The sequence below is a fragment of the Equus asinus genome, chromosome 9 (assembly GCF_041296235.1).
Source record: "Equus asinus isolate D_3611 breed Donkey chromosome 9, EquAss-T2T_v2, whole genome shotgun sequence".
NCBI classification, from domain to species: Eukaryota; Metazoa; Chordata; class Mammalia; order Perissodactyla; family Equidae; genus Equus; species Equus asinus.
This window is the reverse complement of record NC_091798.1, coordinates 52906443-52967390: the sequence shown is the minus strand read 5'-3', so window position 1 is coordinate 52967390 and position 60948 is coordinate 52906443. Positions and strand designations below refer to the sequence as shown.

General features: G+C 38.9%; 1 long non-coding RNA gene across 1 annotated transcript; it reads right to left on the bottom strand.

Annotated features, from left to right (window-relative positions):
• Positions 1 to 3118: 3118 nt before the first annotated feature.
• Positions 3119 to 31986, bottom strand: LOC139046295 (uncharacterized). Its single transcript, XR_011506136.1, has 3 exons — positions 31869 to 31986; positions 9529 to 9613; positions 3119 to 3448 (listed from the first exon to the last, which is right to left on the bottom strand). It is a non-coding gene; the product is annotated as an uncharacterized lncRNA (long non-coding RNA).
• Between the last annotated feature and the right edge of the window lie 28962 nt (positions 31987 to 60948).

Sequence of the window (60948 nt, the reverse complement as noted above, 5' to 3'; positions counted from 1 at the left end):
AGCTGAAAGGGCTGTTTGTCCAGTCACACAGTGTGCTAAATGTGCTGTGAGAAAAGCATTTGGGGACTCGGGGCAATTCTTTTGGTTAACATTGCTAGGATTTCCACAGTGCTTTTGGCTGTACATGCTGTGGCTTCTCCTTCAGCATCTTCTTTGCTCCAAGCTGTGTTATGTTTATGGAACCTTGACGGGCTCTGCCTAGAAACAGCCCCAAAAGCACATTCTCCCATGGCTTTGCCAGGAAAGGAGGATGAAAAGGGAGAAGGAGGAAATGGTGGGAACCAAAACAGCAAGTCTTGGGTGCTCACAAGCTGACCAGTAGCTGTCGGGAAAATAAATAAGGTGCTGATATCTGACAGTCTAAGAGGGAAGAAAGGAAATTAAGTTTTTATTAAAAGAGATAACAGAAATGCTATCAGCCAGGCAGTTTCCTATTGCCTGCTGAGTCCAGGCAATGAGGACTCCCCGTTCTGTAAATGATAAACTGCCAGAAATGGCCTATAGATGCACAGTAAGAGATTCATAGAAGCTTCATTCTACTGCAGATCTTACTCTCATAAAACATTTAAGATACTCTAACCAATTAGATATGAAAAAATTAAAAATTCTATATACATTGCTTAATTTGAGGCCTTGAGCTAGATTTTTCCACATTAAACCCTAGACCAGGACCAATTAGAAATATGTATTCAAAAGGCAAAATATTTAATACAACAATTTTACACGCAAAAGAATGAAGCTGAAGTTCTGACTGAGATTAATATTTATTACAAGAAATTCAAAGTAATATTCCCTGACTCCTTATTAAGATCTTACATTACCATTTATTATGACTTTGAGCAACTCAAAAAAAAACACAAATAAAAAAATTAAATATAAACTTGAAGTATTAAAAAAAAACCCTGATAATCCCTCCCTTTAGATTAATCCACTTGCCTGTCAAATTTGCTACACAAACTTTGAACTGTTGAAGTAGGCAATATTTCTCACCCCAAATGATACCTACACCTTGAAAACCTTTTATCTTTTTAAAATTGTGAATGGCCCAAATAATTTAGGGTAGAACAAAATAGGAAATAGAGGACTTGCTCCAAATGAGGTAGATATTTTTATTAGCACAAATTAAAGCTGTTCATATGTATCTGCTTCCTTCAGGACGCTGAACTGGGAACAACCAAGAACTCCCAAATAACGTTTCTCACACTTCCCAAATTTAGTATGAAGAGTTCCTGGGTTGCAATGAAAGTGGATTTTTTTTTTCCAAATAGGTTTTCAAATTCAGATATTATGAGCAGTGTTTGGCTGACTACATGATTCGCGGTGGCGAATCCTTCAGTCCTGGCGAAGCAGGAAGATAGGCGGACTTCAGCGCAGTCAGGTTATAAGTACAGACACTCCAGTTTTCACTTTAATGGGTTATTTTGGTGTGGAAAGGGCTGAAGCTTGAGTGAGGAATGAGAAAATAATTGTCTGAGTATGAGAGTTGTGTAGAGTTGCTCTGGATTTTAAATAAAGTTATCTTTGCTGAGCCAAAATCTATACTACATGTTCTGTTGAAAATCATTTCTGATTTCTGAATTTATTTAAAAAATTCTAAGACAGGAATGCAACTTAAATCACATTTAAATTGTATTTAAAATCTTTGGGGGAACAAAGCATGATAAAAATAAACAAGTTTAGGTACTACATGTGTATTCTTTATTGAAATAAAGTACTTAATTCAAGACTGCCCCAGAATATCTGTAGCTCATGTTATATATTCAACAGGAAGCCTATGGCCATGAATTATTAAACTCTCTGAAGAAAGAGATGAATTATGTAAACATAAGACATTGAAATAAGTCTCAATAAGGCACCTGGTTAAGACAGCTCTATAAGTTCACACTTAAACACACAACCTCTTTTCAAAAAGAGAGCAATGGTAGATACAATCGATTAGAAATAACTCAGCTCCAGAAATATGTTCATCATGTACTAGAAGTGGAATCAAACTGCAGAGAAGTAACAGAGCTGAAACTCAGTGCTTTCTGGGTTCTGGGACAGGTTGGCCAGAATGTTGGCTCCTGCAAGGTTAACAGAGTGTAGAAATGCTTCCTGTAAGATGGCAAGAAAAGCCAGGCTTACTCCCTGAAGCCAGGCCTTGAAGCTAGGACTCTTTTCAAACTCATCATGAAAAGAAGCCAAAGAAAAGCAGTGTTGACAACCAAGAGAATCAATAATTAAAACACCAATTTATTCCAAACAAAATTAATTTTAGGGAGTACTTTTACAGTCTTTAAAATAAGGATGCTTACGATGTTCAGTTCACCTTTTTCAACATGGAAAAGAAATTACAAAATAAAATGTGAAGAAATGAAGAATGGAAACAGTATGCGAAAAGCTTATTAGAAACCTTGGGAATAAAAAAAATGGGCTTAAAAGTCTCAATAAATTGTATAAATGCTGAAATAGGAACAAAGACAGAACTAGTGAATTTTAAGAACTGAGGAATTCACTCAAAGTACACCACAGAGAGATAAATAGATGAAGAGCAGTTAAGAGCAGGAGGATAATCTAAGAAGCTTACATAAGTCCAAATCGATTTCTGAACAAAAGGAAGGGAGGGAATTATAGATGGATAATGTTTGAAGATAAATAGCTGAGATATTAAATATTTGAAGAAATCCTTGAATCTTCATGTCATGAATACATTCCAAATGCCAAAAAAGATATATAAAAATAAACTCCACATCTAGATACATACTGCAAAAATTGCAGAATATTAAATAAAAGAGAAAAATCTTAAACTACCAAAAAGAAAAGGCTGTTTATTTACTAAGAATAACTCTTAAACTGGGAGAATCTTCAGCCAGCAACAACCAAGGCTAGAAGACAATTTATAGAATTCAAAAGTATCTTCAAAGTGCTGAGAGAAAATAACTGGTAGCCTAAAATTTTATACCCATCTAAGCTATCACTTAATAATATTAATAATAACAACAGCAAAAGAAAGCAGACACACAAAATCAAGAGAGTTTCACTAAAAGACTAAAGCATGTATGAGAAGAATAAAGCACAAAATTATTGGAAGAAAAAGAAAATATTAAGCAGAAATTCATAAAAATGTGTCAGTAAATTTATTAACAGTTAAAATGGTAACTATTTTAAAAATGTAAAACTAAACCCTAAAATGTAAAACTAAACTCTACCTAGTAATAAAATACTAATTAAAAATATTTGTACTTATTTATGTATTATCCATAGAGAGTATAAATATCTTTGGTAAAATTCCTAAATACTTTATATTTGCGGGTGCTATGCCTCAAGCACTCCAAGTACTATTCATACTCACCTCAGGATCTTTGCACTTGTTCTTCTCCTTGTTTGGAAATGTATCCTCTTAAATCTTATCACGGCTTTTGTCTCTCACTTTCATTCAAGTCTCTGCTCAAATATTGCCTTTTCAGTGCTAGAAGTCAGAGAGGAGGTGACAAGTCTACTTGAAATAGCCCCTCTTTTATTTGCCACCACATGATAGTATATATTTATTGATTGACTGATAATCTCTCCTCTTTGATTTAAGCCTCGTAAGAGACATTCAGCTAATGCTTGTTGAGTGAGGGAATGGAGAAATAAATGAAAGTAAAAACTAAAATAATGTTAGTACTGACTTCTGAAACCAAATATTTTCTAAAGTATTTATTAAAATAATAATATGGGCTAATAGAGTATTTGGATAGCCATTGTAAACATTATTTTAAGTACTTTGATATTGCCGAATATCTGGAAGAGTAATGGACCGTGTTTCCATAGTCAAGCTGCATTCCATACATTATCTCATTTAGTCCTCATAAAAGCATAGCTGATGAAGAAATGGAAACTTAAAAAGATAATGCTAGTTATTCAAAGCCATTGAGCTAGTGAGTAGTAAAATCAATGTAGTATAACAGAGGTCTATTCGACTCTAAATTCAGTGTGTTTTCTACCACACTGATCTTCCTACTCAAATGCCTCCAAACTACTTATTTTGTGCTTAACTATTAGCTGTGCTTAAGTCAGCATCATCACTACCTCCTTGCAAGTTCTCTGCACCACGGAGGAGAAACTGAGAACTCTATTTCCCAGAATCCCCTTTCCTCCATGATTTCAAGTTGGACTTTGCCAGTGAGCGGCTTTCGCATGTAAATGAAGGGTGGGAGGGAAGGATGGGCATTATTTTCCCAAGATCCTGGCAGCCAGGCACATAGACAGACCTGAGGTTCACAGCAGCTTTCCAGGGAGCTCCTGAGGACCACCTCCTTCAAAACTGCAGGTGAGATCATCAGAGGCAGCTCTTCTGATCTTTGCTTCCCCAGTTCTTCCAATGTAAGCCTCTGACTGTTATATTAAAACTCTTTATACCTGGGGTCCATAGAGTGGGTTCTGTTTTCCTGACTAAATTCTGAATACATGCATTTTGAATATGATATTTTATCACAACCTCTCTTAGCATTTTAACAGATGAGAAAACTGAGGCATAAAGAATTAGTTGCTCTCGTCGCGTTATTCATAATAGCCAAGAACTGGAAGCAACCTAGCTGCCCACCAAGGGACAAATGGAGAAAGAAGATGTGATATATATATACACAAGGGAATATCACTCAGCCATAAAAAAAAGATGAAATCTTGCCATTTGCGACAATGTGGACGGACCTTGAGGGTATTATGCCAAGTGAAATAAGTCAGAGGGAGAAAATCAAATACTGTATGATCTCACTCATACATAGAAGATAAAAACAACAACAAATAAACACACAGAGACAGAGACTGGACTGGTGGTTAATGGGGAACTGAGGAGGGAGGAGGGCGAAAAGGGTGATGGGTGCATGTGTACGGTGATGGGTAGTAACTAGTCTTTGGGTGGTGAACGTGATGTAATCCACGCAGAAATTGAAATATAATTATGTACACCTGAAATTTCTATAATGTTATATACCAGTGTTACCACACACACACACACAAAAGAGTCAGTTGCGCTACATCACAATAAATGACCAGGGATTGATCCCTCAAGTGTGTGCTGATTCTGATTAAATTGGAGGAGTATATTGGGGAGAATGTGGAGGCTGCTGGTCTCAGTGAGAAGCAGGGTCATAATCTCCTGGCTATGTCATTGGCAATACCTGGGTACAGAAGCAGGAAGTGATGGTAAATGTATTTATCAGTCATGTACTAAAATATCAAGGGAATAATAAAATGACAACTCTGGTTTGGCTTTCCGTGACTCACATTGGTACCCTAGAAAGTCACACTTTGGACAATTTTTTAGCCCTCTGCACAAATCAGGATTAAAGATGTAGTCTCATATGTTAAACATTGTAAGTTAGCTATACCATTATGTTTTATTTTCATATTTTTAGAGGTTTCCAATCATTTTTTATTGCCCATTCAGTTACTATAAATCCTTAGCGGGTGAATAACCCTTCTTCTAAAAGGTTTTTATATTAACATATTTATTTCTGGGCTTACTCAGACAAAACACAGGCTTTTACTAAAAGCCCTTGGTCACTCAGTCAAATGTATCATTCATCCCGTGGTGCTGCACAACCTTAGAGAGGAGCGTGTCTCATACATAAGATCAATAATAACTGTAATGTACTCAGCACAAGCAAGATTTGGTACTTCCTTCACGAAAGACTAAAAGACACTAAAAAGAATAGTGTTACTGTTACTGGCACCTTTATTCTTGTTCTACAAGCAATATGCAATTTAATTTGGATTTAACTTCCCTATTCTGTAATCTGCACTTCTTTCAGAATGCCGACATGAAGGAAATGGCAAATCAGAAGAGTCTGGCAAATGTGCATTTTAAACATAAGGCAGGCATTATGAGATCTACTATGTGTCTGATCTTTGTTCTTGGTTCATCAGGCCACAATTCATGTCAAGCCATTTATCTTATTTTTATTTCAAGACTACAATTGCTACACTAGGTAGTTTAGCAGTTAGAGAAAATGATTAATAGGTCTCCTTAGCTTCTGATAAATGGTTAGGAATACAAAAATGGAACAAAACTAACAACCATAGAATATACAACCAGTGATCCAGAAGTGGAACAGCGGTCCCTCACCTATTTCTGGGAAGGAAGGCAACAATTTGATGCAAATATTTCTGTATTTTCCCACTCAAGGCTCATTGCTTACAAGTCAATTTCTATTATTGTTATTTTCCGATAATGCAGTAGATCAATACTATATTTTAAACAGACTATGTCTTAGAGGTTTTTAAAACTGCCTTCCCAGTGTGTCTAATTTGAGGGTAATGAGTGCCTTGGTTCAGCTAGGGTGTGAGTTCTAATGTCAGTTGTTCCCATTTCACAAGCAGAATGTTTGGCCCACGATTTGTCAGGTGATTATGATCTGCTTATGTCCACTCAGGTGGCCGCTGAATTGCCCGCAATCTGCACCATTAATCAAGATGCCTACTTGGTTGTTAAGGGAACTGAAAACATCAGTTCAGCTATTTTTTCCAATCTGGTGTTTTTCACGTGTTCCGCACTTTATCATGTTAGTTACTTAATTTCTCTGTTTTGCATTCACTTTTCCACTTACAATAGAAAAATGCATCAGTGTATCAGTGTTACCATAGTTTTTAGCCTGCATAAAAATCTGGCAATGCCTTTTAACCTGACCTTGATAAGCAGATTACTAAAATTTTCACAGTAAGAGATGTAGCTGGTCTCCAAAAAATACGTTTAGTTCAGTAGCATGGGAAAAGTATGAAAACAGAATCATTTTTCTATTTGCCAACCGAAATTATGTCCGTGTATTTCCACTATCATTTTCTACTTCATACTTAGTGGAGATACTTAAGCAAATGTTAATAATTAGTATAATATTCCTGAGGACTTCGGTTCTTTCTTGAGATAAAAGTTAAAGAGAAAGCTGAGAAATTATCAAATGGGTTTTATCCACAAAGACAAAATACCTAGAAAATCTAGCTAAAGCAGAACCTATTCTCAATTTTAAAAACGTTTTCTTTAATCCTTTTCAATCTGTTTTTTAAAATAGTAATTAATTAATTCAACAAATATTTAATAGGTACTTAATTTGTTACAGGCCTTTGGATATTCAAAGATCAGAACACCCTCAAGAAGTTCTAAAAATGGGGATTCACAGTGAATTCAATCCCACGCTCCCTTTCCAACCTGTCTACTCACCAAATCTCAATTTGCTGCCCCCAAATATTGTACGAAAATAATTATAACATTGAAAGGGTGATACCTCTATGAAAAATACATAAAGCAAGCTAGATAAATTATGCAACACACTCGTGATGTCTTCAGCTAAGTGTAAAACTGTGTACACTTTTCAGGATACAAAAGTTAATTCAAGGTTTATGATTATAACCTTTAGGAGAGACTGGTCACTATACCATCCAAGTTATATATACGATACTCTATCTCAAGCTATTTTTCCCTGTATTCTCTTGTAAAGAGAGAGAAGTTAAACAGCCTTGATAAAGACAAGGACAGGGTATCATGGTGCATACAGAAGGAGCAACTAAACAATAACAAGTCCATCTGAGACTCCTGGCTTCAACAGAAATGTCCTATACAGGGACATCTAGATTTCTCTTTTTCCTGATAAGAGACTGGATCTCTAGAAGGAGACAGTGGCAAGAGATAAACTGTAGGCATTCACTTACTAAATGTTTACTTATTGTATTTCCATTCATGGGACATACGTTCAATAACTATTTCTTGAGTGTCTATCGTGTGCTAGGCATTTGGCATTTAAGAATCCCAGCATCAGTGATGTTTTTGTCCTTGAGAAGGAAAATGAAACTCCTAGCTAGAACCTCAGATCAATTCTTTCCCCCAACACTGATGACTCAAAGTCTTCTAAATTCTGTTTAGAAAAGCCACACAAGTCTGCTTGGGGTGAGCTTCCCAAATCTTCCCTGGGGAAAAACCTTCCCATTATGAAAATTACACGTTAAAGAAATTAAACTAGCTCTTTCTGGCTTATAAACCATTGTTAAATAAATAAAGAACACCCCAAGCCTGAGGCAAACCCTAAATGACACCTAAAAATACAGATATCTCTGGCAAAGCATATTTAGAAGAAATCACAGAGAAGATAATTTTTTGACCACCTCTCTTTGTTTCTACAGTGTTGGAAACTTGTAAAAGCAAAGACTTCACTTGGAAAAAAGAAAAGCTGTGAGTTATTTCACTTAAATGAAATGCAATTTTACCAGAAAGGACCCTTTTTTCTTTCAAAGTGAGGCAACAGTAATTTAATTTAGGAGGCTGTTAACCCCTGAAGTAACAGATACATAAATCATATTAAAACCACCCAGGAATTTGTAGTGAGCAATGAACTAGATCCCAAGACCAAGAAAAGAGTTTGGCTAAGTGACTTATCTAAAATGTACACCAGGTAGCAAAGAAGAGGATCCAGGCTGAATTAAAAGCAAATACTCAGTTTCCTTTTCCTGCTTTTCTGTATTTTTCTCTTCACTCAGCCGCAGTTTCAAAGTAATTTTCTGATTCTTTCCAGTAAGATTTCTTTTCTCTTTTCTCTCACCTTTTTTTCTCAGTCAGAGTTTGTCATGAGTTTAGAAACTTCTGAAAAGAACTTAGCCCCATTCAGAAATCAACCCAACTCCTGTCCTCTCAAATATCTGATGAGAAATTCTGCCTGTGTTGAGTCTACTAAATATTATTTTGTCTGATTATATTAAACCAATTATATTGTTCCCACTTAAAATTTTAAAATGCTTTGAGGCAACTATTTTCACATTTCATAGAAAAGGAAATAGGTTTAAGATTCAGAAACTTAGCAGGTGCTCGGAACAACACATATAAGAAGGAATTGCTCCTTGTGATTCAAGGTCATATCCTGTTTTTTAAAAATTTAATTCATTTGAAGATATGTAAATAGTATATTATATATATATATAATAGTATATATAATATAATAATTATTTTAATAATAGTATATTTCATGTTATATAAAACAATGAAATATTACATAACCCTTGTATCATTGGTCTATATTGAATTTTTGCTATTTATCATTAGTAATGATGTCTTTGTCAAAAATTCCTAAAAGAATTTTTAGGAATGGTCACTAAATTGACATAGCCACTGGACATGTGCTTTTCACAATCTTGATGTCCTACGTTACTTCAATCTCTGAAATACATTTTAGCCAGTATTTTCTGTTGTGAACAAGAAGAGTGTGGTGCCAGAATAGGGAGCACTGAATTGTCCCAGTTATCGACATTTCAGTAGCCACAAGAGTGCCTCCTGATTTGCTTTCTCCAGAGCTGACCACACTTCAGCATTGCATGCATCAACCCAGGAGTATTCTTCCAGTGTTGGCTTCTCTCCTTTTTGCAAAATCTAAAACTGTAGGAAAATAGCAGACCCACTCGGTGGGCAGCCACTGCACCTGCCTCTCGGTCTTTATGAGACTTCTTTATCCTGTCTTGATGCTTCCACAGAAGGGCGCCCACAGCAAGTTCCTGATCTCAGTCATGCAAAGAAAATGCATTACTTACCAAAAACAATTTTCCTACTTGTAAGAGGCCCTCTCTGAGAAATGGGTACTGGGTAGATTGTTGAGAGTGAAGCTGACTTGGTTTGCTGAGGGACAGAACACAGAGAAAAAGATATAGAGACATATTTTAGCTTTGGTACAATAACAGACAATGGCATATTGTCCTACATGTTTAATAAGGGTTTGATCATTTTTTAAAAAGGAAAAAGTGACAAGATTGAAGAACTTGAATAATTTGGAATGTTAAAAAGAAGAAACAGATATTGACAATATTTGATAAATTAAAAAATATAATTTCTTTCATAGAATTTCATAGACAGAAGGCAAAGATATTAAAATTTAAACACATCTTGGTATGCAAAGTTCCATTTTTGGTTACTGAGAGAGTTGCAAGAGGGAAATAATATTAGTTGATAAATAAGAAATAATAGCTATAATTTACTCAGTGGTTATTGTGTGTCAGACATTGAACATTTTACATGAATCACCTCATTGCTGGCAGACATTACTAGTGACTACCCAATAAATACCCTATGTTCTTCCTTACTAACAGGGCACTGAGTTTGTTTGGAGTGTAAATGTGTCCAACCACAAATCCTCTAATTTTCTAGCCTCCATTGTGGCAAGGGGTTTCCATAAGATGCAGTAATAGCCTCTGAGACATAATGGGAACCTACCAAAAAGATTTCTAAAAAAGGAGATGCTACCTCCTTCTCCTTCTCAGACTTGCAGGAGTGACAGCAACCTTGCAACCACAAATACGAAAATCACATGTGAGTAGATGCTCCAGACCTGGGCTGCCAAATTCCAGGCTTCTTATTATGTGTGAGAAATACATCCCTAATTGTTCAATCCACTGTCAATTGCATTTCTGATGCATACACAATTTCCAACTGATGTATTATTTAATTCTTCCTGTGGAGTAAGTACCAGGTTGAATATATGAAATTTTGACTAACAAAAATGGCAATTTCATTCATTCATTTTTCATAATTCATTTAACAAGTATTTATTGAACGTCTACTGTGTACCAAGCTCTAATACATGATAGCAAACCAAAAAAAAGTGCCCCCTATTTTCAAATGTATTACCAAAATATTACTGTCTACTCCCCAGATTTATAAAACTAAATTATAGAACTAGTTAACCAGATTAAAAGGATAATTACCCAAATATGAGTCAGACATGACAGGATGGAAATTATATAGATATGTTTATTTAAATCAAACAGATCATTTCCTTTTAACATCAATATGGGAACAATTTGAAATTCAATATCTTGTGCAGCGGTGCCTATAAAGTTCAGAAAATTGGAACTCTACAAAAATGGGAAAAAGAGAATAGGGCAAGTCTTCTAACAGGCTGAAGTTTAAAAAGAAAAAGAGGCCAAGATTCAGGATCTATGGGTGAGGAGCTTTACTTCCTCTCCAACTTCTCTTTAAAATGTGGGCCACAGACTTTGGACAGCAGCTTCGATCTGAGTTCACATCCAAGTGACTTTTTTTTTTTATTTTATTGCCAAGAACAACCAGACTTGGCAGGAAGCTCTGACACACAAGCATTAGTTCCCAAGCAGTACCAACTGTATCTTCTAAGAACTGTGGTCAGACACTCTAATGAGGCTCTTATGGGGAAAAATAACAATTCTTGACTTGAAATCTAAAAAAGAAAACAAAACAAAAACCAAAAAAAAGAAAAAGAGTTGCTCTAGTTGGTTTTAAAAATTCTTTTGAAGTTGGAGGAATTTCTCTTTATTTTTCTTAATACTCTGCCTCTATGAAATGTTGATTGGGGCAACAAGTGTACTTCCCAAATGTCTACACAGAAAGGACACTCTAATGGTTCAGGAGATCGAGCAGCAATGTTGAGATTTAAAAACCATAAGATTTAACTTGACAGTTGGGAAGAAAATTTCAGTTTTGCTTTGCAAGATTTTTATGAGGATTATCTAATAAGGCTGTGTGCTTTGTCTTCACAACTAGAGGGACTGAAAAAAAAGTGTCAATGAGAACATTGAAGGTTTTCACCAAACAAATATTTAGTAACATTTGAATAAAAATTTCATATAATATTTTAATGGCTTAAGTCTAGCAATTTGCTAATTCCAAGCACTAGCACACCGTAAGAGTCCATTGTAGACAGGATGGCTGTTGAAATACCTCACTCCCCAGGAAAGTATGCTTGTTTAGGTGCTTTCTGGTTTTGTTAAGGTTATTAGCTCATCAGAAAAGTGCTAATCTTTCCTGAGAGGAGTTAAAGGTGGCTTTGGGTCCTGGTCTGCCTGACACCATCTTCTCCAAAGCAGAACATGTGTCCCGCATGCAGGGACCTGAGGAACATATGATCTTGTCCATGTCAGGCAGTACTGCTGTTATAAGGATGGAACCACCACACAAATAAGAGATAAGAGCAACCACAAATAATCATGTATTAAAGAAAGCAATTTCTTTTAAAAAATTGTTTGATCATTAAAGTTCTATAAAAAAAAATTAACCACAAATAAAGGCTTTCAGATCTGATAATGGACCAGCTCCAACTCATGGAAGAACCATGGTCCAACAATCAACCAAGGATTCCACTGAAAAGAAATACTTGAATTTTACCATCAACTGAAAAAGAAACCTCCTAAAAACAAATAAAAATGTTGGCCTATTTTGATAAGGAAAATAAGGAAAAATTTTAATTAACTGAATGTAATTTGGAATTCTCAAAATTATGAGAGTTTAAAAATAATGTGTTTATTTCTAATTATAAGAGAAATACATGTTGACTTAGATAAGTTGGAATACATTGAAACATACAAAGAAAGTAAAGGGTCCCCATAAACCAGTAATCAAAAATGTCCATTGTTAAGAGATTTTGCAATGTATGCAGGTATATGTGTATTTTCTTTTTCTTGTTTGTCTGTATATATATTTAATAAAACTTGTGTATATATTTAACATAAAAGCTCATATACATTTTTGTCTTTTTTTAAACCTAATGTCATATTTTGAGCAATTTTCCATATCTAGAAAAGTTTTTTCAAAAGCATAACTTTGATATTGCAGATTGTGGCAAACAGACTCTAAGTGTAGCTGGCATTATCCCCACCTCCTGGTGTTCACACTCTTGGGTGTCCTTTGAGTTTGTGTGGGACCTGTGACTTGTTTCTAATAGAATATGTCAAAGTTGACAGGGCGTACAAGATTACTCATATGTGAATGTTATTGTGTTATATAAGATGATAGTACTCATCTTTCAGGAGTCTCTGTCTCTCCCTTGTTGGTTTTGAGGAAGTACACCACTACGTTGGGAGTACCGTGTGGACACTAGTTGCTAAGGACAGAACTCCAGGTGACAGCCAGCAAGAAAGTGAGGCTCTTAGTCCTACAGCTGCAATTCTGCCAACAGCCTGAGTGAGCTGGGAAGCAGATCCGTGCCCAGTCCCATCTCAGATGACACTGCAGACCATCTCTGCATCTTGACTGCAGCCTTGTGATATCCTATGCAAAAGATCCAGCTAACCCATGCCGAGACTCTCGATCCACAGAAACTGTGAGATAATGTGTGTTGTTTTAAGCCACTAAGTCTGTGGTAATATTGTTACATAGCAATAGAAATACACAAAGTATTTCACTCTATGTATACACGATGATTTATTTGGCCAAGCCCTTATTGGATGATTAGCTTGTTTTCTAATTTTTTAATTTTTTGTAAATAGTCTGGGATAACCATGCTTGAACATGTATATTTTTGGTTAAGTGATCAATTTTGTGTACGTTTATTATTTATTTAATTATACATTGGATTCTGATATGTTCACTCAGACACATATTTCCTGGCCGCCGATGGGTGTCCTCTAGGATTTCTAAACTGATGAAATGTAACAACAAGCACAATGTACTGAATAAGGCCACAGGATTGCCTAGGGATTATCAAATTGGATAACATCTAGGCATACCAGATGAAAGTTTGCTGAATGAAAGTTTGGGGATATTTGAGTACAAAATTATTCATGCTCAGTAGGCTCTCTAGCAACTTATTATCCAAAGCAAACAAATGTATTTTGTAAAGCATTCCAAACTAAATACACTTGAGATTGAATTTAATAGGGAACAGGGATTTTTTTCCCCCTATAGGCCCATAGGCTTAATTGGACCCAATTGATCATCACATTTCTCATTTTAGGCTTATACTTTTGCTTTAAAGATCTGGAAAAGTTATAAAACTTCTTGGGGCATTCCATTCTATAAACTTAATTTCTAATTCTATACAACAGATGTATAAAGCATGGCTCTGAATGCCATATGCTTGTGAATATTTGTAATACAAACCACTAATAGTAATGTTTTTTAAACTTTTGGTCAGAGAATTGTAGGTATTGACTGTAATTACTGACATAAAGAATATCCAGATCAGCACTACCTTATTGAGAAAACCAGGGCTATGTAAAAGACTATGATTTACTTGTAGGGACTTCCGTCCAAGCCTCTTCAAGTATTCAAAATCAGGACTAGCTCATAGAAAGCCTGCAGGGGGCAGATGGGCAAGTAATGACTGGGGAGGCCAGGGTGAGGGCTGCCGAGGGTCATCAGAAGAATCCTGACGTCATCTATTGCAGGCAGCTACCCCTCAGCATTCATGGGGGTGGGCTGAGTAATGGCAGATCTTTGGATTTTTCAAGACAAAGCTGGGAGATTCATGTTTTCCAGTGAATTCTTGTTTTAAATGTGTTACAAGCAAGATCAAATATGTCTACATGCTAGATTCAGCCAACAGGATGCCAGTTTGTGACCTGTAGTCTTAGTTTTCTTCTTAAATGTGACAATTGCATGTCTATTTAATAAGTGGGGAAAAAAAGTAAGTGGAACTGGGAATTAATAGGCACAAACTTGCAAAAAGGGACTTCTAGTCAGGCATAAAACCAATAAATCAACTTATGTGCTTTCCATAGGCCTCACATACTTTCCATAGGATTCAGAACATCACCAAAGGAGTTTGCCCTGAAAGTCACAATCACTTGAAATTTTATGACATGGGCTTGTGAGGACTTTTATGAACACTTTTTTGGTGGAATAAATGTTAAAGGTAAATATGCAGAGAATCAATTATTCAAAAAGAAGAAATGAAAGTAACAAATCATATCAAAAAAAGTTCTGTTGATGCTATATCTGGTTGTCATGAATGTAGGCAAACAATTAGCAGACTTTCAGTTCTGCTTTCCAAATACACAGTGTTTGATCACTGAACTAGATAGCGCTCTATTTGGCAATGCTTGCTCTGCATCTTGAATTTCAAAAGCATTGAAGTAAACTTATGAGCCAGCTTTCTTGAAAGAGCTCTCCCATGGTGGACATAAAAAATGCAAAGTGTTCTATGAAAATATGCTTTCAGAGCTACATGATGCTACATCCAGCCAAACTAAAACTCTTCGCATATAAGCAGGTCAGGTTGTAATGTTCTTTTAATTTTAGCAGAGACCTTGCTTTATATCACTTTCTATGTCAACATCTTTGTAAATTCACATCTTAATTTTAACTAGTCTGGGAAATTAGACAATTGCTTATGCAGTGAGAAATATAGGACAGAACATTCATAGGAGACTTTTTTCCCTAAGTCAGGTTTCTCCTAGATAGGTCTAACACTCTCCATCTTACTGATGATTTACTCCACTTAACAGCAAAGCGTAGAGAGTTATTGCAAGGGTCTCAAGATTCATGCAGAAGAGGAAAAAGAAAACACAGAGAAGAGCCTGCAGTGGGAAACATACTGCTTTCCAAAGAATAGGAGACAGCAGGGGAGTCTGGAGGAATGCGTGAGTGGGCTTGACCCATGGATCAGAAGCTAAACAGGTGGGAGAGGCAGAGAGCAGGGCGTGAAACCAAACTGGCTAAAAGAAGCCCTAGTAAGAGACAGCAGACAAGAGGGTAGCAGCCTTCTGAAGCGCAGACATGAGCAGTTATATAATGGATCTGATGGATGTGGTCAAACAGGCTGGATAATTACGCCCCACGTATTCCATTTTGTCCTATATCTCTTAAAAGCAAAACTTTTCTTTCTTTTGGCTTGAAATATCTGAATAATTGCCTCAACTCTCACATCGCTCATTCTAATTACTCCTGAATCTATTACCAATCAACCAATCAATAGTTGCCAATCTTAGAAGACAGTATTGGTATCAGTTTTGTACCTCGGAGGAGAGAATTTTATAGTTAGGAACTTGTGGTTTTTTAGATTACCTGGTCTCATTCTAGAATGTCTTCCAATTTGCTAAAATTTTATGGGTCAAAGGATAGGCGATAAATGGAAGTGTCACTCTCTACAAAGCTATCTCTGACTTTAGATTTTAGGACAAACTAAGGTCCAAAACACATTCTAGGGGACCATACACACTTTTTTAAAGCTTCTAAGTTAGGACTCTAATGACAAGTGAATACAGGTATTTTTAAATCACCTATATCCCATAAGCTGATTATATAATGTTTCAGAACAGGCCTTTTAAAGGTACAATTTTTTAACTTAAACCACTGAATATACTGTGTTTCGGAATACCTGATATCAGAGGATATTACAAGTAACTAATGAGTTTGAAAATATCTTTCAAGATTTCTATTTTAATGATTGATAACCTATTTTTAAGAAAGAGAGGGGATCAAAACCTACATTAACCCCAGAATCCAGGGGATATTATTACCCACAAAACAAAAATATTGAAATATAGATAATACTACATACTTTGTGTCCAGGTATAAATTAACCCAACAACACCTCCTTCTCTGGGAAGGAATGCTTGCTGATGGACAGACTGTCCAAAAGATGCTAATCAACCCATCCATCTCAGGGTGAAAAGAAACAGATGAGGCAGGGCAACTATCAAGCAGGGGTCTGGGTTACATACATAGTATGATTATTTTACATTGTCCAAATTACTCTGAAAATTCTCAACAAAGAATAAAATTTTTCTAAATCAGCCCCCAAATTAAGATTTTTGCAAATGGTGGTAAACTAAAGTAAGAATCTTAAAGACATTTGAATGTTCTCATCCTTTGAGCAATTCAACTTTTAGAAATAATCAAAGAAGAGTATGAAAATCTTAGTAAAAAGTGTTCATAATAATAGCTTTTTTAAAAATAAAAGTGAAAAATATCTGATTTCCAAAAAACAGTGGGATAGATAATTCAATTAAATTTTACTGAATATTTAAGAACATGCAAACTACCATATATTATTTGGAAAATAAAGCAGAAGGCAGAACTTTTAGAAAGGATTATTTTTATACGTGTGAGAGAAAACTGTACTTTGCTTTATTTCTAGGTTTTCTATAATAGACATATTATAAAAATAATGTTTTTTTCTAACAACAAAAAACTTAAGATTAAGATAAAAAGATATTTAAAGGGCCAGCCCCATGGCATAGTGGTTAAGGCCAGCGTACTCCACTTTGGCAGCCTGGGTTCACAGGTTTGGATATTGGGTGGGGACCTACACTACTTGTCAAGCCATGCTGTGGCTGCAACCCACCTACAAAATAGAGGAAGTTTGGCATAGATGTTAGCTCAGAGCAAATCTTCTTCACCAAAAAAGAAAAAAATTTTAAAAATATTCCCTAGGGGTTAAGAAAGTTGCCTGCCAGAAATAAGCACTCTCCTTCTCCTCTTCCTCCTCCACCTCCTTCTTTTGTTCAAAGGTTAATGCACTTTGTATGTTTCCAGTTGAAATTTGGAGATTCTAGCTCACTGTTGTCCATCATTTTCAATAATTCCTTTGTACTCTTAGGTTACAGATTCATTTTCTTCAAACATATTATATTATTATTCTTGGAATTAAAATTAGAATCATTAGACCAGAATGGCCCTGGATTCCCAAAGACAACGGTCTGATACATTTGTAGACATTAGTAGACTTTGACGTCCTGTCCAAGCCTCCCAGACAGCTTGAGTTGCTGTCTTCTGTTTCTTTAGTTTTCAATGCCAACGCCTTTTTTGTTCCCTGCCTATATTTGAGTAAATCTCTGATTTTCTGTGAATTAAAAAAAAAATTATTACTTGGTACATTTTTTCCTGTCTGCTTGTTTACTTTGTAGTCCAAATTTACAAATATTCAAATTTCCAAGTATTTTAGCTGTACTTTTAATAGCGTTGATTACATCCAATAACCTCTTTCTTCTGTTTTCTCTCATTTTTTCTATCAAAAGCAATTTTATCTAATGTCATATCTTTTTTTATAGTCTGTGTGAAACTGCTCCAATTTAAATAAAGATTAATAATTCTTTTTTCTTTGTAACTTCTGTTATTTGATGTTTTCTTATTCCTTTTAGTCTCCTTTCCTGTATTTTGACCAGTTTACTATTTTCCTGTCTCCATCCCAGAAGCCTTTAGGAACTCTGATTAGTTGTTTTGCATCCCATCATTCTTTTCTCTATAGCGCAATGTTTAAAAGAAATCATCAACAACTGGACAAAAATCCATGGAGGTATACACACGTTCATCTTTCTTTTTCAAGAATTGCAGTGACTCCTAGGGATGAAAGACTTTTTCCAATAAATATTCTATACTTTCTCTTCCATTTGAACTTCACTAACCTTGTCAGAGAAGTGGGTTCTATTTACCATGCAGAAGTGGTGGTGACATAGGACCTGTACCACAATGGAAAGCAAGAGTTTGAATAAGCAGAAAGTAGAGGAATACTCACTCATAACCTACAATGAAACACAGCAGTTTAAAACAGTGGTTTTGATTAGTGGAAGACAATGTTTGAAAGGTGTTGTCGACACCATCCTTGAAGTCCTTGAAGTCTTATAAACTTCAAGATAAATAGTCTTAGATTGGTGATACAGAGAATCCAATGAAAAAGCCATTGTGCACAGAGGGCTGTAGTCTTTAGCGTGTTTTCCTGGGTCATTAGTGACTTCAGTTGGAGTTAAGCATATTAAAGAGCAAACGCAAGTTTAAGTGCACATTTAACTGGCTTAAAGATTCTATTTGCACACTCTCTGAAAATTGCACTAGTGAATAGAGCTAAAATCTATTTGAGTCACAGATGTGCTTTAAAGTCTTCCTGGGTAAAAATGGAAAATGTAAAGGGATGCCTCCCTGGCACCCTCTGTTTAGCGTCACTCTTATTAGACTGTTGATTATTACGAAATAAACTTAGACACAGTTAAATTTAGCCTCATGGCTCATCTACCTCCCAAAATTGCTATCTCCTTAAAGAGTGACACACCCCTAAAATATGTACCATATTAAGCCAATTATCTAGTTGGTATATTTCCTGTCTGACATAACCACGCTTTGGCTTAGAGATCAATTCATTGGGAAATCTTCTAAACTCTCAGAAACTGAATTACACAATGAAAAGTGTATCTACATGCAACAAGATATCAAACTGGATTTTTTTCTATTATCTTTTAATTGGGAATAAGGCCCAAAGATGAGGGAAAAGATGCTAGTTATCCCACAATCTAAGTTTGGAGAGACACCAGTGAACCCCCAGCAGTTAGAAGCAGTTCTCTAACTGTGAGGCTGACTGAGAGAAGCAGAGGTGTGTTCCCACTACCAATATGATCGTCTTCATCCCTACCCCAGTTTACCTAAGAAAGGGAGGAGTACGGTTGGATTTTGAGTTTAATGTTTGTGGGGAAAGTGCTTTCCTCTACGAAACCAGGTGTGTATGGAGAAGGGAGCAGTCCCAAAGAATCACTCATAAAGAGAGTGTTGAAAGAAGGAGAGACTGGCACCTCACCCCTGGACGAGTGCTTATTAAGCTGCAGAATCCACAGGCCTACCCTGGGGCAGCCAACAGAATGGAGTGTGATGACAATATTCTTGGAAAAGATGTTTGGAAGTTTCCATTTCTAGCATGTTGTCATTTTAAGTAACCACCATGTTGTCTGCCCCATAGGGAAGAGAAAGAGAGGCATAAAATTTATTTCATAACATTTTGGAGACTTATTGAATACAAAACCTGGTCCAGGAATTTCTACCAGTATGAGGCCTGCTGGAGTAGCTCACTGCATGGGAGTTTGAAAGAAACATAATGTCAGGTGCCTGGAAAAAAGAGGATGTCCTTCCAGTCTTTGCTGGCCTCAGAAGAACACAGAAAGGAACCCAAGCACTTCCTATGGCTCCATATATTGGAGAATTTAGGGTGAATAAAGGGAGGAACCACGTAGAATCTATGAGGCTACTGGGCCAAGCAAAGGGACACCCAACCCAGAAAATGGATTGTGGCGTATACTAATTGGCTTTGGCAGAGACAAAGGAAGCAACTCAGTGATCCCTCTTAGGGAAGGATGGATTTTCAGCAAGAGAGGAGGCTAGGGAGAAGGATATTATTCCAGGAAACAGGGGGGACTACAAATCAACCATGGCCTCCAGTATCAAATAGAAACAGACTGAACTAGAACAAGCCAGAGACACTTTCCATACTGACATGCCATGGCCTCATAAGCAGGGTCATGTGCTCACTGATAGTGGGCAAGAAGGTGGCCCACAAAAGACAGAGTCCAAAGGGAGGAGAGGAGGGAGATCGACCAGAGAAAATACAGAGGAATTGTCTAAGGGGCAGATCTTGTCTCTTCCTTCATCTCAATTTCGGCCACCATATCCACAGCGAAGGCTGGTCCTGGTGGAGTGTGAGTGGAGGTTGGGGAATTGGGGAAGAAGTCAAGCTTGGAAATGAGTTTGAGACTGATCTTATAAAATGAACAAGACTGAGTTTGAGGTTTAAGCAGCAACTGAGAATGTCTTAAACCAAAAATGGCTGGAAAGTTAAGAAATCTGACCAAGATTTCATTACAGAAAAGCAGAATTGTCATTATAGCTCAATTGGGGGAAGTTGCAATTAAAACACTCAATAAACTGGCTAGTACTGCATGGAAGTGAATTGGAAAATGAATGCACTTCCATTCCTCACTCCACAGCTTAAGAAGAGCGTGACGACCTTGAAGTGGCCACTTATTTGTCTCATCTCCAAATCAGGGTATAACTATGTCAATTTGTTTAAAAATCAAAGTGCTATCCAAGCTCTACTCTTGAGTATAGCATGTGTGTTAAAAATATGAACTTTGGAATCAGAAGGTCTTGGAGTGGAATTCTGTTAGTAACTGGGTCACTTTCATCCACTGGAACCTCAGTTTTTCCAACCAAAGAAGTGGGGATAATTATACTTACTTCAGACAGTTGATATAAACATTGATTGGAATAATGTATGAAAAATACTTAGTCCTTAGTAAGCACTCTATAAATGCTATCATTGTTGATATAAATAAAACATTTCTCTGCCTTTATGTCTAAATGACAGTCACGATCACAGTGAAATTCAACTATTGTCAGCACACTAACCTTTCTGCTCTGTTCCAATTAAAGGTGCCAAGGCCAATTTGACTCATGTTCATAATGGTGCCCTGTAACAATATTGATGGACAAAAAAATCTTCCTGAGATACTTAGAAAAATATAAAATATTGGAAGTGCTTATTAGCAGACTAACATTTTAAGGGGAGATCACTATTTAAATGAATCATTGTTCACATGTGATTCAAGATGTAGGTGAGAAAGTAAATACTACTCTTATAGTACCTAGACAGTTCTTTCCTTGAAGAGTTTTTCTTCCTTTCCCCCTCATTTGATTTATACTCAATTTTAATTTAGTTCCTTGTATGTGGAACTCCGCCAAGGTTTGGAGGACTGAAATTCGATCCACTTCTAAATATTTGTTCACAAAACTCTAGTGTTTTTCGGAGTCAGTATTTCAATGCACTTGCCTCCCCTACCCACTAAGGGCTGATGCCAGCAGCCCAGGAAGCAGGAGTAATCTGCAACTGTCTAACCAGCTGTCGGCACAGCGGAGAAAAATATTTGACTATGCAAATGTCCTCAACTTGCAAAACTGAGGAAAAAGCACAAAATAGAATGATTTGAAAAAGTATTCAGAAACACTGTGGCAAAGATTTTCTGTGGCTATCCTAAAACACTTCCTAGGATCTGTCTTTTGCCACCTCACTGTCTTTCCTCTCTTCTAAAGGTGATTTCCTCAGTCTTTTCCTCTAGATGTAGGTGTAAAAATTTGATACTCATTCTGTTCTATGTTAACAGTAACACGTAAGTCTTTCGGTCTCAATCAAAGTTATGGAACAAGGATTTGCTGGGTGCCTGGACTGCCATAGTTAATTTTTAGGAATATTCTTACCTACTATGTCTTCCCACTCCCATGTGCTCAAAATAATACTGCCAATAGAATAATTTCTATTTGCAGAATCTCTAATTCCAACATTTCTAATATCACCCCACCACTATCACCAACACACACACATGCGCACACACGCTTCAGTCTTTCCTCAGGCAAACTGAGATTAAGTCACAAGCACAGGTGGCATTGATGAGCCCAGAAGTGTTAATAGAAATGGAATATAAAGAAAAGTGTTGAAAAAGAAGTTGGAAAGAAGAAGGGAGAAACTTTGGGCTTAGAACTAAAAGAATGAGGAGAGAAGAGCCAAGATGGCGCCATGAGTAGTCCTCTTTGTCTCTCGCCCTTCGAGTCTACAATTATTTGGACACTTATCGCTTGACAAAGGATATCCAGACAGCATCTCAGGACGTCTGAGACACCCACGCGACTATACATCGGAAGGCGGATGGACTTTCCTCCGGGAGGATGTGGAAATAGGTGAAAACTCTCCGACCCCGACGGGCAGCCTAGTACCCGCAAGTGGCTTTCTTCCAACGGACGCCCCCAGAGGATCCACACACATCTAGGGCAGGAGCGAGAACACAACAGAGGAGCGACGGTGGAAACAGGTGACCAGAACCCTACCTAAACCCCCTGCAATTACTCCTAAACGCAGAGGGAAACTTTGGAGTTGCACACCTGAGCCCGCGGGGAGAGTCTCTCCCCGCCATTGGCGGGGAGACCCAGCCTGGTGCTCGGGGCGCCCGGAGGGTCCCAGAGAGAGACACGGAGGGCACGGAGATCTCCCAGCTGACGTTGCCCGCCCCGTGGGACTAGGGATTGCCAGAGATCTCGGAGAGGACCGGGGCCGGGGGAATTTTCAAAGGCCGGTTCTGCGACCCGGAGGGGAAGCGCCGGAGCTCCGCCCAGGCAGCAGACAAAACTCTCTGTCTGCCGTTAGCAGAGGGGCCACGCTGAGCATTCACGGCTCCGGGAGAGGCCCGGAGAGAATCCCAGAGGGCGGGGCGACCCCCAGCTGCCGTTGCCCGCCCCGTGGGGCTAGGGATTGCCAGAGATCTCAGAGAGGACCGGGGCGGGGGGAACTTTCAAAGGCCGGTCCTGCGACCCGGAGGGGAAGCGCCGGAGCTCCGCCAGGCAGCAGACAAAACTCTCTGTCTGCCATTAGTAGAGGGGCCACGCCCAGCATTCAGGGCTCCCGGCAGAGGCCCGGAGAGAAGCCCTGAGGGCGGGGCGACCCCCAGCTGCCGTTGCCCGCCCCGTGGGACTAGGGATTGCCAGAGATCTCGGAGAGGACCGGGGCTGGGGGAACTTTCAAAGGCCGGTTCTGCGACCCGGAGGGGAAGCGCCGGAGCTCCGCCCGGGCAGCAGACAAAACTCTCTGTCTGCCGTTAGCAGAGGGGCCACGCTGAGCATTCGCGGCTCCGGGAGAGGCCCGGAGAGAATCCCAGAGGGCGGGGCGACCCCCAGCTGCCGTTGCCCACCCCGTGAGGCTAGGGATTGCCGGAAATCTCAGAGAGGACTGGGGCTGGAGAGAGTTCCAGAGACCCAGCTTAGTAGCCTAGGGGGAAACCCTACAGGCTCACAGCAGCCTTAGGGAAAGCCTCTGCACAGCACCAGTAGAAGGCACCCAGCCGCCAGCCACAAGGCTGGAAGACCCCAGGGCAAAAGCAGCATAGCTAGGTGTACTAACCACAGACTGTAGAAGATGCCAATAGCTCTCCTGCGACCCATAGAGGACAAGTGAGATTTGGTGGGTGCCGACAGCAACGGAGCGACAAATATAAGTGATCCCACCCCTGGCCGCTGGAAAAGCCCATAACACCGTTGCAGACCCCAAGGAGAGAGCACATCTAGGTGGGCTGCAACAGTAGGCACCTGCAGCCTGAAGCCCCCCTGTGACGGCCCCCACGGCAGAGGAGGGAATCCAAAGGGCCACTGTGGCTACGAAGAGGGGCCCAGGCCCAGTTAGCAACTACGGACAGGGTTCCTGGTTGGTGAAATATAAACAGCTGCTCCTCCCACCGCAGCAGCTGAAACAAGTGAAAGGAGCAACTAAACTCTATCTCCATGCGGAGGCACAAATCAACAACATCAAGCAATATGAAAAAATACATTAAATCTCCAGAACAGAAAGAAAGCAACAAATACACAGAAAACAATCCCAAAGAAAATGAGATATATAACCTAAATGACGATGACTTCAAAACAGCCATCATTAAGATTCTCAATGAGTTAAGAGAGAATTCTGACCGACAACTCAACGAGTTCAGGAGCTATGTCACAAAAGAGTTTGATACGATAAAGAAGAACCAAACAGAAATATTGGAAATGAAGAACACAATAGAGGAGATTAAGAAAAATCTAGATGCTCTGAACAGTAGGGCCGATAATATGGAGGAAAGAATTAGCAATTTGGAAGATGGCAATATAGAATTGTTGCAGGCAGAGGAGGAGAGAGAAGCAAGACTTAAAAGAAATGAAGAAACTCTCCGAGAATTATCAGACACAATTAGGAGATGCAACGTAAGGATTATAGGTATACCAGAGGGAGAAGAGAAGGAGAAAGGGGCAGAAAACCTATTCAAAGAAATAATGGCTGAGAACTTCCCAAATCTGGTGAGGGAGATGGATCTTCAGGTGACAGAAGCCAATAGATCTCCAAACTTTATCAATGCAAGAAGACCAACTCCACGGCATATAGTAGTGAAGCTAGCAAAAGTCAACGACAAGGAGAAAATATTAAGGACAGCCAGGCAAAAGAAACTAACCTACAAAGGAACCCCCATCAGGCTATCAGCAGATTTCTCAGCAGAAACTTTACAGGCTAGAAGAGAGTGGAATGATATATTCAAAAATCTGAAGGACAAAAATCTACAGCCGAGAATTCTCTACCCAGCGAAAATATCCTTCAAATACGATGGAGAAATAAAAACTTTCCCAGATAAACAAAAATTAAGGGAGTTCATTGCCACAAAACCTCCTCTTCAGGAAATCCTCAGGAAAACCCTCATTCCTGAAAAATCCAAAAAAGGAAAGGGGCTACAAAACCAAGAGCAGAGGAGATAAGTAGAAGGACAACAACAGAGAGTAGCAGCTCTACATCAGAACAGATTAAACCATGGGACGAGAAACAAAGGAAACTGAAGAAAACCGGAAAACAAGACACAAAATGGGAGTGGTAGGCCCACACGTCTCAATAATCACTCTAAATGTAAATGGATTGAACTCCCCAATCAAAAGACACAGAGTGGCAGGATGGATCAAAGAACAAGATCCAACAATATGCTGCCTCCAGGAAACACACCTCAGCCCCAAAGACAAACACAGACTCAGAGTGAAGGGATGAAGAACAATACTCCAAGCTAATAATGAACAAAAGAAAGCAGGTGTCGCTATACTAATATCAGACAAGGTAGATTTCAAAGCAAAACAGATAAAGAAAGATAAAGAGGGACAGTATATAATGATAAAAGGGACTCTCCACCAAGAAGACATAACACTTATAAATATATACGCACCCAACACAGGAGCACCAAAATTTGTAAAGCAACTCTTAATAGAACTAAAAGAAGACATCAACAACAATACAATAATAGTAGGGGACCTCAACACACCATTAACACCAATGGACAGAACATCCAGACAGAAAATCAACAAGGAAATAATAGAATTAAATGAAAAATTAGACCAGATGGACTTAATAGATATATATAGAACACTTCATCCAAAAACAGCAGGTTACACATTCTTCTCAAGTGCACATGGAACATTCTCAAGGATTGACCATATTTTGGGAACCAAAGCAAACATCAATAAATACAAGAGAGTTGAAATAATATCAAGCATCTTTTCTGATCATAACGCTATTAAACTAGAAATCAACTACAAGAAAAAAGCAGAGAAAGGTGCAAAAATGTGGAGACTAAACAACACGCTTCTCAACAAACAATGGATCATTGAAGAAATTAAAGAAGAAATCAAATATTATCTGGAGACAAATGAAAATGAGAACACGACATACCAAATCATTTGGGATGCAGCAAAAGCAGTCCTAAGAGGGAAATTCATCGCAATACAGGCTCACCTCACTAAACAAGAAAAAGCTCACGTAAGCAACCTCAAACGACACCTAACGGAACTAGAAAAAGAAGAACAAACAAAGCCCAGAGTCAGTAGAAGGAGGGAAATAATAAAAATAAGAGCAGAAATAAACGATATTGAAACAAAAAAGACAATAGAAAGGATCAATGAAGCAAAGAGTTGGTTCTTCAAAAGAATTAACAAAATTGACAAACCCCTAGCCAGACTCACCAAGAAAAGAAGAGAGAAAGCGCAAATTAATAAAATCAGGAATGACAGAGGAGAAATCACAACAGATACCAATGAAACACAAGAGATCATAAGAAAATACTATGAAAAACTATATGCCAACAAATTGAACAACTTGGAAGAAATGGACAAATTCCTAGACTCCTACAATCTCCCCAAACTGAATCAGGAAGAAATGGAGAATCTGAATAGACCAATCACAAGTAAGGAAATAGAAACGGTAATCAAAAACCTCCCCAAAAACAAGAGTCCAGGACCAGACGGCTTCTCTGGAGAATTCTACCAAACATTCAAAGAAGACTTAATACCTATTCTCCTCAAACTGTTCCAGAAAATTGAGAAAGATGGAGAACTCCCTAACACATTCTATGAAGCCAACATCACTCTGATCCCCAAACCTGACAAGGACAACACAAAGAAGGAGAACTACAGGCCGATATCACTGATGAACATAGATGCAAAAATCCTCAACAAAATTTTGGCAAACCGATTACAGCAATACATCAAAAAGATTATACACCATGATCAAGTGGGATTTATACCAGGGACACAGGGATGGTTCAACATCCGCAAGTCAATCAACGTGATACACTACATCAACAAAATGAAAAACAAAAACCACATGATCATCTCAATAGATGCAGAGAAATCATTCGACAAGATCCAACATCCATTTATGATAAAAACCCTCAGTAAAATGGGTATAGAAGGAAAGTACCTCAACATAATAAAGGCCATATATGATAGACCCACAGTCAACATCATACTCAATGGGGAAAAACTGAAAGCCATCCCTCTGAGGACAGGAACAAGACAAGGGTGCCCACTTTCACCACTCCTATTCAACATAGTACTGGAGGTGCTGGCCAGAGCAATTCAGCAGGAAAAAAAAATAAAAGGAATCCAAATAGGTAACGAAGAAGTAAAACTCGCGTTGTTTGCAGACGACATGATCTTATACATAGAAAACCCCAAAGAATCCACAGAAAAACTATTAGAAATAATCAACAACTACAGCAAAGTAGCAGGGTATAAAATTAACGTGCATAAATCAGTAGCATTTCTATACACTAACAATAAACTAACAGAAAAAGAACTCAAGAACTCTATCCCATTCACAATCGCAACGAAAAGAATAAAATTCCTTGGGATAAACTTAACCAAGGAAGTGAAGGATCTATACAATGAAAACTACAAGACTTTCTTGAAAGAAATAGGCGATGACATAAAGAGATGGAAAAACATTCCTTGCACATGGATTGGAAGAATAAACATAGTTAAAATGTCCATACTACCTAAAGCAATATACAGATTCAATGCTATCCCAATCAGAATCCCAAGAACATTCTTCACAGAAATTGAACAAACAATCCTAAAATTCATATGGGGGAACAAAAGACCACGAATTGCTAAAGCAATCCTGAGCAAGAAAAACAAAGCCGGCGGAATCACAATCCCCGATTTCAAAACATACTACAAAGCTACAGTGATCAAAACAGCATGGTACTGGTACAAAAACAGGCCCACAGATCAATGGAACAGAATTGAAAGCCCAGAGATAAAACCACACATCTATGGACAGCTAATCTTTGACAAAGGAGCAGAGGGCCTACAATGGAGAAAAGAAAGTCTCTTCAACAAATGGTGCTGGGAAAACTGGACAGCCACATGCAAAAGATTGAAAATCGACCATTCTTTTTCACCACACACCAAAATAAACTCAAAATGGATCAAAGACCTAAAGATTAGGCCTGAGACAATAAGTCTTTTGGAAGAGAATATAGGCAGTACACTCTTTGACATCAGTTTCAAAAGAATCTTTTCGGACACTGTAACTCCTCAGTTGAGGGAAACAATAGAAAGAATAAACAAATGGGACTTCATCAGACTAAAGAGCTTCTTCAAGGCAAGGGAAAACAGAATTGAAACAAAAAAACAGCTCACTAATTGGGAAAAAATATTTACAAGCCACTTATCCGACAAAGGGTTAATCTCCATAATATACAAAGAACTCACACTGCTTAACAACAAAAAAACAAACAACCCGATCAAAAAATGGGCAGAGGACATGAACAGACATTTCTCAAAAGAAGATATGAATATGGCCAATAGACACATGAAAAGATGTTCATCATCGCTAATCATCAGGGAAATGCAAATCAAAACTACACTAAGATATCACCTTACCCCCGTTAGATTGGCAAAAACATCCAAAACCAAGAGCGACAAATGTTGGAGAGGTTGTGGAGAAAGAGGAACCCTCATACACTGTTGGTGGGAATGCAAACTGGTACAGCCACTATGGAAAACAGTATGGAGATTTCTCAAAAAGTTAAAAATAGAAATACCCTATGACCCAGCCATCCCATTACTGGGTATCTATCCTAAGAACCTGATATCAGATATCTCAAGAGTCCGTTGCACCCCTATGTTCATCGCAGCATTATTTACAATAGCCAAGACGTGGAACCAGCCTACATGCCCAGAAACTGATGATTGGATAAAGAAGATGTGGTATATATACACAATGGAATACTACTCAGCCATAAAAAAAGACGAAATTGGCCCATTCACAACAATGTGGATGGACCTCGAGGGTATTATGTTAAGCGAAATAAGTCAGTCAGAGAAAGACGAACTCTATATGACTCCACTCATAGGTGGAAATTAGTATATTGAGAAGGAGATCTGATCGGTGGTTACCAGGGAAAAGGGGGGGTGGGGGAGGGTACGGAGGGGGAAGTGGTGTACCCACATGACTAACAAAAATGTACAACTGAAATTTCACAAGCTTGTAATCCATCATAACATTAATAAAAAAAAAAAAAAAAGAACTAAAAGAATGAGAGAGCTGAGAGCAGTGAGTGTTCTAAGTTCATCTGAAGAGCCAATCTGTCCCATGAATTGCTTTTAATTCTTTTGCTCAAGATAAGCTGATTATGGAAACTTTCAGAATTCCCTTTGTGGTTCATTTTTTTCCTGCTTGGAACTCCCTTCATTTCTGTTTTGACTAAAAATTATCTTCTACTGTCACTTCAATTTGCCAAAATTTCACTTCCAATCAGTTCAATTCATTCTCTCTAGAATGGGTTGATTACACACAAATGATATACCAAGATGATGCTGGCCATCTTTAGATAAGACTACCTAAGACAAATCCCCTAATAGCTCATCATTTAAAAAATACATCGGAAATATTGTTTTTCTAAAATATGTATATGTCCATTCCTGTCCTAACACAGTGTGCTCCAATGCCTGAGAATATTTAGTTGGGTACTTACCTAGACCAATGACAGCTGATTTGATTGGAGAGAGACTGAACTTCAAAGCCCAGACCTCTCAGAAAGACGTACAGTGAGTAAGGAAAGGAAAGACTTGGAAGAGTCAGAGCTGAGATGGAAGCAGTGTTTTCACACTGCTACAAAGTTTGCACAGTTCAGAGTTCTCCCAAGCTTGTACCAATAGAAGCATATCAAAAACAGCAAAGGTCATTCATTGCTTCCTGTTGTGCTTCATGGGCTTTATAAACACACAACAAATCTTGATAAGCACCCTGACAATTAAGCACTAAAATCATCATGCAGTGGACATTTGCTTTTGCCTCCCTAGCATCTATTTCCTCATTTTGGAAAAGTAGGCTCCAAATTTTGATTGGGAATCTATCCATTCCCTACTCTCAGTCCATCTGTTAGGATGGGGCTCTATGCTCAGCTCCAGGAAATAGAGCATCTGACCTGGCCCGGGTGTCCTACACACTTCATGCCCTGGAACACAGAAAGTGGTTGGGGATGGGCAAGTCTTGGGAGAGTGGAAAGGTGCTTTTTAACTGACCTTTAACCTGAAATGTTGTAGCTTGTAATGGCTTCCCATCACAGCAGGAGAGACTTATGAGAATAGAGCCAATATAGAGCAAAGGGAGCTGAGATATGAGAGAGAGAAACAAGATCCTAACTGAGTTGCCATGACATTTTTTGGGTCCCAGCTCAAATTGAATCCAAAATTCATGCCAACACCTTAAAATATACTTGCTCAAGGACATACAGTTAAGAGTTAAGTAGCAGACCTGGATTTTGAATCCAAGTCTCTTGCTCTCAAAATACCATATTCTTCCAATTAAACATGAGGTTTGAAGGCAGTGGTTTCCCTTGAGGAGTATAATGGTTACTTTTATGTGTCAACTTGGCTAGGCTATATTGCTCAGTTGCATGATCAAACACTAGTCTAGATGTTGCTGTGCAGGTATGTTGTAGATGTGATTAATATTCACAATCAGTTGACTTTAAGTAAAACAGATTTTGACTTTAAGTAAAACACTTTCCAGCCTCTACAATCATATGGACCAATTACTTTAAATCTCTCTCTCTCTTCCTCTCCCTCTTTCTATATACATTCTGTTTCTCTGGAGAACCCTGACTGAAACAAAGAGTAACTGAAGGCCACCCACAGATTGTGGGAAAGTGCCAAAGTAAATATATTTCTCTCCCTCAATGAGTCATTTCCTAGATGACTTTCCAGAATAAGACAAGAAGGACAAACCTCCGTGATTAAGATCAGAAAGATGCTATTTCTGTCAAGTGCCTCATGAGAAATTTTGTTTGCTTTTTTTAAAGTGAAAAAAGTCTATAGATATTTAAAAATAATTCATGTCAAGTTGTCCCTGTGCAATACTTTTTTAATGCAGACTAACTTTGAAAATAAAAGGCAACTAAAAAGCATTGGTTCGGATAGGTGTGAGCAGATATTCCTATTCTTTCAAAGAGTTTGACAGCATGTTAGTGCAGGGATAGAATCTGGAAGGAGAACTGACCAATTCTACCTTGATTCACACTTGATTTCTCATATCATCCTTTCCTCTATTCATAGCATCCACTCAAAAGATGCAGCATTGTTCAATATAGTGTAGAATGTAAGTGAATGATCAGCTTGGCTTCACAGCAACTGTGCTGACATTTGCTAAAATGACCAAACCCAATGGGATAAATAATTCACAGTTTCCCTGAAAGACATAAGGGACAGGCTCTGACGGGTTGATAAAGAAGACTGCTGCTCTTTGCATCTGCTTTCAAAGGACGGAAAACTTGTCAACTGTATCCTAGTTCTTAAATAAACCATGAAATTCACAACCCCAAATTGAGATTCTTGTTTCCAGCCACAGCTATTCTTAATTTCTTTTCCACTGATACTACAGCATAGAGAGATAAGTCAGATGATTTGCAGCTCGAAGTATAAAAGAAGTTTCAGAGAGACAATAGGAAAAAAGAAGGTTTGGTGGGTTTGGAAAATTCTCTTTCTTTTAATACACTACAAAATGTGAAGCAAAAGCACAATGGCTTAATGAGTTTCTGTCTCTGTACTGTGACAAATCTACAATTTGGCCATTGTGAAAGTAATGATATGTTTCATTAATTTCATATGTTCTTTTAATAGAGTATTTGGAGAGAAGGCATTTTTGCTTTAGAAATTAGAGCAAAGAAATAGTGATAAAACCTTCAAGTTGGTGTTCAGTACTTCCTGGAATACATTAATAACATTCAACCCCCTTTTCAAACACACAGACAAATCTCAAAATGATGCTTTGTGTTCCCAGTCATAATCCTAATAATGGAAGATGAGAAGTCCTTACCTAGTCTCTCCCCACAATCCACCCCCCGACACACTGCTTGCACATGCACACACACAAACACACACTACACTTTTTACTAGTACATTTGGATCTGAAAGTGAGCATTCTATAACCCCCATCCATCTACTCAGGCACTTGTGGGCAATATCCTCTGTGCCATTTCCAAATCCCCTATGGGGACCTTTTCACAAACAAGTCACATAGTTCCCATGGTCTCACCTTGCCTTTTCACAAACATCCTCATGCTGGGCTTTCTTAGGTTGGATCCTCCAGAAGCTGACCCCAGACAAAGGTTTGAATACAAGAACTTTATTTGTGAAGGGATCCAGGAAGCACCTGAAGGAGGGGAGGGGAAATAAGACAGGAAGTCAAAGAAGCCATTCAAGGATGCACTATTGAGCAAGTTACTGTCCTGGGCAGTGGGGATGAGCTCGTGCTAGGGACTGTTGGAGCTCGTGTAAACCATATTTCAGTCATCCTCACTGGGCACTATCCTCCAACCCCAAAGTGCCATTGGCCAAAAGTAGCTCCCAGGGGAATGAAATCCCAGCACTACTAGCCTGCACTGTTTGTGGAACAAGCGAAGCTATTAGGAGGAGAGACAAAAGGGCTTGCTGTAGGACCCTATTAGCATGTGCAGGACGGGTGAATGAGAGCTAAGAAGATGTGGGTAAAGTAAATGTGGCTGTTAATAGTGTCATAGGAGGACAGGTCTGTTCTCTAAGTTATTCATTCAACAAACTCCATTTTACCTCAATTGTCCAAATGCCACTATCCGTGAACCACTTGGCAGAGTTGTCAAACCAGTCACTGGAATATATCCATCTGCCACACTTCCTTTTGCATCAAAAGCTTGGCAGTGGTAGGTTTTACTTGACTTGGTCTTTAGAGAAAAGCTTTGGCTTGTTCTGTAACTCTCTAACAGAGGCAGCTGGAATCCACAAACCCACTATGAAATTTGGATGGGATCAATGTGTTTATTCTCTAGAAATGTCTTAGTTGTCTTAGTGAGTTTTTTTATTTTTATTTTTTGATGAGGAAGATTAGCCCTGAGGTAACATCTGTTGCCAATCTTCCTTTTTTGGCTTGAGAAAGATTGTCCCTGAGCTAATATCTGTGCCAATATTCCTCTACTTTGTATGTGGGACGCCACCACAGCATGGCTGGATGAGTGGTGTGTAGGTCTGCATCTGGGATCCGAACCCACAAACCCCATGCCGCCAAAGCAGAGAACTTAACCACCATGCCACTGGGCTGGCCCCCTTAGTGAGATTTTTATACCAATTCTGTGAATAGAAAAATGAGGCTGGAGTGAGTACAGGGTAAGAATGGGAGAAGGGGAAAATTTACATCATAGAGAAAGATTGTAACTAGAAAAAACCAACAGTGGTAGGATATATCTCAAGGTCCTTGTAGTTTTCTGAAGCAGGGAAGGTGAACTTTTGTTGTCATCTATTGTCTTTCTTAGAAACACCCTTTACCCAGGCCTGGGGAATTAAGGGCTGTCTTAGCAGCCACTCAGGGATAGGCATATTGGCCATAAACTCTGTTGGCATCCTGAGGTCTCTGCAGAGGCATTTTCAGTTGGTGGTGCTCTCAACTAGTGAGAGATTTTGAGAGACTCACTCATTGCCAGGCTTCCATGTATTTACTTTTATAAAATCATTAGCCCTGCCAAGAGAAAGCATTAATTAATACCATATTGTTAATTACATCATATTTCTCATTTATCTGATCACCTGAATGCTTCCTGAGAGTGGGATTGGTGAGAAGGAGGGAGAGACAGGGAGACTAAAGCAAGATACAGCTGAGTAAAAATGGTAAGCTGCAAATGCAAATACATTTAAAAACGGAACCAAACAAAGAAATTAATTTGTAAACTAAGCACTCATGGAAGATGCGAGCTGCTGCCAGCACATGCTTGTTCTGCAGTCCGAGGCCTCTGTAAGAAGCATCCTTCAGGGTACCTGCTTGGCCTTCACCCTCATGGATGGGTTATATGAGTAGTCATCTCTCTCCAAGTAGCTGCATTTCTAGGTCTGGTTTTCTTGTTCTTAGAGTGATCAGATTTCTTACTTGAAGTCCTAGTATTCCTGGGCCTGGCAGGTTATTGTGTGTCACTCCTGGCCACCGCAGCACTCTTCCAGATAAGTTCTTTTTTCACCATGCCCCTAGCAAAGTCTTCCAGTAACTCAGGTCTTTGAAGACACAAGAAAAAACACTTAAATGGGTACTGCGCAGACGTGTGTGTGTGTGTGTGGGTACATGTGTGTGCCTTTTGTATGAGCGCATGCATGCATATGCGTATGAGCTGAAGGAGAGCATAATAATTCCCCAGAATGCCACAAATAAGAGAACAGCTGCTTGTTTCAGATATTAAAAGAATGTAAATTGGGTTGAGTTTTCTTTTGGCACAAGAACAAGGAATGCTTAAGTTTCCCACTCGCACTTAATTTATTTTTAGGTTTACTCACCACCATTTGTCAGGTTTCTTGAGCTTGACCTGAAACTAACCTCTAGATAAACGTGAAGGCAAACAGAGCCCTGAAACTCTATCTGTATGTTCTTTTGTCTTGGGAACTGTAAATCGGGGCATTAGGTGAATAACACAGCTTGGCTTTGTGTCATGAAAAGTAATTCGGGGCTGCGGGAAGGGCAGGATTTATGAAGCCGTCTGGCCAGGCTCGGGCAGAATGCCAGCTTACACCTGCTTTGCAGACAGGGCTATGTGCAGTTGGTCACGCTGCTGAAGTAGCCAAATTCCTTTTACTAGATAGAGGCACTGCTGTGATGGCCAAAGCAAAAGCAGGTAGGGGAGGAACCTGGGGGGGCGAGGGGGCGGGAGGCAGGGGGAGGCAACCAGTCTTTAAGAAACAAATCAATTACAAGCCTCCCTTTTCTCATTCCGGAGCAAAATTCCTTCAAAAATATTAATCTCTGTTTCCAAAACATTGTGGCTAAGTAATCTTGTGGGGTTGGCAAGAAAAGGAAAGTAAATCAATTTGCAAAGTTTCAGAGCTTTTTTTAAAAAATGAAGGATTGTGTCATAACTAAGATTGCTATATAATTTATCACCCAAACAGGCACTTTTCAAAGAAAAGGGAAGAACTATGATTAATTAGGCTGGGACAGCGCCCCTAAATCGCGCCTGTCGAAGGCAGGCTGGGATGGATGGTGACCCTAGTCATGAACATTTATTCTGCCACACAATGAACCTGCTGAATGACTGTTGTGTTACAAGGATGCTTTTCTAAGAAGTGACAGAAATTATATTGTTTCTTTGATGGAGCTGGACTACCTCCACACAGCAGATGGCCAAGTTGTCACAATGCCAGAGCACACTACAGAATATCCATAGTAAAATCATCATGCTCCCTGTTTTTCGACCTGTTCCCCTTCTGAAAAAAGTGCAAAAAGCAGAGCAAATCTCTGCGTTTCCTGACAGGGAATGGCCAGCAGACAATATACACGGCTTGTCAGCATCTGATTAATTAGGATTAAAGGCCCGAGTTAGAACTTACATGGGGATAGCACTGTTCTTTGTGATCTCAATGCTAATGAAGTTGAACATGAACTCTACCTTTTCTAACAAAGTCATCTCTTAGAGTTTTCAACTTTCTTCCCACTTTCCCTTACTTACAGACTCATTAGTGTACTAGGTCCCGACAGATGCCATAACAAATTACCAAAAATTTAATGCCTTAAAACAATTTGTTGTTAGTGCCATCAAGTCAACTCTGACTCCTAGCTACACTGTGTACAGCAGAGTGGAACCCTGTCCAGTCTTTTTGCACCATCCTCTCACCTTCTGGTGCTATATCAGACAAGACCCTCCTGTTATTCATAGGGTTTCCATGGGCAATTTTTTTGGAAGTGGGTGGCCAGGTGGAAGCTCCACTGAAACCTGTCCACCATGGGTGATCCTGCTGGTATTTGAAATACTGGTGGTGTAGCTTTCAGCATCACAGCAACATGCAGCCACCACAGTATGACAATCAACAGATGGGTGGCATGGTTCCTTGACCAAGAAATGAACCTGGGCTTCAGTGATGACAGTGCTAATCTTAACCACTAGACTACCAGGGCTGGCCCTTAAAACAATAGGAATTAATTTTCTCACAGTATGGAGGCCAGAAGTCCAAAATCAGGGTATGGGCAAGGCGGTGTTCCTTCCAAAGGCTGTAGGAGAGAATCCTTCCTTGCATCTTCCAATTCCTGGTGGCTCTTGGTGTTCCTTGGCTAGTAGCCAAGCAGAACCCCAATCTATGCCTCTCTCTTCCTATGGCTGTCATCCCTGAGTTTCTGTGTCCTCTCCTCTCTCATAAGCACACCAGTCATGGGATTTAGAGCTCATTTAAATCCAGGATAATTTCATCTTGAGATCCTTAGCTAATTATATCTAGAAAGACCCTATTTCCAAATAAGGTCACATTCTGAGGTTCCAGGCGGACGTGAATTTTAGGGGGACACTATCCAACCCACTACAATTAGTGAACCACAAACAAACCTATTCCTCAAAAATAAACCTTCAACTCCTGCTGTCCCCTATCCCACATCCGGATAATTGACTACCTGTGTTCCACCACCACCACCCCACTCTATTTTCTGCACATCTTGTGGATATCTGCCTCTAATGTCTTTGCTTCCATTGCTGTCTAGCTCACGTAGGCCCTGAGGATACCCTCTGCAGTCCAGTGATAGCCTTCCCTTTCCATCTCCTCAACCGACCAACCCACTGACCCAAAGAGAATAGCCTCGTTAGTGATTTTCTGAGTTACTTTTCTTCCAAGACTCTATGTTGTGGTTTTTAGGACTTACACACACACAAAATAACAGGGCAAGGTAACATATGCTGGGCATCTCAAGAGTTGTACCAGGAGGTGAGAGACCAGAAGAGGCGGGCATCCACGAAGAATGTGGAACCTGAAATCAACCTTAATAAAAGCTTAATGAAAGTTTGGATGAGTTGGAAGAAGGGCAAGGGTATTTGAGTCAGAACTTTAAATCTCCCTTTTAATCTTCAGCCACAATGATAACCAAAATGTCTCTTCTGGCTGGCAGAGCCAGAAACCCAACTCAAACAGGTTATTACAGATTACTGGCTCCAGTGATGGGAAAGTTCAAGTTTAGGCCTGGGGATGGCTCGATCTCGCTTCTCGAAGAGTGCTATCAGAAATATACCTTTCTCCTCTTGACTTGGGCTTCCTCTGTTTTGACTCGATTCTCTGAGAAATGGCCACCAGCAGCTCCAGGCTTACATTCTATCATCTTAGTAAATCCAGCAGAAAGTGCTTGTCTTTCCCAGGAGTTCCAGCAGAAGTGTGTGGGCTGATGCTACATGGCTGTGAGTGTCACACATCCGCTCCTGAATAATCATTCTGACAAGGGGCAACTATACTCTTGCTGTCCAAGTCTGAGTAACCTGCCCAACTCAGAGCTATGGGGTGGGGTCAGCCACACCCAGCCCATGTGGACTAAGGGGAGGGAAGGGTTATTCCTCACAGGAAAGCCATGGTGATGTTAGAGGAGAAGAAGGTGTAAATGTGGGCAAGAAAATCAAGAGATGTCCACTCCACTTACTCTGACAATTTTATGGCCACTTTGGACACTATCAAATGAATTTCTAGCCAGTTGCTAGAGCTGTGTTTGCCCCTAGAAAACCCACAACAATACAAGATGACTGTTTTGGCACCACAGATACTCCCATATATTTTGTTTACCCATAGTGCCTTAGACCCTATTTTCAGGCAACTAGAAAAAAGTTACATTTGTCTGCTATGGCTGTCATAACAAAATACAACAGACTGCTTGGCTTAAATGACAGAAATTTATTTTCTCACAGTTCCAGAGGCTGGAAGTCCAAGGTCAAGATGCTGGCAGGGTGAGGTTCTCCTGAGGCCTCTATTCTTGGCGCATACGTGGCTGCCTTCTCTCTGAGACCTCACATGGCCTTTTCTCCGCATGTGGATCCCTAGCATCTCTTCCTTTCCATATAAGGACACCAGTTGAATTTGATTAGGGCCCCACCCTTACAGCTTCATTTAACCTTAATTACCTCCTTAAAAACCCTCTCTCCAAATACAGTCACTTTGGGAGTTTAGGCTTCAACAATTTTGGGGAGGACCCAATTCAGTCCACAATAAAAGAGCAAACTTATTTTCATTGATTTACCTCTTGTCTATGAGTAAGAAGTGGAATAATACATTTTGACACTGATCAACGCTGGCATGTGGTGCCGCTTCAAATATTTTTTCAAGTGCAAGATCTAAAATGTTTTCCTGTTTCCAATTCATGATATCTCAGAGGTCACATTCTGATCCCAAGCACAGCCAGAATCCTATTAGTCTTCCCATATCAATTAACCCTACAATTTTCTCCATTTAATTGCCAGATGTTTTTCCTTAGGTCAGCAGACCAGCAACCAGACCGCTGCCCAAAAGAGTATTTTCAGACATGAATGACATATACACACACAAATAGTTTATGGCATGTTACATAATTATATCCCAAACATACACTGATGTTATAGTGAGGCATGGTTTATAGATACAATCTCTAAGTATCACAGTGCTTTATTATTTGAATTCCTTTTCCCCCTAAGCCAATGTCAACATACAGGAAAGACCAACTCAGAACATGTGATACCTGTTAAGTGTAACATGAAATATGACACTTAAAAGCAAATTGGTTACTAATTCCTGGAGCTGAGTTTGTTCAGTCTCATTTAAACCAAGTTGTCTGCTTCTCAGGAAACATTTAGCAATCCAAATCTAGAAAAGAAAAGCGAAATCGAGCTCTGACTATAGGTTGCCTAATAAAATCCATTTTGATTCATTTCTTCAGCTTCCAATGGTGCTAAGTTCTCCCAACACTTGTAATACAATTCTCACTTGAATTTCTCAGGTGCTCGCTACCCCTGATCTGTAATGCAACAAGTCACCGTGCCCCTGTTTTTGCCGAATTGACTTCCGAGTCATATGTTAGAATTAATTTGCCGCATATCGAACTATCCCTTGGTTCCTAGTGTACAATTTGAAAAGAATTTACAAATGAAAAAGAATAGGATAGAAGTCACCTCTAAAATGTTTCCATTTGGAAGAAAAAAAATAGTACCTACTTAACACATTAGTTCCTTTTGACAGGCCTTAGTTCTGGATGACTTGGGGAGAATTTGGTATGTCATTCTTGGCATTACTTTCTCGTTGGAACCTTGACAACATCAACACCTCCAACTTCGTGAAGACTAAAACTGGGCTTACCACAAAGCTTGGATTAAATACAGCTCGTTATTTACACTCAAAAGTTAGCCTTGTCTCACAGCCTCCTTTTGAGAAAAGGCACAAAAATCAGGATGCGGGTGCATGAAAGTTCAGTCTCTGAAGACTGTGTGTACACACTCACATAAAACAGAGAAATACGTGTTGGCAGGGTGGTCCAATTTAAAGTGGTACAACTCAAAGCTGTTGTGCATTAATTAGGCTAGTTTTTAACAATCCTGGGTGTACATTTATATTTAGCTCTGTAGAATAGAGCATAAACGTAGAACAACCATCGGCTCCAGGGTTGGACTTACACGTTACTGACATTAGCGGTATCAACAAAAGGAAAGTAGCACTGAGGGGTAATTATTATAGCCTAGCTTCATAAGGCCTTTTTTGAAAAGAAAAATTCTAAACTGAAAATGAAGAGGATAACATCTTGAATGTAATACTTGACAGATTCTATTATGGTTTCTGTCACCTTTTGGTATATTTCCTAACCGTGTATACTATAGAAAAGGGCAAGGAATTAATCAGGTTGCCAAAAGAGTTGGGTTACGCAGCACGCAGAAAGCACTTCAGCTACATTATTTGCACAATTTCTGTAGGGAGTTGTGCAATAGAGGCCTTAAATTTAATATGTCTGGCCCCCGTCCACCTGGACTCAGTTCAAACCCACTGCCTGCAGCTCGCTGAATCCAGAGTGGGAAATCAGTCATTATATTAGGAACGGATGGCAAATGATTCCAATTCACATTTTTCAGCTGGTATGTTTTTTAACCTGGAGCAACACCAAATTGGAAAATTCTGTAATTCTGCAAGCTGGGCATTAGATCTCTATTGCAGTCTAAATACATTTCTAGTTTGAGGAAGATGACAAGATGATTTTTCTTTAGAATTTCTTTAGTTGCTGTGCCAGCAACAGAAATTTCAAGGTCCACCACATCATCACCTTCCTGCTGTCCTTTTGTTTCTCACTAGGTGTGGGAGGATGGTGTCAGTACAATTAAACTGCGAAGATCTATGTAAACATTGACCTGACTCCTTCATGCTAATGGACACATTATATAAATTGAAAGGCCATATTCCGTAAAGATGAAAGTCTCTTGGAGATCGTTTTTAAAAACAAAAAGGAAAGTAATGCTGTAAAAAAACAGACAAAGAAAATGAAGAAGCAAGTGATAGAAAAAGAAATGTCGGCCAGCTTCTAACCACATGAAATACGGTCAATCATTTTAGTAATAAGGAAATAACTCAAAATATAATATAAATGGATCTCAATTTTTATTCATAACATTGAAAACTAACATCCAGTGCTGGTGAGGATATAGGGCTATATACTTTGCTGGCAGAACAATGAACCCCCACAATCTTTATAAAAGTGATCTATAAATATAAATTAAAATTTTAAACGTTTGTACCCTTGAACCTAGAAATCCCAATCTTGAAAATATACAAAAATAAAAACAAGAGTGCATAAACTTGGGGGCCGGCCTGGTGGTGCAGCGGTTAAGTTCACATGTCCCGCTTTGACAGCCAGGGGTTTGCCGGTTCAGATCCTGGGTGCGGACATGGCACTGCTTGGCAAAAGCCATGCTGTGGTAGGAGTCTCACGTATAAGTAGAGGAGGATGGGCATGGATGTTAGCTCAGGGTCAGCCTTCCTCAGCAAAAAGAGGAGGATTGGCAGCAGATGTTAGCTCAGGGCTAATCTTCCTCAAAAAAAAAAGAGTGCATAAACTTGAAAATACAAGTTTAATGCAATATTATTTGAAGTGGCAAAAATTAGTAAAACAACTCAAAAGGCCATCAATAAAGAAATGCTTGATTAAGTTATGGTAAATATAGTGACTTGCATGCAACAATTTTAAAATTGGTTCTGTAAGTATTTACTTAGAGGTGGTTATATAATGTATTACTTAATTGAAAAAAACAACAAATAACAGAGTATTATGTAGAGCGTAATCACCTTTGAAAAATAAAATAAATTCTAGACGTGAATATGACCATGCATTTGTGTATGTGTGTCTATTTTGTGGAGAAAGGTATGGAAGGATAGACAACAAAGGAGCAGGAGTGAAGGGTATTAACATTTTCTTCTACAACTCTGTATTGTTGAACTTTTTTAAATAAGCAAGCATTATTTTTTGTAATCAAAAATGTAAAAAAAAAAGGGAAAGGGTAATTAATTTTGGAGTTATAATTTATATCGTATCAGAATTCTCCAGAGAAAAAGTACCAACAGTATGTGTGAGTGTGTGTGTGGAGAGAGAGAGATTTATATATAAATATTTATATTTATGTATAATATATAAACTATATATAAATATAATACAAATATATAGAGAAATATACATAGATTCAGAGTTATTTTAAGGAATTAGTTCACGTGGTTTTAGGGACTGACAAGTCCAAAATCTGTAGGGCAGACTGTTTGAATTGAATTGTTGTAGTTTTCCTTTGATTTTAATCATAGGGCATGGTAGTATTAAGATATGCCCTAAGGGATTTCCCGTATTCCAGACATGCATATCATACTCTTCTTTACCTCCATTGTGGAATAACAGCCCAATTTCCCTTGAGTAATCACGATCAGTCCCTCAGCCAACAGTACATGAATGGATATACTTCTTTGCCCATTGATCCAGAGACATGAGGAACCCAAAGTTCCTCTGCCAGCGGCAGTTTTAATTTCCAGTTCAATGGAATCACTGTTGTGTCTCCTGGTGGAAGCATTCCTCCTTTTGAAACTAAGACCTCTAGACCACCAGAGCATAAGGTCATAGGGACAGGAAGCAAAAATTTTGCTAGTGGCTCATGAGGAATTATAGTCAGTGGTGCCACGCCCATTTCCACCCCTTGAATCCGGGGACTCCTGAATCCTGGCTATAGGAGAAACAGCACCACATATGGGATGATGATTTAGGGCATAGGAAGCTGCCAAAGTCTCCAAAGAGCATCCCTATCTGGCACTCCCAGCTCAAACACCATTGATTGGATCTGTTGGTCCATGTGGTGAAGCAGCTTGTACAGCAGCCTAGACCTGTTGTAGAGTCTTCTATTATTCTGGACCCAACTTAAAACTAACAGCTTTTCATGTTCCTCGGTAAATGGGCCAGAGTAGCACTCCCAAACGAGGAACGTGTTGCCTCCAAGATACAAAAAAGCCCACGAGGCATTGTGCCACTTTTTGGGCTTGAAGAGGGATAAGATGCAACAACTTTCCTTCACCCTGGAGCAGATGTCTCAACATCCCCCATGTCACTGGACCACTAAAGTTTCACTGAGGTAGAAGGCCCCTGAATTTCTGTCAGACTTACTTCTCACCCTCTGACACACTAATGTCTTACCAATAAATCTAGAATAGTTGCTATTTCTTGCTCATTAGGTCCAACCAGCATAATGTCATCAACGTAATAGACCAATGTGATATCTTTTGGAACGCAAAGGCGATCAAGATCCCTGCAAACTAAATTGTGCCATAAACCTGGCGAGCGGATACCTCTGAGGTAAGAAAGTGAAAGTGTATTGCTGGCCTTGCTTGTTAAATGCAAACTGCTTCTGGTGGTCTTTACTAATGGGTATGGAGAAAAAAGCATTTGCAGATCAATAGCTGCATACTAAGTACCAGAGGTGTGGTAACCTTGCTCAAGCAATGAAACCATATCTGCTGAAGCAGCTATAATTGGAGTCACCACCTGGTTAAATTTATGATAATCCACTGTCATTCTCCAAGATCCACCTCCCTTCTGCACAGGCCAAATAGGCAAACTGAAAGGGGATGTGGTGGGAATCACCAGCCCTGCATCCTTCAACTTCTTGATGATGGTACTAACTTCTGCAATCCCTCCAGGGATACAACAGTGCTTTTGGTTTACTATTTTCCTAGGAAGAAGCAGTTCTAATGGCTTCACTTGGCCTTTCCCACCATAATAGCTCTCATTCCATAGGTCAGGGAGCCAATGTGGGGATTCTGGCAGTTGCTAAGTATGTCTACTCCAATTATACATTCCAGAATTGGGGAAATAACTACCACACGGATTCAGGGACCCACTGGACCTACTGTGAGATGGATTTGAGCTAAAACTCCATCGAGTATCTGACTTCCAAAAGCCCCGACGCTGACTGATGGGTCACAGTGACATTTTGGGTCTCCTGGAGTTAGTGTCAGTTCCAAGCTAGTGTCCAGTAACACTTGAAAGTCTGGTTATTTCCTTTTCCCCAATGCACAGTCACTCTGGTAAAAGTCTGTAAGTCTCTTCGGGTAAAGCTGGGAGAAAGATTAAAAGTATTAATTTTTGGCAGTATACTGGCGTCCTTCCTCAAGGGGACCTGGCATCCTCTTTCATTCAAGGCATGCTGGGTCTGTAAACTGGCTCAAGCCTGGGAATTTCTTGAGGGGCCCTGACTCTCTGCTTTTATTATTCAAGTTAGACTTTAATCCACTTGACCTAAAACTCTTCCACTTATACAGATCAAGTAAGAATTCAGCAGGCTTGCCATCTATTTCATTTCAAAGAACACCATGATCAACCAGCCAATGCCATAGGGCTCACCGAGTCAGACTATTAAGATTGCTGTTTTGACTCTGCTGCCCATTATGGAAACCATGCCCACCTTGCCTTTGGTGATTGAATGTTGCCACTTGGCCCCTATCATTTGGGATCCAATTATCCCCACTGCATTTAGATTTCCCAATTCAGATACAGCAGTTCCCCCTGTAAATTCTGATCTACAGAAAAGAGTGACTACATAGCACTTCAAGGATGCTTGGGGCTCCTCTTACAAGTTTATATCTCACAGTCATGGTGAAAGGTGTGTCCTCTGGACCCTCCCATGGTGTATGAGCAGCTCTTAAATGATAAATCCACTCTAATATTCCAACCTCCCTAGGGCTTTGAATTCTTTCCTCTACAGTATACTCAAGGCAGGTCAGTATTTCAACTTTACTTACCATGGGCCATCTTTTGGTGCATGTTTCAGCCAACCAATCAACCAAACTGTTAGAGCCCTTTCTAACCCCCCCAAGCTGCAACGTGAAATTCAGAATCTCTGCCTAGTGGTCCCATATCAATAAATTCACCCTGATCCAGCTTAATGTTTCTTCCACCATTATCTCACACCCTTAATATCCATTCCTACACATATTCCCCAGATTTCTGTCTGTGTAAATTAGAAAATCATGCAGTTCTTTTGGAGTGGAGTGCATCTCCTTACGGGCATCACTTTCTACCTCACCCTTTGGGGCCTGCCAGGACTTGAATCAAGTTATAGGTCTAAAAGTAGAGAGGAGTGGTGGGGATGGATCCTGAAGAGAATCAGCAGTCATACAGACCTTGCCTTTTATGAGTTTTTGATTAGGAGTTCTTATGGTGACACTTTGTGTATCTCTATTGCCATATCACTCTATAGACAATCAGTTCTCTCTTTACCACTGGAAATAGAGTCATTACTGTCTTTAAATCTAATCAAACTAGAGAACCAACTCCATAAACTGCAGAACCATTTCAGAAAACTCATCCTTAACATTCTGTTCCTCTAGAAGCACTCTTAGTACCAACATCTTTATCAGTCAATGTTTCCAGAGGAAGAGAACCACAGAATACATCAATAGATAGATAGATAGATAGATAACCAAATCCACAGAAAAACCCTCACAGAAATCCCTAGATTAGTCCGATTACATAAATGGCTATTATGGCCCAGCCAAACTGACACAAAAAAACTAACCATCACAACAAATGACAATCAGTAGCCCTCATTAGAATATTATGCTTGACTCTAACCCAGGTGAACTTTCCTGAAGTAGTCTTGACTGATCTAAAAACATTTCATCTTAATCTAACTTGCACACTTGCAGGGAGATCCAAACTGGATTATATATAAAATCTTAAAAAGTAAGAAATGAAGAGATCACCCAGGTTTGCCCATTTATTTGGTGATTGAGGAAATAACACGTGTTTTTCCTCCATTAATGCATGCTCATCATTGCTGTACACTCTAACCTTTCACGAAAGGGAGCTCAGAATGCCTGGACTCAACTTCTGGCCCAGCCATCTTCCTCAGGCAGATCATTTCATCTCTATGAGCCTCATCTGCAATATCTCAGAGTTGAACTCTCATCTACTCAGTTCTGTATTGCTAAAATTGTAAGATTAAAATAATTTTAAAACAACTATTGAAATAAAAACATAAATGTATGGAGCTGCTACAAAATGTTGCTTTATTTCCAAAGACTTTACTTGTTTTGATGCAGCATGCTTTTGAAAACATGAATAGCAAAAAAGAATTTATACTCCCATCAGAAGAGGGTCAATGGGATTTCCCTGAGCAATGCTCTGCATCCTAAATCAGAGGTTATCCTAACTGGCTCTGTGTTCCCTTGAGTGGGGTGGGTGGCTCTGACATTTGCTATAGAAGTTGTTGCCTTTGCAAAATGAAGATGAAACTGTTTGCCTTATAAATAGCTTGTATTCTGAATTTTGTTCCCAGGAGTGCACAGCTTATATTCTTTTCCTATTTCTTGTAGTAGCTTAAGAAACAAATTTATAAGTTGCCTGAAGATTTAAGACTGCTGCTCATGGAACAGAGGTTTTCTGGTGCAAAGAAGACTAACCCTTCTAGGCATTAAGTACTTGTCTCTCATGCTCTGAATGACCAGCTCTGGAACGCTAGAGCACTTGCTATAAATACTTCTGGAGGCCTTGATAGAAACAACTTTATATCCAAATAGAATTCAGCAGAATATCTCAAAATATAACCTCTTCACCTCTTACAGTAAATAAGTAGCTGTAGCAAAACAAAAAAATAAAACATGGGATATGGCCATGAATTTGAGACCTGCGGCATCATTTTTAGCTGTGTAACACTGGACGGTTCACTTAGTCCTTGAGTCTCAATTGTCTGGTGTGACAATGGTAATAATAATGTCTACCTCTAAGTATTATTGAGATAATCAATAGCATAACAGTGTACATGAGAGAGATTTGTAAACTTCACAATATTGGAAATATTAATTGCTCTCTGACAATCTTATGCTCTTGTAAAGGCAGAACAGGTTATAAAAGAAGTAGGTGTTATTTGAGAGTACTGAATCACAATAATATCTCCTTAAAATGAAATTAGAATTCCTCAGACATAGCAACATAAATCCACAAGTGTTTATCTCTAGAAGCAGGGAAATGGGAAATGATGATCAGCCTTTGTGCAAAGAATGTATGGTTACAAGTTCAGAATAGTGCTAAAACATGAGTTTCACATATTTGTTCCTACCAGGCGGAGAGAGACCAGCCAGGAGATAACAGATGGAGTGTTTGAAAGGACAGAACTAACCTTTCTGGAGAAAGTCTGGGGATAGGTTTTTCTGGAGGGAGCATGAAGGCGGGAGCACCGTAGATCATTCTAATACATGGACTGTCAGTAAATGTCAAGACTTGCAATAGAAACCTCTCAGTACAGATAGCACCTGTTTCTCCAGCTGGTTCTCAGCCTGAAATTATAAGGAAAACAACATGGAGGCAGGAAAGGATCTGTTTGGGAACGATTAGTTTCTACTCTAGAAGCAATAGAATCAACAGGAAGTTCTTACATGTGATCTTTATTCAAAACTAGAAGGGGAATCCAGCAGTGAACATTTGTTCTGAAATTTCTTTAACTTGGATCAGACTACATGCCCTACATCTTCTGGATCTGACTAAATAACAATCTTTAGGACATGGTATCTTGAACTTCACAGTAACTAAAAATAAGAACATGGATGTCATTTTTGATACTGCCTCTCAAATAGTTCTCAAAAGTGTCCACCTCTCTTCATTTCCACCTCTACCTCCCCACCCCCGCCAGGCCAGCCTCCACTGGACAACTCTCTGCTGATTGGCAGGCTTGCCACCTCTCTCATGGTATGCAGCATCATCTTGCTAAAACCTGAATGTGTTTCCCGGCTTCAAACTGTCAATGGTTTCCCACTGTACTTCGTCCCATGGCTGCAAGGCCCTATATTTCAAACTCTTCCTCTCCCACTAGCCTCCTCTCCAGCCACTTATCTGACATGGCCCTTTTGTGAAGATCCTGGCCTTCCTTGAACGTCCCAAGTTCTTTACTGCATCAGCAATTTCTCTATATACCTTCACCCCTTCGTGTGGAATGATGTTCCCCTCAGGCTTCCCACTGACTCCTTTCTACTATTCTTCAGGTCACAGATTGAAAGCAATTCCTAGAGAACTGATGACTCCCACATATTTACAGCCCCTCTGATATTCTCTATCACTACCCTTGATTCTACTCCTTCATAGCAATTCTCATCACATGTTCAATTACAGGTTCAGCTGTGTTTTCATTTAATGTCCTCCTCCTCCTACATGATAAGTGCCATGAGCAATGATCATTTCTGCCTTATTCACCATTTTATACCCAATGCATTGCCTAGTGCCTGTAACAGATAGTTGCTGAGTGGAAAAATGACTAAATGTTAAGAATATTATAATAATTTTCCATTCATCTAAAATAATTAAAACATCTTAAATCTTGGTTGTCATTGTTGGGAACTCCCACTACACACACACAACTGTCTTCTTCAAACTGCAAGACTGACACTAAACGATGTTGAATTTGTTACAATGATCTCTCCTTAATGAGACAACAAGCCACTTGAGATTTTGGACAGTGTTTTGTTTTTCTTTAGATACCTAACATTTGACAAAGAATAAGCAGCCAACACATGTTTATACAAAGTTTTTATCTTTAAACTCAAATTAGTGAGATGACGAAACTTTAAAATATTGACCACATGTTAATTTTTCAAAACCTATGTGCAGCTCTCACTAATATGCTTGGGTGCCCCATTTTACAAATTGTAGGCAAGACAGGAACAAAATACTACATCAACGGGAAATACCCTGTCCTCGTAAAGAATATCAGGGTAAACCTTCAGGTGTCCATCTAACTTTCCATAGGTGAGAGGGTACAGTTAAGAAGTACTCTGGGGGCCGGCCCAGTGGCATAGTGGTTAGGTTTGTGTGCTCTGCTTCAGCACCCCAGGGTTCGCAGGTTTGGATCCTGGGCATGGACCTAGCACCGCTTGTCAAGCCATGCTGTGGGGCATCCCACATAATAGAGGAAGATTGGCACAGATGTTAGCTCAGTGACAATCTTTCTCAAGCAAAAAGAGGAAGATTGGCAACAGATGTTAGCTCAGGGCCAACCTGCCTCACAAAAAAGAAGAAGAAGAAGAAAAGAAGGAGGAGGAGAAGAAGAAGCAGGAGGAGGATAAAGAAGGAAGGAAGGAAAGAAGAAAGAAGAAGAAGCAGGAGGAAGAGAAAGAAGGAAGGAAGAAGCAGAAGCAGAAGAAGCAGAAGCAGAAGAAGAAGAAGAAGAAGAAGAAGAAGAAGAAGAAGAAGAAGAAGGACTCTGGATCCAGATTACCTGAGGAGAATCTGAACTCGGGCACAACTGACAATGAGATCTTAACCAAGTTTTTTACTCTCTTTGTAATTCAATGTCCTCACCTATAAAATGAAGAGAATAATAATAATCCTGACTTCAGTGGTTTGTTGTAAGGTAGCCTCTGAGCTGAACTCTCAATAATAGAAAGGATATCAACAAAATGGATGGGGAAGACAGGAAATCAAAAGTCAAAAGAAGATGGAGACATTTTGAAAATAAACTGGAGCCTGGACTGCAAGGGGAGGCATGGTAAGAAATAAATCAGGATGGTCAAAAGCCTTGAATGCCACATGCAGACTTTGGATTTCATGCAAGAGGCAAAGAGGCTCATTTGGGAGCTCTGAGAATAGATTTGGTGGGATCAAAACTATAGGATGGGCATAGTGACCCAGTGTTGTTTTTGCTGCCCATTCACCCATCGGCTGATAACACGCTAATTTTCCTCTATGTAAATTTTCCTTACCCATCTCATAGGCTTTGTGCTTCAGGTGGAATTCATTTCACTCTCAGCTCCAGGAGCAACTCGGTGACTCAGACTTGGCACCCAAAGGATTCCTTTCCCCTGATGACCAAGATTGGTTCAGAATGGACATGTGGTCCAAGCAGCCAACAAGAGGCAATGGGATTTTTGCTGATACTGCTGAGAGATAGATACACCGTCTTTCCGGTTAGACTCACATCTGGGAGGTTGTAGGCCTAGATTTGCTGGCAGGTATTTTTGCCACCCCATAAAGCCTGAGAATGAAGCCCACGTGGAGGAGAATAGAGTTGATAGAAGTAAAGAGCCTGGGTCCTTGTGATGTCATTTGAGCTACACTTGAACTACCCAACCGCTGGCCTTCACACGGACCTAAGTCAATAACTCTCTTTCCTTGAGTTGGATTTTCTGCCCCTTACAATGGAAAGAATCCTGATTGATATTGCAGTGACAAAGATATGCACAGGGCCAAAGGTCTAAGAATAGAGATAATGAAGGGACAAAAGTAAGATATGATATATGGGGGAGGGGAACTTGGTTGAGGATGATTTTCGTAGTTCTCCCTGATTCTTTAACTACAGAGTTATCATTATTATTGAACAACACAAGGGCACTGTGTTGTTCACTCATATGACTGCTATCAGGAACTGTCACAACTGTTTAGGAACACTAAATAATAAGACAAATTTTCGTTTGACCATAAAATTCCATCATTACTTCTCTCTCCTTCCCAAATTATGATCAGATATAATGTTAATACAAGGATAGTCTAACTCATTTATTTATACTTTTTTTTAATATTAAGAAGCTTAAATGAAAGAAGGTATGGATATCATGACTGAAAGTAGATCCAGTGTGACTCATAGAGACTAAATTTTATTTGTCAGGGAATATATGCATTTGGAACACAATAAATCTTTGTTGATGAATAGTAACCGCTAACACTTATCAAACCCTTACTCTAAGAGACTTACATATTTTAACTAGTTTAACTTTAACTATTACTCTTTCAGAAATATACTTTTTATGTCTATTTTACAGTTGAGAAAACTGAGACACAGATAGGATAAATAACTTGCCTTGGCTCCTACTAGTGCCAGGATGCAAAACTGGATAGTTTAGCTGTAGAGCCATATACTTAAGTACTACACTTGGAGGAAGTAAAGAAATTAATGAACAAATATGTGGTCCCTTCTTTTTTCCCAGTGGTGGGAAATACATGGCAACTGGACCAAGTCTTTGTGGCAACTTGGCTCTGTTGCTCTTCAATAGAGTCACATTCTCTTAATGTCTTGGTTACCACCTGATTATCAATTATATGCTTTGGGAAAGCTGTGCTCACTATTCCCCGTCTCCCTGGTACAATTCAGTACACTGAAAAGGCAATTTACTCAAATGAAAACCTTTCTAAATGCTAGCACGGTAAACTGGAAGACTAAGTGCTGTTTCTCTATATTGTCTACTGGTAGTAAGGGAGTAGTTGAGTCACTGAGAGAATTTGGCTTATTACCAGTCTGATGTCTAGTACTCCTAGCATTTCCTGCTCATATTGAAATGGATGCCAGGTACCACCTGTGTGTTTCAGATGAAAGTCTTGCCCAGAAAGCAGTGACAATTTGCCCACCAATTTATAGTCTGCAGTATTAGGTGGGACGGGTGGCACTGTAATCACTAATCTGATGTGAATCAACACTTAGCATAATGGCACAGCATTTTCCACTTGAATTTGCACCTGAGTTTGTGCCTCTCGGCTTCCATAGAAGTGCTAATCATATCTCATAAAGACGGCAATTTAAAAATCAATCTCCGTGTTCATAGAAATATGACATTTAATTCTTGGCTGATGTCGCTATCAGGAGAGAGGTAAGATAAACTTCCAGTTAAAAAATCAGGGAGTTCATGCATTTAGTTGTGAAATATCTCATTGTCACAAAATGCCTACCCTCCCTTTGAGGGATGTATCTTTTTGAGTTCATAACGACTCTTCTGGCAGCCTTTAATGTGCGCAGCCAACTACCTCTTCACCTTAAGACATACGATCTTGAAGGCTTTCCTTAGAAGCATCAGAAGAGATATTGGGTTGGTTGGTTTGTTTCTTTAGAGGAAAATAATTCAGTATTGGTGATTGAAATAAGAGTTAGTTCCGTACACTTTAAGCTCCTGGTTCTGTTGCTCCACGATTTTGGCAGCATCAACTTCAGCGCTTATATTGAGTCTGTAGAAACCAGAGAAGCACTTCCTGTCTGCTGCCTAAGGTTGAAAAATGTTTTGTCTCCTGTGAGTGTGATGTCCAAATCCTTAAGTTAACCTTTGTTACCTCCTTTGCCAGAAGCTATAGAGCTATGCCTCCCCCCCAATATTGTTTATACCTAATGACCTCTTAAAATAAGATTTTTCCTTTTTTTTTCATTTCCCTAGATGCAGACCTGAGTGAAAGATAAAATTTGCCAAGCAGTGTATTGAGTGGAGTTCTTCAAACTTTTTTTCCCAGAAGCCATGTATTACTCTGAAAAGTAATAAGCTCCTAGTATTATAACATTTCTTCTCTCTTAACTCTCTCATATTGTTCTTATTTGTGTGAGCATTAAGAACTTAAGTGTCTATTTATACATACATAAGCTCATCTGCTTCTGACATTCTCATGTTAGTTGATTTGGTCAAGAGGTACTTGAATTTTCTTCACACTGAATCCATTCAGCAGATTTTATTCTACGTCATAGTAGCTCAGACACTTCTATCCAGGGCTTGTCTTTTGAAAGAAGTTTGACAGAACTGGATCCTTTATACCCTGACACATACTTTCTGGGAAAAGTTTGTGGAGTGGGCGTTCACTATGTATATTTCTGGTCTATTACCTTGATGAATTCTTCCGTCGGGATTTCCATGTATCTAGTTATTTAGACAAAGTTTCTCTGTGCTGTTTTTTCTGCACCATCGTACTCAGTCAACTCTTGAGTATTCCATTGACTCTCTCTTTACGCTCCTGAACTAGATTTCAAGTTTCTTGAATAATTTGGCCTAACACTTTCCTTTTTCTCAATGTCTAGTTGAAAGTGCTTCTTTATTTATTTTCTGGCAATGCCATCCACTTTTTTCTTCTATTTAGAACCTTTTTCTGTTGCATGTATTTATTTTTTATTACTTTTGTCAGCAAACTGAGCCCAGGAACTCCCGTTGGTTCAGACAACCTCTAGTATGACTCCTTTTGAAATGGGTAATTCAAAAGGTGATTGTTGATTCAAGGCAAAAAGTCAAGAGGGAAGGCAAAGAAAAATACAGAGGTGGGAGTGAGGGAGATTAGATCTAAATTACAGGTTTCATCTTTTCAAGCTTAAGCCAGTCCTCTCCCTCTTTCTTCAGAATCCTATTTAGCAAACCATCAGAGACCCATCTCCCTCTAAGTCTTCCTCACTGATGTCCTCTTTTCTTTTTAAACTTACCAACTTGAATCCCCACAGTACTATCCATCCCACCTTCCTGAGTCATATTATTGATGTTGTGAAGGCTTGTCTCTTTCTCCCACTCCACTAGCTAATGTGTACATAAATTGATAGTTTATTCCTTTAATTTATATATTGGTTCAGTTCTTTGTGAGTCCAAATGTACAGCTCCTTTGTCTATTCAAACAGTGGAGCAAAGGGAAAAAAGGCAATCAAAAATCCGTTTTCGTTAGTTTAGGTTAGTGTTTATAATAAAGAGTTGAGACAGGCTATAGGCAAAGAGAAAAGTGTCTGTCTGTCCTTACTGTCTACATTAGGCAGTAAGATAAGTAAGACAGTAAGAAGTTAGAGATACCTATTTCAGACTGTAAGTTTTTGAAGTAATGGAGAGTAATTCTTTAAAATATCTTGCATAGCTTTTAGAATCATAATTGGAAAAATGTTTCCCTTAATAGCACCAATTTTATCTAAACATAAAAGTTTTACCAAGACCGGGATCTCTAAATCTCATTAATTGTGCATAATTATTAGTAAAAAGTTTTGAACATACAGTCCCAATAAATATATGTTTATATGGATATTCATATATATTGCTTTGACTATATTATATGCATTATAAAGCACAAAAATCAAGTTGAAAATTAATGAGATTAAAGCAATTTTTAATGAAATCTTTTTTCCCTGAACATGTTGCCCATGTAGTTAATAATGAAGGCAACTGTCTTTGACTCTTCACTTTCCTTCAAATGTCATATCTAAAGAATGACTAAGTCCAGTCCATTTCATCTCTAAATTTATCTCAATTCTCACTTCTCTATTCTTACCACAGCCTTGGGGTAGAATCTCACGAGCTCTCACCTGGACTCTCTCGCTAGTCTCCTTGCTTTCTTTGCCTCTTTCTCTGCAATGTGAGCTTTATCCAGTGGCCTGGGTGCCCTTTCCAAAACTCGATACTGATCATGTCTCTCAAGTCCGTCAGTGGCTTAGCATTGCCTACAGGACAGAGTTGAAACTCTTGAGCATAACACAGACCTGCCCTTGCTTACCTTTGCACATTTACCTTCCTCCTCTCCCACCTGACTCTCTAGCTGTGTCAAACTGATTGCAGTTTTTTGAAGGTACCAATACCTTTCTTTTATTTTCACCTTTGTATGTGATATTTTCTCTACCAGAAATGGTCTTTTCTTCTTGTCTACCTGGTAAACCTCACTATTCAGCTTAAATACCACTTCTCTTGGAAAGTTCTCTTTAATTCTCTTTGCAGAATTAAGCACTTGCCTTTCTGTGATCCCTTAACATTTTGTCTATATTGAATAAGGTCATTTGTCATATTACTCAAATAACTTATTTCCATGTCTCTGAGTTCCTAAATGAGAAAAACTCTGCTCTGTTCCTTTTTTGGATTATCACTGTCTATCACAGGCTAGGCATGGAGTAAATGCCTGATCATTCTTCACAAACAGAGTGGATGGATAAACAGTAATTGAACAAATGCATAATTTTGGTGGCAGTGAAGAAAACCTTCAAGTGGGCACTCTGCAATAAATAATCAAACAAAAACATTTTAACAATATATAAGAAAAAAAATTCCTCTTGCCTAGAGTTTTTAATATTTTCTCACAGCTCAATAGCTTTAAGGTCATTTTCAAAGTCTTGACTCTTCTATTGCCCATTCAACATAATTAATGATGATAATAATAAGTAAATGTATGTGTTTACTATGCATGCTTCACTGTGATAAGCAACTCATTGCAATATCTAATTTAACCATCACACAGTCCCATGAAGCAGGTACTAGTATTCCCTTCATCTTGCAAGTGAGAGAGTCAATGAGGTCCTAAAGGGTACAGAGTGTCTCTTTCTATGTAAGGGAAAACAATAAGATTTAAAAGCAGGTCTCCAACTGCAGCCTCTTAACTCAAATGCTCTGCTGCCTTCAGGCCGTATATCTCCAAGTCTGTTTCAGAATGTCTATCCTGACATTATTTCCTTCCACTGCTAGAGTGGAACATTTCCAGTGTTCTTATGATAGCTGCAAGTAAAATGTGTAATAAATATGATGGTTTTACATACTGTATGTCCCATAAAGTTTCTAAGATCCAGGAACTCTCTGGAAGTCTCTAGAGCAGACTGGTTTTTTGTAAGTCAAATGATTTGTTTCACTGAGTGGCCTGGCTTCACTGAATTTTACTTCCGCCAGCACCATCTCTTGTGTGGCATTATCATCTGCTATGGTTGAAATGCATGCTTCTGCAGATGACATGTTTTATCTGTTTCTATTTGCTTAGCTAATTCTTACTACATCAACAACCTCAGCTGAAATTTGTACTAAATTCTTTACTGCCTGATCATTCTTCATGGGTACCATATTAGATTAGCCTTGCAAATAAGTAGGTGGGCAGAGAAAAGCTTTAAAAATGGTGTGTGCCTTGTATTATATTGAAATATTGCTTGCTAATTTTTAATTACAAAATTACAATCCATATGATGTTCATTAGAAATGTTCGCAAAGATAGAGCAGGACAGTAGAATAGGGAGAATTGAATGATATCTAATAAATTTAAAATATGGAAAAAACCCTATCAGTTTGTTAAACTGCATAAAAATACAGAAATGTTACAGTACTTTTTTTTTTCCTCCTGATTTGGAATAAGTTGTTACTTGACAAAGTAGGTAAGTGACTGCTTAGTAAGTAACCTAAAAACAATTCTGTTCTCTAAATGTGGGGACAAAAGACTTCTTATTTTACAAAATTTTAACAGAAACTATCAACAACTCAAAGTAAAAGCATATTGAAAACAAATTGGATTTCACATTTGATAAAGGAAATATTTTGAAGGTCCTTTTGAAAGTGTAAGCTGTTTATTTAGATCCATTTATCATTGTCTGTATTAAACAACATTTATTACACTTTCTCACACACATGAGACTGCAAAGCAAATTAAACAGGTGTCTGCCTACGAGGATCATACACATACTGCAACAGACACCACTGAAACTATGCCCAGAGTGGGATATAAATCTCTGATTGAAACATCTTAAGAGGTGATATGTGGGTAATTACTGATTATCCTGTATTTAGTCTTTACTGTCTTGGTATTTGAGGGATGACTGGTGACCATATTGTCATCAAGACTTGAATGGGAGTTACCACTTCCACTTTGGTTCCATTTAACTAGGAAAAGCTTTATGGGTGAAAGGAGTTTTCAGGAGGATCTTGAGTGCAAATAGGGGAAGCGAGGTATAGAGAGAAAAAAAGAAAGATATGGAATTAGTGAAGAGAAAAATTAAAAAGGATCTCGTCCTACCCAGATTTATGCCAATGACTTATAAATATATTCGTCTACCTCGACCTATCTCTCAAACTCCAGATTTGGATGCATGCTTGTTTACTTGGCATCTCCACTTAGATATCTGAGTGCTCTCAAACGTACATGTTCAAAGTAAGATTGTTGATCACACTCCCCTATCCCCAAACCTGTTACCTCCTAGTGTTCCTCATCTCAGTAAAAGGCACCACCACCCAACCAACCATAATTCCTCTGGAATCTTACTCCAAAATATGACAGGATCCATTCACTTTCTCTCCCTCTGTGCTACCATCATTTGTTGTTGAAGCTATCATCATCTTTTGCCCAGACGATTTCAATAGCCTGCCATCAGCCTGCAGTCTCTCAGCAGTCATCATTACATTATCCAGATTAACTCAGATCATAGCACATTTCTGCTTAAAATGCTCCAATAGCTTCCAATTTCCACTAAAGTAGAATGCCAAATTCCTTAACAAGACTTCAAGGAGCCATGATCTGGTTCCTGACTATTTCTTCCACCTCATTTTCTATCACTCTCCACTTAAAAGCTTGCTTCAAAAGCCGTATATATATACATTTCTGTGTGTGTGTGTGTGTGTGTGTGTGTGTGTGTGTATGAGGAAGATTGGCCCTGAGCTAACATCTGTTGCCAATCTTCCTCTTTTTGCTTGAGGAAGATTGTCAGTGAGATAACATCTGTGTCAATCTTCCTCTATTTTATGTGGGATGCCACCACAGCGTGGCTTGAGGAGCTGTGCCAGCTCCACACCCAGGATCTGAACCTGCGAACCCCAGGCTACCAAAGCAGAGCGTGCAAACCTAATCACTGTGGCACCAGGCCAGCCCTAACCATATATATTTTTTTAACGCCATTTTTTCTTGCTTTAGGCTCTTTGCGTGTAACTGTTTCCTACACCTCAATTTCTTTCTTCTGATTTCCACTTGGCTTCCTCCTTCTCATCATTCCGGTGTCACTTTTTCAAAGAGAGGTTTCACTTCCTCAGCACAACCTTCACTGACCATCCACTCTAAAGTAGGCCCTTCCTCATCCCCGGAAGTCACTTTCTGTAACGTCAACTTTTTTTGCTTTCTTCCTAGCATTTAACATTATCTGAAATCACTGTATTTATTTATCACTTTATTAGTTCATTGCATGCCCTCAATAGTTTGTAAGCCAGATCAGAGGTGAGTTCTTGAGCCACTTGTTCACTTCTGTATCATATGTATTGAGAATAGTCCCTGGCCCCTGATAGAGTCTCAATAAATGACTGTCAAATAAATAAAAGAGAAACTCATAGAGTCATTGACTTTCTAGCGGTTACAAAAGGAAAAGGAGTTTCATAAACTTCATGTTGAATGGTGTACAATCTTAAAACATGGAAAGAAATATCTGAGACCATCTGTGCATCAATAGGGTTAGGTGTCTATACTCACTCATTGACTAGATTCAACTTATGACTGTCAAAGGAACTCACATAATCAAGTCTGATCTAAATAATATTGATAAAGGGCCAGATATTCTCTTTTAATATGCATTTTGCAAAGTAAGGATGGAGTTACAGAATTGCTGCTTGGATTTTCTGCTTCCTTGTACAATTTATAAAAACAGGTGAAGCTGTAGGTGTCCTGCTACTTAGCCAAGAGACAAACTTATCATTTTTACTCACTTAAGCAGTATCTTAAGTTCCATTGTCTTTGCAATTACTTCAAAGATGAGAGATGAGAGCATAAAACTAAACTGTTAAAGTAAGCCAACTACAGCTGGAGACCATTAACAGCAAAATTGGGTATGCAGAAAAGAGCAGTGGGAGGCTGAAGTGATCTCAACTGGAGAAGCCACATGGAGGTTAAAAAATTGCACTGAATCCTAATCCACAAAGAACACCAACAATGCTTTTTGATGTTATTCTTTCTGCCTCCAACCTTCACAAAACACTCCATTTATTATTTCATCTATTCTAACAGTTTGTGTGCATCTGTAAATTGGAAAATATAAGGCAAAATAGTGTGTGCCTTTGCAATTAGGGACAAGATTTTAAAACATCTCTAAAATTGAAGCCAGTTAGCATCAATACACAATGGCAAAAATGAGACTTATGCAGAAGTAACTGAGGCTCCTGGAGATGATTTCTAAATGTTTTGCTGCTAGGACTAGGATGTCTCCTAAATTTAATCAACACTAGAAGCTTTTACAATTCCTTTCTGGGAAATATTAAGCTAAAATAAGATAAGATGTAACCAAAGTCATGTAATGTCTACCAGGAGGATATTTTCAGAGCAGAAAGTCCTGGCATGGGGTGGCATGGCGGGAAGGGTGGGGGAGTGAACATTTGTGACTGGTCAGCTTTCCTCTGAAATGGACACTGATCAGGTTACCAGCAGCCAGTCTCTCCACCACACCCTTCCTACCTGCAAAATCCCATGTGAGATCATACAGTACTTGTCTTTCTCTGTCTGACATATCTCACTTAGCGCAATGTGCTCAAGGTCCATCCAAGTTGTTACAAATGGCAGGATGTCCTTTCTCCTGGTGGCAATCATACTACAATATATAAATGTGTTAAATTAACATATTGTACACCTTAAATTTACACAATATTATATGTCAAAGATATTTCATTTTTAAAACATCCCATGTGAGAGAGGCAAGTACACTTTCTTCTTACAAGTTAGGGGCCAAAATCTTATTCTCTAAAAACATAGAACACTATTCTAGTCCTTACTACACCAGATCCTCGTTTAGGACACTCCCTTGACAAAATAAGAGCAAAAACAATGACAATAACCAAAGGTACTCAGTCTTCTCTTTGGATTTTATTGATTTATATTTATCCGTGTGTTTGTTTGATTGAACATTAAAACCTTGGAGTAAACAACTCATCCTTCTCATGCTCACAGAAGATGCACTCACCTTCCTCCTCCTTAAAGAACTTCAATCTCAAAACAAAATGCTGAGGTATGTCAGATTTTTAGGCTTTCCCCCCCTTGTAAAGCCCAGCTTTCCCATAGCCACTGTCACTGGCAGCTGGAAACTTTGATATCTGGTTAAAATGTTTCTTTTCCAAAAAGAACTGTGTTTAGAAACCAAAATACAACTAACATTTTATGATAAATTATGATGGAAAATTATTACCCAAATGGGATAATACTTTATGTATTTCAGCAAATAAGACTTTTTTGTCAGTAATAACTTTAGCAAAGGAGCTTGTTATCGTTTGGAATTTTGAAGGGGGTTTCAGTAAGTCAATTACTAAAATGGTAGCCACCTCCATCCCACCACTTCTCTCCGTGACTCCCCTCTCCCATGGTATCATTATATGTAAATTGGACTCAACCTCTGCAGAAAGACTCATCCGTATAATAAAATCATTAGACCATAATGATATATGAAATGAGAAAGTGGCAGAAGGAAACAGGTGTTTGAAAGACATTTATGCAGCTCTGTGGAAATGTTCATGGCAGTTGCTATGTTACTATTAGCTAGAGGGTCTTATTATGCCTCCAATTTAATACCTAGTAATATGTTTCTCTCAATCGTGCACAGGCAAAAAAGTGGGGCAATGGAACCTGGGAAGACATGAGAGTGGGTCCATCTGAAGGGCTGTGTAAATGTATTTGACTGGCGGTGTGTGTGAGGGTGTATCTGTCTGTCTGTCTGCTTGTGAATGAATGCTTCCAGTTTGGACGAATCTGACTCTGAGAACTGATAGCTAAATGTACACCAGGGTGTCCGTTTTCTTAGCCTCAGCATTAGGCAATAGAAGTCGTTTAGGCCAGCAGTGTCGTTTAGACGTTAAATCATTTCCTTTACAATTTTATTTGAAAGAAGAGGAGCCTAAGAATAATAATACAACAAGGACTTCACCATCAGACCTTAGGGATTTGACTGTTAGAATGCCATGTGCCTTTTTCAAATAGCAAAGTTTTTTTTTTCTTTTCTTTTTACTTTGGTAGTTCCATCAAACCGGGGCTGCTTTATTGAAAAGGATTCAACTTTTTTTTTTTTTAAGAAACATTACTTCGGGACATAAGAATAACACAACGTGAGGTTGATTTCCCCTAAAGATAGAATGGCAATGAAATGAAAAAGAAACAGTGCTGATGTAGAGTGTAATCCTTCCTTAGAATAAAAAGCTCAAGTTAAAAGAATAAAACTAGCCCATGCTTCTCAAGGCGAGAGTGATGGTAGGAAGACCGCTATTTTGACCTAATGGGAACTGCAAAGGGAATAATGAGGTTACCTGACCCCACGCTAGTTTGTAAATGACTACTTTCTTAGAGAACAATTCCATCTCCAGCAGCTATCTACCAATTACATTCTTGACTAACTCACATACACCATACACACACGCATACACACATACCGTGGTGGCTGTACCTCTCTTCCTTTCTAAATCCCAAAATATTTCATTTTCACCTCAAGTGCTGCTTCAGTGGGTTTAGAACATGCTTAATTCAAAATAATCCTACATTATTCAGCCAGAGGTTTTGCGTTTCTCTTTAATTATCCTTGTGCAAGCTCCTTTTGAAACATGTTTCATGTAGGTATTTGTCTTTCCTTTGCTGCTTTATGCAAATTTTTAAAAGACATTTGGGTACAGAAACTTGAGCCGCTATTGTGTCTCTTTAGGGACCCACTGAGGGAGAGATAAAAATTGTTCATGCATTCCAAATGCCAGCCGAAGCAGATTTTAACCATGCAGCCCTGTCAGAGATCCCTCCTACTTTTGCAAAGTAAATAGCTTTCTGTCTTGCCTGTCACCTTTTGATCAATGTCTTTATGATAACACAATAGCGTTATGAAAACAGTAAAAGGAAATATGAAGATGATTATTACAAACGAGAACTCTGCAACCCAAAATGGGACTGAAAAGTGGGGGAAAAGCAAGCTGATCGGGGGAAAGTAAGAAAGGAAACCAAATGGATGTAACTCCATATATGCTTCGATTGACTTTATTGATCTTTTCACCCTCTCATCACATCTACCTCCAAAACAGTCAGCCAACTCAAGACTTAATTATTTTCTTTCTAAGAAAAAGAGAGTGAGAGAGAGAGAGAGCCAGAATCTGTTCATAAGGGAAGCAGTCATTGCTGCTCATTTTTTTAAAAGCACTTAAGGGTCATTAGTCTAACACTGCAGCACATGTTTTATTCATTTTGCCTTAGCCCAATTTCTCAGCTAAGAATTTTGCAAGAAAACGATGCACAGTTCAGTAGGAAGGTGATTGATCAAGCCAGAAGGAACAGAATTTGGGCATCCTGATAAAAATTTTTCTCAGTCTTCTCAGTTAGAATAAATCAATTTTATTTATGTAGTAACACTTGAATACTAACTACCCAATGCCATCCGTCAGGACAAAATTGATGACTA